The 72,089-nt window shown below is 47.6% G+C and overlaps 1 protein-coding gene across 1 annotated transcript; it reads right to left on the bottom strand.

The window, feature by feature from the left end:
* Nucleotides 1-26,014: 26,014 nt before the first annotated feature.
* LOC119444209 (zinc finger protein 800) lies at nucleotides 26,015-51,526 on the bottom strand. The gene is made up of 4 exons (XM_037708645.1): nucleotides 51,368-51,526; nucleotides 38,991-39,217; nucleotides 38,446-38,947; nucleotides 26,015-26,104 (listed from the first exon to the last, which is right to left on the bottom strand). The coding sequence occupies exons 1-4, from the start codon at nucleotides 51,524-51,526 to the stop codon at nucleotides 26,015-26,017; spliced, it is 978 nt and encodes a 325-aa protein (XP_037564573.1).
* Between the last annotated feature and the right edge of the window lie 20,563 nt (nucleotides 51,527-72,089).

Here is a 72,089-nt window from a genome sequence, read left to right as displayed (position 1 = left end):
AAAAATCGTCTGCGCACACGGTCGTATGTACGGGAGACACCCAAATGACCAGCGGTGGGCGCATCGTCTAACTGCGAGAGAATGGTCGAGCGCAGGTGCTGGGGAACGACGAGAAGCAGTTCAGCACCACGTTGATTCATATTGCGTCGGTATAAGGTCCCGTCCTGGAGAACAAACATACGGAGAGAAGCGTCCTGTTGGTCCGAGGTAATGCGTTCGGTGATGGATCGCGAATATGGGTCACGACGCTGCTCGTCGGCGATGCGTGAGAAGTCGGAGATCGACAAAACGCAGGTATCTGCATCGGTTTCAGTGCTATCGGGTGGGTCGACAGGGTAGCGGGAGAGGTAGTCAGCGTCTTTATGTAGCCGCCCAGATTTGTAGGACACGGAAAACGTGTACTCTTGCAGGCGTAAAGCCCAGCGGCCAAGACGGCCTGTCGGGTCTTTGAGTGAGGATAGCCAACATAAGGCATGGTGATCGGTCACGACGGTGAAATGTCGACCGAACAGGTAAGGGCGGAACTTAGCAATGGACCAAACAAGGGCCAAGCATTCACGTTCTGTTATGGAGTAGTTCCGCTCTGGTACTGAAAGAAGACGGCTATCATACGCGATCACACGATTGGTGTCCCGCTGTCGTTGGGACAAGATAGCGCCAATGCCATGGCCGCTTGCATCAGTGCGAACTTGTGTGTAGGCATGCGGAACAAAATCACCCAACACGGGTGGATTGGTAAGGCGTCTGATAAGCGTTGAAAATGCTTCAGACTGGTCGGGTCCCCAACAAAAAGTGGTGTTCTTTTTCAGGAGGTCTGTGAGAGGACGAGCGATTTCGGCAAAGTTCTGAATAAAACGTCAAAAATAGGAACACAGCCCTAGAAAACTGCGGACATCGGTAGAAGAACGCGGAAGTGGAAACTCACCAACGGCACGAACTTTGTCAGGATCAGGCTGGACGTCAGAAGCGTCAGCCAAGTGACCAAGTACTCGTATTTGGCGGCGGCCGAAATGGCATTTTCCAGAATTGAGCTGTAGGCCGGCACGTCGAAAAACATCAAGGATAGCTGAGAGTCGGTGGAGGTGGCTCTCAAACGTCGGTGAGAAAACTATGACGTCATCAAGGTAGCAGAGGCATGTGGTCCATTTGAATCCGCGCAGAAGAGAGTCCGTCATGCGCTCGAAGGTAGCAGGGGCATGACACAGTCCGAAAGGCATCGCTTTCAATTGGTAGAGACCATCTGGGGTGACGAAGGCGGTCTTTTCGCGATCTAGTTCATCCACTGCAATTTGCCAGTAGCCAGAGCGCAAATCAATCGATGAAAAATAACTCGCACCGTGTAAGCAGTCCAGTGCGTCATCAATACGCGGAAGCGGATACACGTCCTTTTTGGTAATCTTATTCAGGTGACGGTAATCGATACAACTTATCCAGGTATTGTCCTTCTTTTTAACCAAAACGACAGGTGACGCCCACGGACTGCAGGAAGGCTCGATAATATCTTTGGAGAGCATTTTGTCCACCTCCGTTTGGATCACCTGGCGTTCAGCCGCTGACATACGGTAGGGCCTCCGGTGTATAGGAGGAGCGTCACCAGTGTGGATGGGATGGGTGACGACACGGGTGGGACCTAGCGGGCGATTTCCAAAATCAAAGATGTCTTCATAGGACATCAGAATGCGACGAAGGGCGTCGGCATAAGCAGGTTGTAGGTCAGTCGCTATCATTGGCGTAAACTTGTAGTTGCGTGAAGTAGGAGGGTCAGAAGCTGCAGCAGTATATGATCGTGGTTCGGGCGTAAGAGCAGCTACTCTACAGTCTTCCAAAGGGGGCAGCACCGCGAGAGATACACCCTCAGGAAGCACTTGCAGACACGAACTAAAGTTCAGAAGGGGAAGCCACGCTCGATTGTTGACAAGAGTTACAATTGAGCTGGGTAGTGCTAATTGACGTGCCAGGAGAACGTCGCAAAGTGGGGACACCATGTAGGGACCATCGCGAAGTGGAGGAGAAGGCGACATGAGGACGTAGGTCGCAGCATGAGGTTGCAGTCGAACAAATTCAGCAGAACGAAGTCGGGACTTGTGGTCGTCGGTCGGGTCGGCAAAGCAATGGGGCAGTTCAAGGCGAACGGCGCCGGTTGCACAGTCAATAAGTGCTGAATGAGCAGTCAGGAAGTCGATTCCAAGAATCACTTCGTGGGGACACTCGGCCAGTACAGTGAACAGGACTAACACTGGACGGCCGGCAATGGTAACACGGGCGGCGCACATTCCCATCACGGCTGTGGTACTGCCATTAGCTACTCTGACGGCAGGCGACTCGGCAGGTATCAGGACTTTACGGAGACGGCTACGAAGATCGGATCGCATAACCGACACCTGAGCGCCAGTATCGATGAGGGCTTTAACGGGTACATCATCAACAAAAATGTCAACAAGGTTCGCTCCAGCAGCAGGGGTCAGCAGAGTTTTTGCAGTCCGAGTCGTGAACGCAGCCTCACCTCCGGGGGCTGCATTGCTCAGTTTCCCGAGAAGCGGCCCGCGTAGGACGGGGACGAGGGACGGCGAGGTGTGGGCGAACGGGACTGACGGCGTTGCGGCGAGGGCGATCGGCTAGTGGGGTTTCCCCGAGAGGGAAGGCCGGCGTGGTATGGTTCAGAAAGGGGCGACAGACCGAGGGTCTCGGTCGAAGCGGCGATCAGCGTATGGTTGAGGCGAGGAGTACCAGCGGCTACTACTGCAGTGGCGGGAGATGTGACCGACCCGAGAGCAAGCAAAGCAAATCGGCCTGTCATCCGGTGTTCGCCACTTAGAGGGGTTCCGATATCGATTCGGGAACGACTGGCGAGGTGCAGCAGAGGCTGGACAGAGGATGACAAGAGTGGTAAGGGTGGGACGTGGGCGGACGGCAGACTGGATGTCCATGTTCGCAATTTCTTGGCGGACAACAGCTTGAATGAGCGAGATGGTCATGTCGTCGTGCGTATGGGGACAGTGAGAACTTGGAGCCATAGCCTCAAGTTCGCGACGGATGACCTGTGTCAAGCTTGGCGTGGCAGGCGGATGTGATGTCGGAGGGTCATTGCAGGAGGAAGTGCAGCCGTATTCGGAAGTCGGTCGAAGCGTTGTACGATGCGTTTGCTCTTAGCTTGCTCAAAATTCAGGCATTCCTTTATGATGGATTCGAGAGTTGAGCAGTTCCTGCACAGCAGAAGGTTGAACGCATCGTCCGCGATTCTCTTCAAGATGTGTCCAACCCTATCGGCCTCCAGAATGTCCGCGTCCGCTTTACGGCAGAGAGCCAGAACGTCTTGAATGTACGCGACGTACGATTCGGTTGGTGTCTGGACACGAGACGCTAGCTCTTGCTTGGTCTCCATTTGACGTCCCACAGGTCTTCCGAAAAGATCGCGTAAGTTTTCCTTGCAGGAGCCCCACCTTGTAGTTTCGGTTTCGTGCGTCTCGAACCATACCTTCGCGGTTCCTCCCAAGTAAAAGATCACGTTCGCCAGCAAAAATGTGGCATTCGACTTGTGCTTACCGACGTGCTCATACGTTGTCAGCCAGTCTTCGACGTCGACCTAGCCAGTGCCAGTGAAGATTCCCGGGTGACGTAGCTGGGTTAGTACCACTTCCGCTGGTGTCTGAGCGGCGGAGGCCGCGTCAGTAGCCATAACAGCGGAACCAATGTGACGCCCGCTGCGAAGATCCAGGGCCGGCTTGTGGCGAGATTACCCAGCACCTCCACCAAAATGTTACGGAGAGAAAATATATGTATTTACAATATATACAGTTAGAAGCTTGTAGCTCTGTGTCCAGGGCACGGTGTAAGATATATACTCTTTAGGTGGGGACACTTCTCGGCTTGCTTGCTAGACGCGATCGACCAGAACGCGCGCACGCCCTCTCCCCAGTGACCTACTTTCGTGCGTCACTCAATCATTTCGGATTTCCCGCGAACCGCCGGTTGCTATAACAACGGAAGATTAAACCAATAAAAATCTTTCTGTGTTGAAGTTGCGTCGTACTGCCGATAGGTATCCGCTGCCGTCACCGGGCAGATCGGCGCGCGCCTTTGCTACTTTATCTGGTCGATCGAGTCTGGCGAGTGTCCTCACCTAAAGAGTATGTATCTTACACCGTGGTCCAGGGTAACACCATCAACCGAGCTCCAAGACACTTCAGCCTCTTCTTCACCAACCAACGCCCTTTGGTCCACAGCGGTACAAACGCGTACGTGACAATATGAACCTGAGTTGGAAACCGACATTTTTGTTGTGTGTGTGTGTGTGAATTTGGCATCTTGGAATCAAAACTGAGTCTTTCCAGTCAATGGCGTAGCAGCAAAAGGATTAAACATCAAACAAGTTGAAGCATACAGCACACAGAGCCGGCTGTTGAATGATAACACTGTACAAGCACTGGTTATATGGATATGCATAGTATTTGCGCGGGAGGCGTTGTGGCGGCCTCGGCAAAGAACGCAGCCACCGACCGACGCGCCCGTATGACCTATCGCCGCCAACGCTATCGCTTAAATTTATATGTCCCGTCACGGCTACTGCATCGTTTTCTGCACCAACGGTAGTCACCCGCTCCGGCCGCCGAGAGTCGAGTGACAGCGTGTCCGGTAATCTGAACCAAAGCAGAACACCAAGCAGTACGCAAACTAAAGAGTATAGTCATAACCACCTCCGTTACCCTGATCGGCAGCGCATGTGGCGTAGACTGGTAGTGTCGTTGGAAGAGCGCAACACGCTTTTAATAACCCAAACGCGCCGCCGATATTTGTCACCCGTAGACCAAGTCGACGCGTGCCGGCTTAGCAAGCTACGCGGCTTCGCGCCGCAATCGCGCTCTGCCTGTGCAAGGAGCCGCGTGGGCGCGAAGGGCCGGACGCTCGCACTGAGCGTACCGGCAAAGCTACACAGCGTGTGCTTAGTAAGCATCCTACCGCACACAATCGTACGAGGGGATTGGCGCCACGTATCTACGCGGTAGCTAGCAGATACCGCGCACAAAGAGGCGCTGCCGGTTCTCGCTCAAACACACGCATCGCAGAAAAGTTTAACGAGTCGACACATTTTAAGGCCGCTGTTACGTGGCGAAGCTTAGCTCGCCCTGAACTGCACGTAACTTCTCTGGACGTGGCTTGCGTGTCGGGAAACACGTCCAACGCTCACAGCCATCAAATTAATAGTCCTCAAAAACATGGCAATGTTCCTCATCATCTAAAATCATGTTTTCTAAGCATTTCATACGGCACTCAACTCGCCTCGAATACGACAAAGCTCGTACAAACACGGTTATTGGGCAAAATGGTTCTGGACGGCTAACTGTTGCACTATGGCCTTCAATGTCCGATATCAGCGCCTCTGCATGCTCATGTATAACACATATGCATACATAGAACGTGCAACAGTAGTTGAGAATCACTTACCGTGGAGCCTTGGGGGGTTCAAAACTGCGAGAGACAACGACGGTTAGGGTGCCTCGATGCCAGCGCCGCCGTTCAGGGTGGTGCCATCCTTTGACCGCCCCCACGCCGCCGCTTTCTCGCTGCGACGCCATCTTGAATCACAGCGAGCGGTTGCGATTGCTTGGTGCCGGTGCTTAGTTCGAGACACAGTGCGCGTGGATGCTTCGCTGACGCTTCTACTTGGTGGACAGTGTTCAGCCGCATGAATGACAAGCTTGTCAAGTGCATCGAGTCGACGTGACGGGCTGTTGTGTTCCCAAGTGCACCAGATCGACGCGTAAAGGGCTTCGTTTACGCTTCCCCCGGGACCCAGAGCGAAGGAAGAGATGGGAAGCCCAAGTAAAGCGGTATCACTGGAAGGCAACGGATAGCTCCTACTTCTGCGAGGCAAGTGTCAAGAAAGTTTAGACTATCGCATCGTGTTTTTCATTTAAATAAGAAAGTATTCCCTGATCCTCGCTCACGTACCTACGTTCGCTCACGAACTAAGCACTGCACCGATGCTGTCTGAGTAGCCTATGGTTTGCGAGCGCGCGTCGCATAGGCTTTTGCCGTTTTGATCGGCGCAGTCTATGCGAGTAGTACCTTTATTTTAAGGACTGACGAAAATGCTTCACCGCGAAATAGTCTTACATTAGCTACAAATCGTCATTTAAACCACCTATTTTACTTTTTCACGGGAAGCACACATCGTGTGTCTCTTGTTTCTTCTTTTTTTCCTTGGTTTTTTTTTGCTACTGGTTATTTGGGACTAAAGAACGCAGTGCTTCTTCTGGGGAGAACGGCTGTTGTGAACGTGGCAAGCGAAGCAATGTGATTTTCTCTGATTTCTCAGAAGATATCTTGCGGATCTCAGGTTGTTACGTTATATAGCTGATTTTTAAGACGAATATATTTGTAGCGTGGTAATCGTAAGCGATGGTCATCCGTGCTCATTCCCGATCGTAGTGGGTACTGTGACGGTCTTTAAATGCCTGTACACGGTATGCCCAGGTGTAGTAGAGTTAAGGGGCATCATGGGACCAAAATGTTTCGGCGCTTTCTGGCATGGTGTCTCTTGTAGCCTGTGCATTTCTTCGAAACGTGTGAAGCGAGGTAATACAGCATTACTTCTGCGAAAATTTATTTTTAAGCACTGTAATGGGTTCTCTGTATTTACAAGGCAACTTTTCATATCAATAATCACTTTTGGTGTTTTACTTGTGCTTAGAAACACTTTGAAGAGGACCAGTACGAGGGAAAGCGACAGGATGGGCGCCGTCTGTTAAAGTCAACAGCCCTACATCATCATGGACTATATTTTCGAAGTGAAAAACATTGCTAATCTGTATTTGACTGTCTTAGTTTCATTTACCGTTTTTGTACGCGATATGTATGCAGTGTTGTTTATTTTTTTCAATGTAGTTATCAGTGTTCTAATGGTTATTTATAAAATGTTCTGTAATCGCCCTTGATGTCTTTGGCTGATGCGACGTATTCGATGGTAGCTGATGTATTCTGGCTAGATATTTTGATTAATATTACCCGCGGTTGCGTTTTCTTGTTTGTATTCTTGTTTACGATTTATATTGTGCGTAATAAGGTTGATGTACTCACTTGAAACCCCCCCCCCATGTAATGAATAAATAAAAAAAAACTCTCCCTATCCCCAATTGTGTGTGTCGAGCCTACCTTACGAATTTTTTTTATCTCGTCTTTCTACATAACCTTCAGGCGCCACACAGTACATATAATTTTTCATGTACATATCTCTTTCATGATTGACTGTACTAGACATTACTAAGTAAATATATTTTGTGCATCGTTTGGTTTCTTGTGTGTACTACGCAAGATTCACACAGACAAGTTACGTTACATTTTTCTCTACAGCACTAACTAAACCTTATTTTCACATCGCAGTTATTTTTACACCAGCTTAATCCTGTCAGAACACAGTTTTGTGGGCAAAAAAAAAGCAAAATTGCGAATAGATATCGTCAAATAATTGCAACGAACGCGAAGCGCACGCGCAACGCAAGGGAAACTAACCGCCGTGCGCGAGTGGCTGGCTACGGTAAAGGAGGCGTGACGTGTAAACCAAAATACAACAGTGAAAAAGAAAAACTTCCACACACAGGGGGTCTCAAACCTTATATCATCATCAGCAGCAGCAGCCTATATTTTATGTCCACTGCAGGACGAAGGCCTCTCCCTGCGATCTCCAATTACCCCTGTCTTGTGCTAGCCTATTCAAACTTGCGCCTGCAAATTTCCTAACTTCATCATCCCATCTGGTTTTCTGCCAACCTCGATACCTTATATACCAAGCATCGAAGCGCAAAAAAAAACTAGTGCGTATTTCAAACATACACACGGCATAATAAATGTGATTGAATTGAATGTGATTGAATGTGATTGAAAACATTTACGTCTTCGACCTTCGATGAGTTAGCGGCTATTGGTTACAAAGATGTGCAGATGCGATACCGATAAAAAAATCCTCATCAAGGCAAAGCACTTGGAAGTGCGCCGCGAGTAACACTATTTATGAACGCAAGCGTAGCTGAGTTTGAGCTCGTGTGATTCAATATGGCGGCGCCAGCGGGGTTGTCTCCACCCTGAACGGCGGCGCTGGAATCGAGGCACCCTAACGACGGTAGCAAAAGTTCGCCGCTAACGGCGGCCGCATCGTCGCTGCTAACGCACGCGTGCACGCTCCGATCACCTGTGCTCATCCGCGCGTAATCTCTAGTTTCGGTTAGAGTGTACTAGACAATACTAGACCGCATTCTAGTACACTCTAGCTTCGGTGTTCTCTGCAGCGCCAAGGCGCGGCTATTCAGAACAGAAAAAGAGCGCAACATTGCGCGGGATATTTCAAATCAGACTGCAGAAATAATTCTTCTGAACTTCTCGATCGGGCTGACAGCCATGTTGGTCATGGCAGGCGGCTGAGTTATTCTTTTCGCTGTTTGGCTCGTGTCAGATATGGGCGTATTTCAACACTATCTACCCCACGCCACAGTTATTTTACGAAAACCTATTATTCGAAAACCCCCATTTTACTACCGCAATGTCCCTTTAATGTTCCACCAAATGTCGTCGGGAGTAAAATAATGGTTTTAGCTTATTTTACTTCTTCTCGTGGAAGTATACTTACCTTCAGCTTGGGAGGGAAAAGCGCGTGTCAGCTGTTAAAACGGCCATACGGGATAATTTGTGTTTACAGTGCTTGGTGTGCTACAGTACAGCTGCCAGCAGCCAGTTATTGCACGAGTCACATTCGTGCTCCCTTCGCTTCCCGGTATCTCAACGTCTGTTCTTGCTGCTATGCCGCATCACTGAGACTCATGCACGCAGAGCTGCTCGCCAGACTTAGGAGGCGGACTGAATCTCGCGCCTTTAATTGCGGCACGGAACATGCTGTCTCTACTTGGCCTGCAATTTACAAGGAAAAGAACTAGAACATTATGAGCCACCGCGATCGTATGATAGAGCCGAATGTCGCATAAACATTCCTCATATTCGCACCGAGCGCCTGGATCACGCCTGCGACGAAAGCAAGATCTCGGGTGCTCGAACACCTTGACAGAATGCGCGGCCTCCATCTCCGCTTATAACACTGATGGCTCTGTTGACAAAGAGAATGTGCAGTAGTTTTAAGATGATCCCGGTTCTCAATGTCTCATGGGCTGTCAGACTCGACCGCGTCATGTATTCTATATGTATATCGCATGTGTAAGTGTCGACATTGAAGCTGCCTTGTGGAAACTGAAGTCCCACCAGTCAGAAGACAGCTGTTCTCTTTTCAAACAGCAAGGCTGCACTGCAGCTATAACATCACATGTTGCCGCTTGACAAAAGCATCCAGTGCCATTATCATCATCATCAGTTTGTATTTAAGTCCACTGCCGGACGAAGGCCTCTCCCTGCGATCTCCAATTACCCCTGTCATGCGCTAGCTGATTCCAACTTGCGCGTGCAAATTTCATAACTTCATCATTCCACCTAGTTTTCTGCCGACCTCGATTGCGCTTCCCTTCTCTTGGTATCCATTCTGTAACCCTAATGGTCCACCGGTTATCCATCCTACACATTACATGGCCTGCCCAGCTCCACTTTTTTCGCTTAATGTCAACTAGAATATCGGCTATCCTCGTTTGTTCTCTGAACCACATCGCTCTCTTCCCATCTCTTAACGTTAGGCCTAACATTTCTCCTTCCATCGCTCTTTGTGCGGTCCTTAACTTGCTATCGAGCTTCTTTGTTAACCTCCAAGTTCCTGCCCAATATGTTAGCACGGGTAGACTACTATGATTGTACTTTTCTTTTCAACGACAGTGGTGATCTTCCAGTCAGGATTTGGTAATGCCTGCCGTATGCACTCCAGCCCCATTTTATTCTTCTATAAATTTCTTTCTCATGATCAGGTTCCCCTGTGAGTAATTGACCTAGATAAACGTACTCCTGTACAGACTCTAGAGGCTGACTGGCGATCCTGAATTCTTGTTCTCTTGCCAGGTTATTGAACATTAGCTTTGTCTTCTGCATATTACTCTTCAACCCCACTCTTACACTTTCTCGATTAAGGTCCTCAATCATTTGCTAATTCGTCCCCATTGTTGCTGAATAGGACAACGTCATCTGCAAACCGAAGGTTGCTGAGATATTCGCCGTTGATTCTCACTCCTAAGTCTTTCTACTCTAAGAGCTTGAATACTTCTTCTAAGCATGCTGTGAATAGCATTGGAGAGATTATGCCTCCTTGCCTGTCCCCTTTCTTGATAGATAACTTTCTACTTCTCTTGTGGAGAACCAAGTTTGCTGTGAAATCCTTGTAGATATTTCCCAATATATTCACCTATACATCCTGAACTCCTTGGTTACGTAATGCCTCTATGACTGCTGGTATCTCTACTGAATCAAATGCTTTTTGATATGAAATCCATATTGAGAGGTTAATTGTACTCAGCAGATTTCTCTATTACCTGGTTGATGACACGGATATGATCCATCGTAGAATATCCCATCCTGAAGCCAGCCTGTACTCTTGGTTGGCTGAAGTCAAGTGTTGCCCTGATTCTATTTGAAATTATCTTGGTGAATATTTATACAATACTGAGAGCAAGCTAATGGGTCTATAATTCTTCAATTCTTTAACGTCTCCCTTCTTATGAGTGAGTATAATGTTGGCGTTCTTCCAGCTTTATGGTACACTTGATTCGTCGTGAGACAATGCGTATGAAGGGCCACAAGCTTTTCAAGTATGATATCTTCTCTATCCTTGATTAAATCGGCTGTTATTCCATCTTCTCCAACAGCTTTTCCTCTGGTCATTTCTTTCAAGGCCCTTCTAACTTCATCGCTAGATATAGGAAAGGCCTCTGTATCCTGTTCATCACTACTTCGAATGAAAGTAGCTTGGCTGCTCTGGGAACTGTACAGGTCAGTAGATTTCTCCCGCTGCTTTTACTGTCATCGAAATTGCTGATGATATTACCCTGCTTATCTTTCAGTGCATACATTTTGCCTTGTCCTATGATTAGTTTTCTTTTCACTGAGTTCATGTTGCGTCCTTATTTTACTGCTTCATCAATCTTTTCCACGTTTTAATTTCGGATATCCCTTACTTTCTTCCTGTTGATCAGTTTCGACAGTTCAGCGAATTCTATTTGACCTCTCGAGTTTGACACTTTCATGTTTTGCCGCTTCTTTATTAGGTCCTTTATTATTTGGGAAAGCTTACCCACTGGTTGCCTTGCTGCCTTACCTCCCACTTCAATTGCTGCTTCTGAGATCAACCTAGTTACGGTTTCATTCATTAACTCTATGTTGTCTTTATCTTCCTTTTGTAAAGCTGTATATTTGTTTGTGAGCCCCAGCCTGAATCGGTCAGTTTTTACCCTTACTGCGTCTAGGTTGGCCTGTTTCTTCTTGAATAATTTTATTCTTTCTTTCTTCAAATTGAGAGAAATCCTAGACCTAACTAACCTATGGTTACTGCACTTTACCTTACCTAACACTTCTACATCCTGCACTAGGCTGGGACCGGCAGAGAGTGTGAAATCAATTTCATTCCTTGTTTTTCCATTAGGGCTTTTCCAGGTCCACTTCCTGTTGCTGCGCTTCCTGAAGAAGGTATTCATTATTCTGAGCCTATTGCTTTCCGCGAATTCTACCAATATCTCTCCTCTAGTGTTCCAAGAATCGATGCTGTAGTTGCCAATTTCTTGCTCGGCGGCCTGCTTTTTCCCCACTTTTGCATTGAAGTCGCCCATGACTACAGTATACTGAGTTTGCACCTTTCTTATTGCTGATTCAAGATCTTCATAAAACTGTTCTACTTTGTCATCATCGTGACTGGAGTTTGGGACGTAGGCTTGTTCAACCTTCATTCTATACCTCCTATTCAGCTTTATTACAACTGCTACCCTCTCATTAATGCTGTAGAATTCATCAATGTTGCCCGCTATGTCTTTATGAACTAGAAATCCTACTCCCAATTCTCTCTTGTCTGGAAGACCTCTGTAGCAGAGGGCGTGGCCGTTAGTCAGCTCTGTATAACCTTCACCAGTTCTCACCTCACTAAGGCCAATAATATCCCAGGCAGTGCCTGAAAATTCTTCAACTAGCCCTGCTAAGCTAGCCTCACTCGATAGGGTGCGCGTGTTGAACGTTGCCAGGTTCAGTTTCTATTGGGGGCCTGTCTGGACCCAGATATTCTTAGCACTCTCTGCCTCGTAGCAGGTCTGACCGCAGAATTGGTCAGGTGCTCCGCAGCCGCTGGGTACTGAGGGCCATGGGTAAATTGGATGAATACTTTGGAGGTAGCGGCCGAATACTGCACCAGGGAGGCCAATTCCTGTTCTGGTGAGGGAGTAACTTTGTTGAAGCTTAGTGGGCCTTCCTAATTTGGTTGCACCTTGACTAGCATAGCCTCGCTCGCGCTCGACGATTTTTTTTGGCCAGTGTCATGCGCCACTCCATGCCTAAAAAACGTAGTGGACTGGTGGAAGATTCGGACTTACGACCGTCAGCTTACTAAAAAAACTTTTTAAAAAATTTAAAAATCGTACAGAACATTAAACGTCTAGATATACAACACCGTCATGCTCTAACTTCACTGCAGGATGACCCTAAATAAAGGGTCATTGAACTATCATATGCGGCACAAACGCCATGATCTGTCTGTTCGTACTCTACATCCGTTATTAACGCACATAATAGTGCCACTGAGAGCCTTGTGGGCTTCACGGAAGTACTATCAGACTCGCTCTCACTTTGCGTTCAAAACTCTTGCGTGCGACCAACGAAAACAAAAACGCGCAAATTACGCGATCAAGCCTACAAGCAGATTCGCGCTTATTTATAAGTACTTCAATTTACTAAATGAAACTCAAATGCTGCTGTCGTCTAAATACTCGTGTGAGACACACAAAGCCTTAGACATACCCTTACATAATACGTCGAAGAGAAATGAAATATGTAGAGTATACCATAACTAAATGCGATCCGCGCTGCCTGTTTCTAAGGCGCAGTACTCTCCACGTGCGTGTGGCCACAACCATCCGGCAATTTCTCAATATCAGCTGAAGTAGACTGCAGAATAACCAGTATGTAACCTCATACAGCGTTATTTTTTTTTCATAACTCGCGAAATCCGAAAATAAAGTCTTAGTTTAACGGAAACCCACGTGAACTATCCACATATCTCTGCGAAGAAAACCCACTGACGCTATCCTTTCTCGAGTGTTCAGCTGTCACGTTTTCCTACAAGCCAACATCAAACTCGACATTTATCTTTTACAGAGTGTTCCTAAATTTACAGAACGTTCCTAAAGCTCAAAGTTGTTCCAAAGAAGCCTCACAGAAATGAATAATAATGAATGCTAGTTAGTTATGTAAGGTTTTGTGGCGCAAAAGCAACTAAGGCTATGATGCGCCAATAATGAATGCGACTAACCAAACGTGCCTCGAAAGAAATGCCTTGCTTAATTAAGGTTAAATGTGTTAATGCTAAAAAGACAACATAGCGTACTTTTATGCTGAGAAATGTAGTGTTCCTGGAGACCTTGTATTAGGGAACTGTCAAGAGCAGCCTTTCGATGAACAGGCACAGAGCTGCACCCAGCGATGAAGGCCGACGTTATCTTCGGCTTGCTTGCCAGTACTTTCTCTAGTTGCGTGTACTCACGTTCGTGCTTTCTTTTTAGGTGCCGAATCAAATTATATGAAACTGACTACAGCATGTATAGTTTCAGAGCAAAGCTTGCAGCGTGCAGCTTGTTTGTTTTCTTCACGGGTAATTTCAAAATATTGTTTCAAATGTGCCATGTTGGTGGACTTACTGCGTGCGTGAGCCGCTGGGCGCAGGAGCGAGAGTGGTAGTGCGTTATGGAAGCGTTTTTTTTTTATTTGCAATAGAAAGCTGGAAAGGAGGGTGGGGGTGCTAGTACAGAAAGCCAAAGGGGATGCTTCGAAGCATTGTCTAGCATTCACAGTATGAGCGAGCTACTAAATGAACCGTTGGGCTTCTCTAGCCGCCAACAGGTGCCAGTGAGGCGGCGGGGCCACCTGGACCTCCCCTCTCCCCCCCCCCCTCCCTCTAGAACAGAGCGCCCTAGAACAGAGTGAACGTGAGTTTTGTTGGGCACGAATCGTCGCGTGGGAGTTCGGGGAGGCACCACCGTGGCCGCACTTATGTGGGCTCTCCTGCTTCGGCTGGCTTGCCGAACCAATGCTTTGAAAAGTTTATTCTCTCTCTGTATGGAGGGAGAGGGCGCACAGTTCATCGTGTACGACTGTGTGCTGCGCTGACCTGCAGACCTTAGCCGATAGAGTTTCAGGCAAAGGTGTCTGTTGCCTAGAGAGGGGGGACAGTAGTGCAAAAGGGTTGGGGGCGGGAGGGGAGGACTACGAGGTGTGACAGCGCGCAAGTTCGTATGCGAAAGCTTGCAGTGAACACAAGCATCGCGCCAACGCCAACAAGCATCACAACTTAGAGAAGCGTTTTTTTTTCGAATTTGCATCCGAATCGCCAACGGCGACAGAAGCAACAACAAAGAAATGAAAGGGAGCGGGGGGGGGGGGGGGGGGGGGAGATGGCAGGCGGCCTGGGCGAAGGCGCCGCCGAGGTAAAAAACAATCCCAAGGGGAAACGGGGGGAGTATGCCGCCGCCGTAGTTCCGCACGCCGAATACAAATGCCATAGAGTCGCGGTTATGCGAAGATTTGAGACAAACTTCGAAGCAACTCAGAGAGACTTGTGGTAGGCGTGTTGCTTCTAAATGTACCATACTTGTAATCAGCCAAGCCATTTAAAAAATACTGCTTTATTGTTAAATTCGAGGCTCTGACTTAGTAATGTTTGAACGTGGGCTGGTTGGTTCTTCGGCATATTTTGACAAAAAAAAACAGCGCGTACACGAAAAAGCGCTCTATTTTCGGAAAAACACGTAATTCCGTTCCCATTCCATTCCAGGCAAAAGGCGCTTAAATCCATACCCATTACATTCCTCCAAGCATTGTCGCCATTCCATTTGCATGCCATTGCGGGGTCGCGAAAATGTGGAATGATTCCGGAGTCATTCCAATTCCGGAGTGCTAACTCCGCAACACTGATGTGATGGTGTAATGGCCCAATATCCAAACCATAGCCCTGAGCTCTTAGTGCTATTCATCTGCACACCAGAGACAGAACCAAACTCTTCTATGATAAAAAGAGTTTTATCGATGCTGCGCTTGTCTTTGCAGAAGAATGCGATATCATCAGCGTACGCGAACACTTTTACCTCATTACCAAGAATTTTAAAACCACGAACACTGCTGCAGTTCAAAATGCTCATACAGACGGGTTCTAAGTAAAGGACGAAGAGGAGCAGGGACATAGGACATCCTTGTTTCACGGAAGAATGGATGTGGACGGCATTTGAGAGACTACCATTGACAACAAAGCGAGTTGTACAATGACTATACCAAAGTCGAAAGCCATTAAGTACTCTTGATCCCACACAGGCGTGTTCTAGCAGATAAAATAAAAAGGAATGCCGGACCCGATCAAATGCTTTTGCGAGGTCAATCTGAAGCATTGCAAGTTTATCATAAGAAGTCGAACAGTACCCAAGAACCATGCGAGCGACGTGTATGTTAGTTTGTATGGAACGGCCTTTGATACCACAGTTTCATGAGGACCAATAAGAATTGAAATCGCTACCTGCAACCAATTTGACGAAATCTTAGCAAAACTTTTGTAGTCAACGTTTGACAATGTAATCAGTCTATAAACATCAACAGAACATAGTTTTTCTCTGCCAGTACTTTTAGGTATTAACACTTAGTGGCTTTTTGTGAAAGACTATGGTAAATCCTCTAATTCACAACTTGTTAAAAATATCTTCAGTAGAACCGGTGTAAAAATGGACTTAAAGATTTTATAAAATTCACCCGAAATGCCATCGGGACTGCGAGTTTTTGACATGCGTAACTTATCAATGGCAACCTCTAACGCCTGTTTAGTAAAGGGACCGATAATGACTAAACAGTCTTCATCTGTTAGATGAGTTATTAAAGGCGCAAGGTACTGTTGAAGCTTGGTATTCTAGTCTCCAGAAGCATCACTGAAGAGCGTCTTATTCTTCGAATTCGAAGTCTTCGAATTGAGACACAATATCACTCGTGTCAGTTACTAGTGCGTCTTTCGAATACATGTCAGTAATAACTTTCGCAGAAGCGTGGCGGCGTTCAACAATCGAAGCTTAACAGGTCGGCTTCTCACAAAGCAAGGCGCGGTTACTACGTGACCGAACACGGGCGCCTCTATAACGCACTGTGTCGAACTTTTGCAAGTCGCATTTCACGTTTGCAAAGTCATCAGCGTACGTTCCAGGAGATTCACATTCAAGCTCATAAAGGGCATAAAGACTACCAATTTCTTCTCTTCATATTTTTTGTCAAATGACTTAACAAAACCAAGTTCAAAGGCAACTGATCCGATTTCCTGCTTAAAAAGCTCCCTTGCAGCGAATAGCGGCAAATCAAGACAGAAGCAATTTTTAAGTGCTAAGCATACCTGATCAGTAAGCATTCTATCACCAATTATAGATGAATATAACTACCAGAGCGCCCATTGAGGTCGGAAACTAGCACAAGTGCACTCGCCTAGTCGCATAAATACCATGCAGCGGTCAGATAACGAAATAGGGCGAGTTTCACGTAGGAGACTTCTAGAAATCAACGATAACGAAACATATACGATCGAGTCTAGAATGTGAGCTTCCTTCAATGTGCGTATATGAACAAGATATTTGATCTGATGCTCTATATCTATCAGGCCCGCATTTTCAGAGTTGTTAAATAGCACTTCACTACTTTTGTCCCTATGGGTGTTACGTAATGAACGGTCATTCACGTCGCATACGTAGTTGAACTCTCCTAGGAGAACAACAATACGGTCACAATCCAATAAAGGAGCCAGATTTTCAAATGAGGCAATTTGTTATGCAGAATCATTGAATGCACAAACTTTAGCGATGCGCCATGCTACGCTATGCAAGAAATTATCAAAATATATCCACCGCCCTTCAGAGTCTACATTATAATTGAAGGCGGTATACGGAAGGGTCTTCCTCAGAAACAAAAGGCAACCTGCCGATTACCCAACTGCATGAGACACACAAACACTGTACTCGGACAAAAAGGGCTCTAATACCTTTGCAGTGTCCTCATCACTTGAGGACTTTGTCTCCTGAAGGGCAACCAAGTCGAGTCGTTTGCTAGATAACAGATGGCATAGCTGCAACTGCTTCTGTCAGGACCGGAGCCCTCGTACATTAAGTGTTGTGAAAGATAGTTGCTGCCAGAGCGCCATGTTGCCTACACACCGTTTCTTGTCATTGCTACGTGTGACCAGGTGTGGAGGGCAAAAGAGATTCCTCTCGTCCACCAACAACAGGCCTTCTAGATCTCGACCATTGGTGCCTCTCCTTATGTTTGGGTGAACGTCGACAACGCAGTTGTCTGGAAGCGTATGGCGCACTGTTCAATTCACTCGACACGGAGGTTGTCGAGGCACGGCGCTTCAGCAAAGTGTTGTGGGAGAGTGTGTCATCCATAGAGCTAGGGCACTGGTGCGGTAGCTGAGCAGTGGCGGTTTCTGCAGCTGGAATATCTTCTTTGGCAAGTTCGCTGCTAACTGCCTCAACGGTCTCTCGCTTCTCACTTTCCTTTGTTGCCTCTTTCACAAGCTCCGACTGTGCTGTTGTGATCTCCTCAGTCGATGCTGTCCCGCTAACTTCTGCGCCGACCGGTGGCGGTACTTCACTGGTGTCAGCTGGCAGATCTCCCATTGCATCTAGCACCTCTGTGACATACATGATGTGTTCTTGCAGTGCATCATATGGAGGTCTTGTGCGATGTCGCAGCTTGTTAGCATACGTTTCTACACACAGTCTGCAGTCGTGTACCCAAAGCGTCGGCAATCGTCGCACCTAGGCGTGCGACAGTGATGGCGAATATGACCAACTTTGTGGCAGCGAAGGCACAGTGGTGGTCTTCCAGGGGTGAATAGAAGACTTTGTAAGCCGCAGAGTGTGCGTAATGTGGGATATCAGCGACACTCACTCCATCAGCAAGTCAGAGAACAACATCTCGATTGAGAGTTTGCATTTCTTCCATATCTGATACTTTCTAGCTTTCCTTGAATATTGACAGCACCTTTCCGAATGTTTCTAGTGCCTCGCGTATGTAAGCATCCTCTAAATGTTCGGGAACCCACAGCATCTTAAATATTTACTTCCGCCGGCTCTGGATTAATCGCAACGCATCTCTTAACCAGATATTCACCGCAGGCGATTAACCTGGCCTTCACAGACGGCGATTTGCATGCCATCATCCAGATGTGGGACATCTGGAATTGCTAGATTGAGATTATTTTTTTCAAGTCTATAATCTTCCGGAGAGCATCTCTAAAGTCGTGCACACCATATGGGAGTCCGACTAGGTCAGCCTGCAGAAAAACGATTTCGGTGACGAGCTTACTAGTTGGGAGACGAGGCATGATGATACGATGGTCATTACTGCTGGCTTGAGCCTTGACAGCACCTCGTCCAGAGGCCGATTTATCCTTCTTAGCGGAGGACATCAAAGCGCGACCGTTTGGAACGCCGTCTTCTTCATATACATCCACGCTTCTGGAACATGTATTTATGGGAACCGTATGGTTGCATTGTACCGACGACTGCAACATAACTTGCTTTGGGCAAGAGAAAGACAAAATGAGAGTGAGAGAAAGAGAGATAACGGAGAAAGAGCGAGAAAAAGAAAGAGAGGGAAGAAAAAAACAATATAAACTTCCTTGGCAAGGCGGGATTTCAACCTGGATACTCACGGTCCGAAGGCAAGCGTCATACCCACTACGCTATACACCCACGCTTGCAGAGCTCAGCTGTTTCATCATTTTTTTAGACAAAGAGCCTTTCAAGCGTGCCGGAGGATGTAGAAAGGGAGGTGTTTGTGCGTAGTGGGCTTCAGAAAGGTGCAAGCACTTGTGCACGGCATTGCTCCACTTGTACAGGTACGATACTCGAGTGTTTCGACCTTCATAGTCAACTTAGCACCGTGACTTCTGTTGTAGAATATCACATAGTCAAACGCACTTATAACGATAACGGTTTTAACAAATGCATCGGTTATAAATATGAGAAGCTGCTGCACCATCAACTTTTGTATGTTTGCTTATGGTGAAATAACCCGCTTACTATAATGCCACCCATGCCGCATTATTGGTTATAACGATGAAGTCTGGCTACTGGCTGTTCGTGCCGAAAGGGATGGAGTGTGAAATCCTTGAAAAGAAAAAACGTAATTCGAGCCGCAGCACCCTGTTTTCCAGCCTTCTCCCTGTCGCCCTTCCACCTTTCCTAACACGAAAGGGCTGCGCCCATTAAAGCCCCTCCAAAGTCAATCCACATAGGTCGCGAAGCTTCGGGTGAAAAGCGGTTCAGAACGAATTGTCACCGACATCAGCAAGTGTGGATATTGGAGCATGGCCACTGGATAAAAAAAGGTGTGGCCTGCCGCGTCGGGCGCGCTACTATGGGAGCGAACGTGACGGCCGCAGTTGCATTGTCGGCATCTTGGCTCTGCCGAACGGCGCTAGCAAAAGGGGATGGAACGCGTCTCCTTGCACGCGCGACGGCGTTGTAAGCGCGTTCCTGACGCATTTGCTATGCCGATGCCAGACAACAGTCACCGCCGTGTGGCGCCGCGGCGGATCACACCGTTTTCGATGCACGCGGCAGGCCGCACTTTTTTTATCCAGCGGCCGTGATTGGAGCAGCGATTGAAGCGCTACTATGTTTGGAGGGAACAAACGTTGGGAAAGAAAGAAGTGTTTTAAATGCGAAGCCTTTCTTGCCGGCGGCTCTGTCTGTTGCGCCGCGTCCCACACCCCCACAGCGCATGCGCGTCCCCTCCCCCTCTCTCTCCTCTCCTACGCTCCCCCCCTTTCTCTCCTCTAGGAATACACTATGGAGCGGCGCCCGCGTCCCACATCCCCACAGCACATGAGCTTCCCCGCCCCCTCTCTCTCCTGCCCTACGCTATCGCCCTTTCTCTCCTAGGAATACTCTACGGAGCGGCGCCCGCATGCCACACCCCCACAGTGCATACGCGTCTCCTCCCCCTCTCTCTCCTCTTCTACGCTCCCCCTTTCTCTACTCTAGGAATCCGGAGCGGCGCGCTCGACAGGTGGTGCGACAGCTGCATACTCCGCTGGGGGCGCCGCGGTAGTTCCGCGGTATGAAAATGACGGAGCGCGCGCCCCTCATTCTCTCTCCTGTGCAGCGCCGCGATGAGCGCTCGGGCCACTGCCGCGAAACCATCTCCCGCTCAAGCTAACCATCTCCCCGCTGCTTCGCATCGACACATGGTTCCCTTTAGCGGGAGATGGAGTAATATTTTTAATTAAATCGAGACACAGTTAAATTTATTCAACAAAAATAAAATTCCTAATCAATTTTATATAGGCATGACGAGAAAAGAACAACTCTATCTTACTTGATCATTATCAATAAATACCTTTTTTTGGCGCCCACCGTAAGAGCCCCTACCGATAGCGGCGGGCGTTGACGCCGCTATCACTTGCAATGCAATGTAACTCTTGAAGTGGGCAGAAAGGCGCGCTCGTAAAGTTCACTATTTCAATACGCCCCCAAACGTCGACGTCACAAACGTCGATGTTTGTGACGCGAACAGCTTCATTGTTTCTTAACCTGTTCAGTCAAAAGTAGTGAGTTGGGACCGCCAGATAATTGTTTACTTTAGTTGGTTTCGTAGGACAGCGCTGGCCGACGGGCTTGGCATCCGACGAAAGGACGAGCACTCTACGCTCAAAGGGTTCGTCGGCCTCCAAGGAAAGTATCTTCTGTGCAGCGATGCGATTTCGACAACCATACGGCTGATCTTTTCCTGCATCGCTTTCCACGCTGAAATCTTGGAACGCCCAACAAGTCGAATGGCGGGGAATTTGAATACAAAGCTACAATGGCAGGCCTCCGAAAACAAATTTCGCGCCTTTGAGAACAAAATGACGACCCTTCTGTTTTTAACGGATATGACGTCAAATTATTTTTTGAGCCCAAAAACACCAACTTTAACGGCAAAATTATTTTGATGTTTTTTACAATGGATTGTATAAAATGGGGGGAAAAAAGTGAAAACCAAGACACAGAACCAAAACGAGGCACACCCACACCTCACACAAAGTCGCCGGCGACTGTGTGTGTGCATGTGGGCGCCTATTTTGGTTTTGTCTTGGTTTTCACTGTTTTCTTTCTCCTTCCTCCCCCCTCACTTTAAACATGAACGAATTAGTCCAGCAATTCACGCTTCTAAATTACAATGCCAGCGGTGCGAAAAATTTACTTAATTTTGCAATGTGCTGTGCTTCAGTGATATACCATCTACTTCAAAAACACTGCGATGGTCTATACCGTGGGGGAAGTTCCTTTTGCTCGTCCATCGCAAAGTGCCGACATATCCGTGCGAACTCTGTGCGACACCATCAGATTAGGCTGGGGAGTGCGAATTCTGTTTGGAGCTTCCTGCCTTTACACGTGAGCTTTCACCATTCCGCCCAGTAAGCGCAAAAACAAACTTCCCGACAGCGTTCGCGCTGTTGCCCACATGTCAACCGCAGACCCAATCTCAGCCTACGGCCACCAGCCTAGCCCGTCATGTGACGCCCAATCAACGAAGCAGTTTAATGGTCCAAACATATTGGAGGCCACCTTGCAGTGACGACCTGCTGCCGGCCAACAGGTCAGCTGGCAGCGAATTTTTGTCCCAGCCGGACGATGTAGCTAAGCTTAAGCAGCGGCGCTTCAGCATCCAGCGCCAGAGTCTACCAAAATCTTAGAGCACCCGTATGGTATTCTTAGAAGCCATGAAAATGCCTCGCCAACAAAAGTGGTGGGTAGGCAACAAATTCAATAGCAGAAAAATTGTTCACAGCCGCCATGTCTGCGACATTGCGCGCATTATATTCAAAAATCGAGCGAGATACTATACAGCATCCGAAAGTTTGGTCACAGTTTTACATTGATCATACAGGAGAGGAGTAAGAGGTCTGGCTCGGCACCAGCACGATCACTCGGTGCCACCTGAAAAGCAACACTGTCCCGTTGCCTAAGCAACCCAGACGCGGTGGAGCGGTAAGTACTGAAAATAGGCAACAGCCCACAGCAGAAACAGCGGTGCAAGGCGGGCTTATTGAGAGAGGCTTGACTTTTTTCACCGCAGATCTAGTAGACTACACCACGCCGCTTTTGATGGTGACACAAGTGACACACAGTCTTCTCATTCCCACCACAATCTAAAGCCACATTATGAGCGGTACACAGTTCCTTATTAATATTTAGCTAAATATGTGTCATAGTACTCTGTGCATACATCTTTCATTGCCATTATTCCCTGAACAGACATCGTCCTCGTGAAGTCGCTGCTTAGAAGCTTGACACTGAGCACCCGTCTGAATTGCTGTTTGCATTTCAACGTAGCTTGTGAGCAGTGTAGTGTGTGAGCATAAATTATGTGTGAGAATTACCTTGTGCTGGGTAAGTATAAACATTCCAAGAGAGTTCACGTTGCATAAGATGAGAGTAAACAAAATTGCACTGTTATTTGTAAATCATTTAATTAAACACTTCATCAAAGCTTCACTTAACATACATTACAATATGTGTCCATTGTAAATGAGTGCAAACAAATGGACACACAACACCTAGACACCACAATTTTTCTGTGCCCGTTAGTTTAAGCTCCTTCACAATGAATCTTTACCAACTAGCCCAGCTCAGTACTCTCTTCCAAGGCACTCCAAATGGGCTCTGGCTCTTGGAACACCTCGCAGCTGATCTTTCGCTTCTACAACGTGCTAACCACGGCCAATCGATGCATCTTAACTGGTGGAATCTTTCGAGACCAAGATCTCCCACATCCGGTGAGAACTCGGCATTTTATTGCCTTTGGACATTTCGAGGCGAGCAGGCCACCACGCTAGGCCTACCTTAGGCTCCGCGAATACGGCGGGGCAGCATCGCTTGAAGCTCATGCCCACTGCACTACTACCATGAAGATGGCTGCCCGAAACCCCATACCTGCGGTAACAAGGGACGAAACCACACGAGCCACCGCAATGAATCAAGAACCTAGTCAAGACAACGAGGACGGGACTTGGTTTCTCGTGGCCCGAAAGCGCAAGAAACAGGTCCAGGCTACGTCGAGCTTGCCACCCAACATGGAACCTACACAGCATGGTCAGCCACGTGGGACATTGCGCAAGAAGGGCTCGCAGCTTCCCCCGCTACCGATCGACGACTTGAAAGTGTTCTTCCGACCGAGAGATGGTCTCAATTTGGATGAGTGGCCACAACACTATAGACCGAGCCACAAGCACGGCGGCTCAATTAAACGAGAGCACCCTCCATCAGCTAACCATCCGCATACACCGGGAGCAGAACGTCGCAGTAGTCAGCACACCAGACGAAGAACTAGCGGCAAGACTGGAACTGATTCACTGATTCAGGCTCTTTGCCTGGCAAACAAGAAGTACGAGGTTGAGGCCAATGTGACTGCTCCAGATGCTTCCTACAAAGGAGTCATCTGCGGCATAGAAAATAACACCACGCCGACAACGCTGATGACGAATCTTCGATCCTCGATGGCTCAGGTCTTGCATGCAAGAATGATGGGAAATTCAACCACTGCCATCATCACGTTCTCGGCAATTCGGGTTCCCCGGTACATCTGCTATTGAGGAGCAGAATATCGGTGCAACATTCATAAACCCCGACAGCAGCTGTGCGGCGTGTGCCTCTCCACAGGTCATCGAGCGGGTGTTTGCCCAACCCCAGATAAACCTCGGTGTACTGCTTGCGGAACTCTCAACCCCTCCGAAGACCATGATTGCACGCTGAAATGCTTCCATTGTGGCGGAGAGAACCCTGCCACTGACTCCCGATGTCTAGCAAGGCAACGGAAATCATTTAACAAAAGTCACGTGCTCCAAGAGCAGCACAAAAGCACCGGCAAGCTTACAACATTCAACATTGCGGTACCCTACGACTACTGGTGCAACACATGGCTGTTCCCACAACCGATCCCGGGGACACAGCCAGTCCCAAAGTCGCAGTAGGTCCAGGGCCCGCAGGCCGTTCAAGGACCAGAAGCAACCACGTGGTCGGAGCCGATCTGGGAGCCGCGGCCAGATACAGCAAAAAGAGCCTCGGACCACATGGACGAACACGACCGACCAGCACACCAGGAAGGTGCGACAGCGAGTTGGTCAGCGCAGTTTCCCACTCTTTCCTCCTCCCTTCCTTCACCCCCGTCCGCACCACAAACGTAAAACAAACTACCTCCTGCACAAACAATTCCACTCACAAACAGCCCCCACACCCGAGAAACCCCCTCATAATTCCTGCACCAAACAAGAAGTGGGCAAAATGATAGAAGAAATGGCGACGGTCCTGAGAGCGGAAATGCAAAAAAAGGAAGGAAGAGATTATGGCCGATATCAAGCACATGCTAAAACAGGTCATAGAACAAGCCATGACTGACATGAAGCAATTCATCAGCGCAACCTTCAGCCAGCAAAACGACTCCCTCCCACATAACACTAATGCCACTCAAGAACCATGTAGGTCACACCCTTATACTAGTCTGGCTCGTACAACAACACCTGCCCTCACCAGCGAGGCGGTATCAACTAATCATGGCCAGCAAACCTAAGAGACACGCAACTACACCCTTCCGAGTGTGGCAATGGAATTGTAGAGGGTACCAAAGGAAATGTGGCACCCTCACACAGTATTTAGCCACATAGCCTCACCCACCAGACATGATATCACTACAAGAAGTACATTGCACTCCCACCCTCACTGGATAAAACGCGTACTCAGTCAAGCACGACACCACCAAACCACCACTAGCTGCCATACTTGGGTCCAAACAAATCACAGTGATCGAGCACACGCTCGACAACTCCCACATTCTGCATGTGCTCTTAGAAATTGTACCCAGCAATCGAAATCAAACATGCTTGTTTTTGCTTAACATCTACATTGCACCTAAATCACGACGGCACGACTTTAGACATCTTTTTTTTTTGTCCGCCAGCAAACAAGCCAAGAAATTGATTATTCTGGCGGACTTCAATGCGTCCCGCCCAGCCTGGGGGTACCAAACAGAAAATCCAAAAGGCCGCCGTCTAGCCCACGCCATAACCCTTCATTGATTGACTCTGCTGACAGAACCTGACACACCAACCAGAACGGGTAACAGTGTAAGCAGAGACACCTGCCCCGACCTAACAATGGTCAAGCGGTTGACTCAGTGCTCCTGGAACATCTTAATGGAGAACCTCGGCAGGGACCACAGCTTTCTAGGCACAGAAGTTCAACTGGCGGCCACATGCACCCCAGAACGTGCAATCAAAATAATGAACTGGGATGCCTTTTGACATAACAGAAGCAAGTCTGAACGACAGGACACGCCCTCCCTGCATGAGCGGATACAACAGCTACAAGCAGACTTTAAAGCTGCCACCAAGCAACTCACTGCAACAACGGAGACACCGGATGTGAACAGACATCTGCTCCAAATCTGGGAAACGCGAAGAGGCCTGACCAAACGATGGAAGAGGCAGCGGCACAATCGCAGGCTGAAACAGAATCGCACGGATCACAGCAACGCGATCTGCTGTTAGCGCGGCCTCTTGGGCACGGTGTAAGATATGGTGTGAAATACCTTACACCGTGCTTTTGGCGTAGGCGCCCGAGCTCGTGACCAGCGATGAAAGAGGGCTGAGGCCCCACGTGGCCATCCGGTGGCCGCCCTCCTCTTTGCCCCGCACGTGCACATGTGCTCAGCATCGTGCGCCATGTCCGCGTGCATGCGCTGCACATGGCTGTGGCAGTCGGCACGGTTGTACGACTGGTATATATTGCGAGTGCACGGCCGCGTGCCGGCGCAGGCTGGAGAAGCTCGAGAAGATCCGCTAGCAGCGCCGGCACGCCAGCCGGTCGTAGTCGCTGATGACCAGGATCTTGCGCTCCGTGGCTGGCGAGACGCGCTTGTTGGCACTGTCCTCTTGGCACCACTGCCACTAGCCCCATCTGGGTTCGACACGAGCGGCCTACGCCGTGGCACGGCCCTGCGGCGGGCCTCCCACGAAACACAAAACGTCTTAAAAACTCAAGAACTTATTTAGATGTCAGAAAATATGCGACATGCTTGGGCGTGCGCCGTGAAAGTGAAAAATACATAAAATGCGCGTGCCCGACGCGCAGCGTCACACTCCGTGCGACTTTAACAAGCCATATGCAATCGATTAACATCGCATCCTATAGCATTTTGCTGCTTTCACCCTTTAGGTTAACAAGCTGAAAAATCCTGCGGGGTTATTTCCTTTGATTCCTTTCCGATCTTATCACTCGATCACCGCGTCGACAACTTGTTTGCCGCGCGGCCAGCAAAACTCACCCATGCCACGGCGCGATGCACGATACGGTTGAGTCTGTCACACGGCGTAAGATATATCTTACACCGTGGTTTGTCACGACAGTCAAAGTTTAGAAAAAAGAAAACAAAACGGCCGGGTGCACACGTGCGCGCCCGTTCAGCGTCCTTATCAGAGCCGTGCCTTCCTTTCTCTTTGCGTGAGTAAGCGGTGAAGAAGACGGAATTGCGATACCAGTTATCGTCAACGACAGATCTGGCCGCGCGCGACAGATCTGACCGCACCAGGGGGCGCGCTGAAGTTACCGCGAGTAAAATCCCTATATAAGAAAAGTACCGCCTTCTACTCTTTCCTCCGCCGCCTCCTCTCCTAAAGCGCTTGCTTTTTTCTTTACTTTTTGCTTGCGAAAGCCAAGTCGACGGTGGCACACCTATAAAGTCCACGTTGAAGCTTTCAGGCCGGGCGCGCGCCGCCGCCGCCGCCGGCGACTGCGGCTGCGCAGAGGACTTTCAACATGGCTCTGAGGCTGAAAAAAAGAAAATATAAAGTGAAAAGCGCGCGCTATCGTCGTCCAATCGGAGATACAGGAGAGAGAGAGAGAGAGAGATAAGTTTAATGATGCGAAATGCAGAGAGGTCGGCCTGAGGTAAATTCCTCTAGCCAGCTACTCTGCGTTGGGGGAAGGGGAAGAGGGAAAGAAAGAGGGAAGAAAGAGGCGCATGATGGGTGACGATGATGAGAGAAGGAGGATGTGAAACATATGGCAAGCACTTTGGCATGCTCAAAGCCTACAGTCCAGGCCCGTACTTTTTAAAAAGTTCAGTAGCGCCTGCATGGCCTTGAAACTTGATTCAGTGTCTGGCCAAGGGCCTAAAATAACGTCCTCCGACAACGGTGGGCTGTCGAGACGCGTAAGGTCATTATTCAACCTTTGACGCTCTTGCACGTACCTAGGGCAGTCACAAAGCACATGACCTATAGTCTCTTTGACATTGCACAATTCACAGTCTGGAGACTCGGTGCGTCGCATGAGGTGTACGTATCCGCGCGTAAACGCTACCCCCAGCCTTAGTCTGTGCAGAAGACTGGCACAGCTGCGTTGAATTTTCGGTGGTAGCCTAAATTTCATGGAGAGTTAACCGCGGTTAAAGTCCCTATATAAGAAAAGTACCGCCATCCTTTGATAAACGCTGCTTCTCTCTGTTAATGTCCCTATATAAGAAAAGTACCGCCATCCTTTGATAAACGCCGCTTCTCTCTCTCATGTATCTCCGATTGGACGCAGGAGAGAGAGAAGCGGCGTTTATCAAAGGATGGCGGTACTTTTCTTAGATAGGGACATTAACCGCGGTTAAAGTCCCTATATAAGAAAAGTACCGCCATCCTTTGATAAACGCCGCTTCTATCTCTCCTGTATCTCCGATTGGACGATGATAGCGCGCGCTTTTCACTTCTTTACACTTTGTTTTTTTCCGCCTCAGAGCCATGTTGAAAGTCCTCTGCGCAGTCGCAGACGCCGGCGGCGGCAGCGGCGCGCGCCCGGCCATGGCCGGGCTCGACTGGCGCGCTCGCTCGCTTCTTACGGCCTTCTCACCCGTCGGGGAAACAATGGGAGAGTTTCTCAGCACGTTTCGCCACCTGTCGGCGGTAGGGGCGCTGCTACCCTGACCCTTCCTCCCCTGCTCCGCGTATGTGCGCTTGCCTTTGCGCTCGCACGATCGTTTTCCCGCGCATTTTATTCGGTGCTCTGTCAGTGTTGTTCGGTATGCAGTAATTTGTGGGCTCCTGAAGACGGTCGTACAGCCTTTAGTACGCGCCGTTCATTGCACATCGGTATAAAACTGCTGTGTGATGGTGTATTGCTGTCTTCCGTATTGCAAGTCCCGTTCCGGGAAAACACCCGGTGCTTCTTTTCACCAGGTGCCAAGCAATGAGTTTCTAGCCCGAGTTTCTAGCGCTTTTGGACAAGATAGCATCAACTAATAAAGGGGAATTATAAGATGGACATAACAAAGATCGTAGCCTTCTCCTCCGGATACGCTACTCGGCAAATACATAATTTCACTATAACTCCTTTTTCCTCACGCAGCAACTCTTTTGAGTATGCTTTTTTTTTCCGCGCACAATATTAGACTGGAACCAGCTAAAAAATGGCGTCGTGTCTGCGCCAACATTAACTTTTTTTATCATGTTTACAGTGACATTATTTTGTTTGTGCCATGTTTGCAGTGACAGTGTTTTACTTCTTTAGTGTAACGCTGCGTGTGCCCAACCTGTAGGCTTTGTATTTATTCAAATGACAGTTTTCTTTATTAACCTGTGTATTTTCTGTACATACTAATGTATTCGTTATGCTTGTACCACCCTGCTAAAATCACCGCATGGTGTTTGAAGTATTTATAACATTAAAATAAATAAATAATAGCGTTTTTTTCGATAATGCCTCCGAACACCTGCCACGAAGGAATGTACTAGAAGTAATCGAAAGAGCAGTCTAGCCCTATTTACAATGCGCTCCCATCTTGAGCTGCCCTGAAGGTGTTGACGACAGTCATGCGATACGATCCGCAAATCTAATTGCCGAGAAGTTTCTGAAACTACTCCTTGTAAATCAGTCAAACCAACTGACTGACGAAAACGACAAGCCCTCGGCCTATGTACACAAGCCGCCAAGGAAACACTTTAGATTGTAATTGTGAATAAGACACATTTGTGAGCTACTGTGTCCGCACGAGTTTTCGCCTGAAAGTATGGCAACCATTGTAAGTACATACGAGCAATAAATATTTATTTTCATTCCTCAAAATGCTTTTGATGGCGGAGAGCTGTTCTCCCGGCGCATGCATCCCCAGTGAATTTAAAGAAGCTCGATGCATTATTACAGTTACACTGCATCCATATATAAGAAGCCTAGATGAACCATTTACGCGTCCTCTACAATTAGGCGACTTGTTCTTGAATGCACGGTCAGGTAAGAAGCGCGCCCGACCCAACATTCCAGCGTTGCGCGCGCTACACAGATCGGCTGGGAGCAGCTGAGCAGGGTTAGTCCCTATATAAGAAAAGTACCGCCATCCTTTGATAAACGCCGCTTCTCTCTCTCTCCTGTATCTCCAATTGGAAGATGATAGCGCGCGCTTTTCACTTCTTTATATTTTCTTTTTTTCCGCCTCAGAGCCATGTTGAAAGTCCTCTGCGCAGCCGCACTCGCCGCCGGCGGCGGCGGCGCGCGCCCGGCCTGAAAGATTCAACGTGGACTTTCTAGGTGCGCCACCGTCGACATGGCTTTCGCAAGCAAAAAGTAAAGAAAAAAGCAAGCGCTTTAGGAGAGGAGGCGGCGGAGGAAAGAGTAGATGGCGGTACTTTTCTTGTATAGGGACTTTAAGCAGGGTCGGGTCGCAGCGCCCCCCTCCAAGCAGCGCCGATAGGCATGAACTAGCCCCAATGCGAAGGCCGTAAGAAGCGAGCGCGCGCCAGTCGAGCCCGGCCGTGGCCCGGCCTGAAAGCTTCAACGTAGACTTTCTAGGTGCGCCACCGTCGACATGGCTTTCGCAAGCAAAAAGTAAAGAAAAAAGCAAGCGTTTAGGAGAGGAGGCGGTGGAGGAAAGAGTAGATGGCGGTACTTTTCTTATATAGGGACTTTAACCGCGAGTAAAGCTTCCAGGGGCTTTAACCGAAAAAACCTATATATAAAAAGTAGCGCCAACTAAAGTCCCTATATATAAAAGTAGCGTCACACTTTGAAGAATACCGCCGCCTCCTCGCACACCCTGTGCGAGGCCGACGCCGCGTCGATATTGGCCTAATGACATCACGTGGACCGTCGAGCCCCCGGGCGCTGGCTGCGTTTGTTTACGATCACGCTCCATCGCCATTTTTACCCGAGAAGCGTCTACCGACTGGCGAGGAGCACGACGATAGCGACGAACAGTCAGCGATCGTCGAATCTGATCAGCGGTGAAAGATAAACAAGTCCACGTATTTCAAGCGGTGTAGGCGGCGCAACGGTCGAAAAGGGAGCGCGAAAGAGAGGAGAAACGAGGAGGAGGGAAGGCGGAGGAGGAGAGTGTCGCTACTTTTTATATATAGGGGATTTAGCGCCAACCACTTTCCTCCTCCTCCTTTCCACTGTCGCGCTCGGCGCGACCAGCGCGATCGAAGCGCGATATCGACAGTGGCGCCGCCTACGTCGGGCCTGCCGTGGCAGACGACAGATAACGCGCTACCAGAGGAAATCCGCGGAAATTTTCGATTGCGCCCTGCGAAGCAGTTTTTGAGGTGCGATTTTGCTTCGTCAGTCAGTAACTGTCCTCAATAATGCAGTTTTGGAAGTAGCAACGCGACGATGCGAGACGGCGCAAATACCAAGTGTGCAGCAAGCGTTTGCGCTCGCCGGATGGTAAACAAAAAAAAGCATTTTGCCCTCGCCTTGTCGGTTGCGGCAACTTAAGGCGCAGCAGCATGCCATCACAACGAAGTTCTTGTCCCTAACACGTTTGATCCGTTTGTGCATAGAGCACTTTCGTCGCACAGGCCCGAGAATGGCGGTCAGAGCGCGCTGGAAAGAAAAAAAAATATGCAAAAGCGCAGCGCCTGCTTCCACGTGACACGGATTAGCCAATAGGGGAGCGGAGGAGGTTGAGGCGACAGGAGGCGGCGAGGAGGAAACGCCGGGATGAGCGCGGTGGCGGCAAGATCTAAGAATGGCGCTACTTTTTATATATAGGGGTTTCACTTTAACCGCGAGCGATTCAAAGGGTCGCGCTCATGCTCGCAAGCGTTCGCTCACCGGTGCTCATGGTTCTCTTCCCAAGTTCTATCGCGTCTACGTAGCGTGTGCACCTCTGATGGCTCTTTTGGTCACCTTCAAGCCTTGACCAGCGCCTGCAGATACGGTGCAGTTCCCTACGGCACGTATACGTTTATCTGCTACAACTTGCACGCCGCTTTTGTTTTGGCTGGCCCGTGCATCTTCTGTGTGTCCAGGGCAGATATATTTGCAATAGTGTTATGACGTTTTTGTGCAATTAAAAATTAATCCGCATAATTATACGTAAAATAAACATCATGGCTGCAACTTTACAGACTGCTGAGCATCTTTTGAAGTGTGAAGCATGTCATGAATTGTAATTTTCTTATATTCTTGTCACCCATATATCGTTGTCAAGGTATGTATGCTGTTATAAATTTGTTTTTTATCTTGCTGTAGGGCACATGTTGGAGCGGAAATAAAGAGTTCAACGGTGGCTAAGCATAATTTTCAAGTTGTGTGTCGTCAATCAAGCTTAGGGTAAACATATAGAAGCATGCTAGGTTTGACTGTTTTGTTGACTGTCTCTTTTCATTTCCTATGTAGTTATTGTACTCTCACGGAACCACAAGGCCTGCTGGCTTCCATAGTTTTTGTCTAGTTAAGGTAAGTCACATGGTTGCAAGTCAGACGTTGACTGTTTTGTTGACTGTCAATTTTTAATCCCTATGCAGCTCTTTCTCTTTCACGGAACCACAACGCCTGTTGGCTTCCATTGTTTTTGTCTAATTAAGGTAAGTCACATGGTTGCAAGCCAGACGTTGACTGTTTTTTTTGACTGTCACTTTTTATTTCCTATGCAGCAATTTTACTTTTTCACGGAACCACAAGGCCTGCTGGCTTCCATTGTTTTTGTCTTGTTAAGGTAAGTCGCATGGTTGCAAGCCAGAGCCTGAATGTATGCTTATTCTGTCGCTTTGTTTATGTGCGTGCACAATCTCTGCATTGTTTCCATACTTTTGGTATTTGACCATTTGTATGCTGCTACAAATTTGTTGATCTTGCTGTAGGGCATGTTCCGCAAACAGATGAACAGGGGCCAAACGGTGTTTGTTTCGCAGTTTCATGCACACCTAATTATACTAAGGGAAACCGGTAGGAGCACGCAAGGCTTGACTGTTCTGTTAAGTGGCTTCTTTTGATTTCTATGCACCTCTTTTGTGTATTGTTTTTTCCTATTTGGCACCATGTGACTGCCTGGCTGCCATTTCTGTTAGTCATAATAAGCCAAAGCTTAACTAATTGTATTGCTGTTGAAAATGCTTGCTGTTTACTGACAACTGTGGTGTTGATATATAGTTTACATGCTTTTTGTTCCGGGGATCTTTTTGTCCTCAAGAGGGCACACTAATAACAGTTTGCACTCAATTATCTTGCACATATCACTGATTGAAGCATAAGAGAGCACTAGCTTTTTCTCTGACGTGAGTATACAGCTTTATTTTATATACAGGGTGTTTCAGCGAACACTTTCAAAAATTCTTAAAGGTTGCCTGTGGCAGATAGCACAATTCTAGTTCCGGCCACGGCGGCCGCATTTCGATGGGGGCGAAATGCGAAAACACCCGTGTACTTAGATTTAGGTGCACGTTAAAGAACCCCAGGTGGTCTAAATTTCCGGAGTCCCCCACTACGGCGTGCCTCACAATCAGAACTGGTTTTGGCACGTAAAACCCCATAATTTAATTTAATTTTTTTAACAATTCTAGTTCATGAGCTGGTCTACTCGAAGAGGCGGACATTACTTGCAGAAGAAATTGAAATGCATAATCGAATAATTAACAGCAATTCACTTTTTTTCACAGTTTTTAACAGTTTCACTAAGAGTAACAAATTCACAGTTTTTAACTAATTACCTGATGGCCCATATTGCAATTTACAAATTGTAGCCGTGGAATTCGCAAAGCACCACTTGGAACGAATTGTCGGGATGACACCAGTTTCGAGATATTATTTCCCAAACTTTGCTTAGAAATGCATTGGCGTTCCCGTTAGGTTCTTAACAAAACGTCGATTTTTGCATTGAAGCATAAAATTAACTGTTTATTAGCCAACTTTTAGCGTAACGTTAGCAGGGCTTACTGAAGTATCTGTTGTCCACGGCTAGAAAATCTTTTGACCAGGACAGCTATTAGACTTTTGAGTTATCCGTTCAAGACATCTTTTGGACATCAAATAGCTGCTTGTGTGTTTCGTGGGGCTTCTTGGGCGGTCGTTCCGCCCGGTGACAGGGGCAGGCGGCCAGCGCCCAGGCAGCACATCACATGGGGCCAACTAGGGCCATTGACGGTTTTCAGCCGGCACTGGCTGGGCCTCTAAGGCCCGCCGTTGCCTCCGTAATGCCAGTGCTGGCAAAACCACTGTAACAGGCATCCAGCGCTGGCCCTGCTTTGCCGGTGAATGCCCGTTAATGGCTAGGCCGGGCGTCACAACTGGCTATCCCGGGCCTCCTTTGCCGTAAGAGTGCCGTCATTGGCTGTACATCTCTAAACATTGGTTAACAACGTCCGTTCAAAGCTATAGGCATAGCCACATTGTTTAGCAGTCCTGATAGACCCGTAAATATCGGCCTGTCAAACAGAACAGCATTTCAATATTCCTTTTCACGCAGCATTCGCTGGCCATTCCCGATTATATATGTTTACAGCACGCAATATTCATTTGAATTTTTCACCACTCACGCCAACTGCAACGAGATCACTCTCGTATTTTTTTTGTTTCTTACTAAATTATTATGTAAGTTCTGCATATTTTTTTCGTTTTATTACAAAGGCTGTTAACTTTCGCGTAATTGTATTTATTGTGTTGAATCATTCGATCGGACATTGTTTACAAGTGGCACAAGGGCACTCCATTATAATGCGTCAATGCGCGCATGCCGTGTGCATCCTCGATAGGCGCAATAACAAATTCAAGGGGGTATATAATTAAAAAGCATGTGCGCTTACATGTGCGTCGTTTAAGTAGTGTTGCAGGTAGTGAATTGCAAGATACTGCATAACTTTATGGTGCAATGATGTGTACCGCTTCCCAGTAATGCCGTCGCTAGCTCAACTTCTGTAGCGGTTGTAAATTTTGTTTCCAGCACAATACAAGGCAATTTGGATGACTGTTCCCTATATTATTTTTCTGCATAGAGAACATATCGAACTGTGCAGTAGTGTCTCCTGTTGCCAGCTTCATTATATCTTAGGTGCCTTTCCCGGAAAACTCTGTCGGGCGTGTGTTCTTTTTTTTTTGATGCCACATGATTTTTTCAGACCAACTGGCACAGTAGGCGTAAATTCCTCCCCGCAGAAAGAACCGGGGAAAAAAAGAAATTGCGCCATGTTGAAGAAGAGGTTTCTGCTGGGCTATTGGTGCATATTTCTAAAAGAAAAAACAGCCAATAGAAGAGACAAGAATCTGAGACAAGCCCAACGCTAACTTACAATGAAATGCTTATTTTGCCCGACGCCAAATATATCTACACTGAAAAGAAAGGGGGAGGCGGAGAACAGAGACAACGCCGCAAGGGATATACGGGGGTGTGAAGGGGGGGAACGAAGAGAAAAGGTTTGGTCAGACGACCAAGACGTCTATACAAGGCGCTCTCCGTTGGAAGGAAACAGAAAATAAAGGGGAAAAAAAGAACAGGAATGTTCGTGGCCCGCTGCGCCATTCCGAACCTTGACGGATGGCTGAAAGAGTTGAAGTTACCGACCTAGGACTGAGAACGAAGAACGAGGCTAAGATTAAGGAGAATACAGGAATATAGAATGGGAAAAAGACTTAGAGACTGACTCCAACCAACTAAGGAAATTTACTAGCCCGACGTTTCGGAACCAATTCGGCTCCTTCTTCAGGGGGTATTCTTCGGAGGTGGCGGTGTGCCGCTTTTAAAAGGTCCGCCGTAACAAAGGAGAGGAAGGGGGAGAGAGCGTAAGGTGCGGAGACACTTGGCAGGGCTTAAGTCTTAATCAATTTTCCCAACCAGACAGGTAATTCTGTCGAAATGTTTAGCTTCAAGAACGGGAAAGAAAAGAAGAACGCTACTGGATAAAAATGTAAGCTACTGAATAAAATTTATTTCTGATTAAAAAGTGGAACAAGCATAAAGAAAAAAACTACTAAAATATATATACATTTTTCAAGTAGGTGAACTCTTTTTGTGAGAGCAACACAAATTTGAATAAATTTTTTGCTGACGTTTGCATCTTATATCAGCTAATAAATAAACGTATCGTTGTTTTGACTTTGCAAGGAGGCATACATAAGCTTCCTTATTCCTTATTAAATTCAGACTCCCACTTGCACCCTCAACGACACACCTCTGGTAACTTCTTCCTCTTGTCGATAAATATCTCGGTATATACATCACACACAACATTTTTGGAATATGTATGTTGAGTTTTCAATTTACCAATGCCAACCGCATGTTTGATTTCTTGCTCCAAAATTTTCTTCATGGGAAGCTTTTATTTTATAAATCTATGGTGGGGTCAATCTTCGAGTACACAAGTTCTGTCTCGCTACTCTCGAATGTGTCCAAAACCTTGCCGTCCTTGTTTTGTTACATACAATTACTCACGTGTAGCCAGTGCGTCTCCTATAAAATCATCGCTTGGTTTACCTTGTTGCCGTATGCAATCTCGCTTGTTTGTTTATTACGATTTATTTTATTACTCCCGCTGCTTAAAGGACATATTTTTCTACATCCCACCTACGTTTCTTCTCGCAGCGGCCACGTTTGGAGCTTTCTTCTTTATGAAAAGAAAAAAAAAAGCTGCCCGCTTTATTTATGTAAAGCCTTCGGGTTTTGACACTATACCAACATAATTAAGTAAATTAATATGGCGAACTTGAACGAGATCCTTGTACTCGCTTTTTGGGCTTCACTTATATGTTATGCGCCGCGTAATGTATTGTCGCGAGGTTTCTTAGATACGGCCGGCGTCCTATATGTCTATACATTTTTTTTTCCGAAGGGGGAGGTTGTATTATTTAACTAGAAGCAAGAAATCCATGGGGGCATGTTAGCAAGTGATGCTGTGCGCCGGACTACCCTTTTGCGAACACGTTGTCTTGCTCTACCGTTCTCCTGGGGTAATGAGCGCCAAAAAGAAATAACGATGAAAACATTCATTGATCACTGAGTTGTTCTACAGGTCCATTTGTCATGTTGTACATTTCAGCTATAATATACAATAAAATCGGCACAAGTGCGACGGCTCCGTCAGCCGAAGCCACTTTTGGAAAATGAAATAAATAAATAAAAGAGTAAAAAAACGTGCGCGTGTCGTTCTTCACTACTATCAGGCGAAGTGACGTCAAAACACCAAGAATGCGTTTCACTCTCACCACGTTTTCTCTGCGTTCCCTCGCTTTGCAGTGTCGAAGGTATGCACGGTCTATAATGCGCACAGCCGAGCCTGCGTTGCTAATCAGAACCGGATGGGCGCACAAAGAAGCGTGAATAATGCCCTGTCAAATTTGATGCTCCCTGCGCGGACCTCGCCCGCTTCCAAAAAAACGTGGTGACTCTCGGAGGACGAAGGACTCGTACACATTCTGCTTCTGCCTGTGAGCTGTCGTAGCCCACATTTCTTGCACCATGTTTTGCTTGCGAAGCATGCATCAACTTGTCCAGCAACGTGTTCAGTACCAGCGGCTTGACCTTCGCCACTACAAGCTTGGTTCCACACTGCTATTGGGTGAAACATGAACAACTAGCCAAACGTTGGAAAACTGCACTTACTGCGAAATAAACTTAATTATCGCAAGGTAAGTACAATTGTCTTATTTTTATTCTCAAGTATAGTGTTTCAACTAAGTGCATTGCCTAATACCTGTATTTTCTTTTTTTGCAGAGATAATGTACGGCCACTTTTTACGTAGACGGTGCTGCACCGCTTCAGCGTCAGCTGAAACGCACTGTCTGTTTGAAAGCACGCAGCACGGCACATTTCAGCTAGTACACTCAAGAAGACCAAAGTTGGATTGTCGTAATTCCTTACTCAGGAAGTACATTCTGCGAGCTGACTGGTGTTCAAAACTTCCTGCAAGAGTAAAATCTGTTGTATTGCAGCTTGCTTAGGTGTTTATCATGAAACAATGCACCCTTTCTTTGCTACGTCTGTTCTAAAAGCTTACGCATTGCCAAAGGCTAAGTACAGCTACCAACAAGCACTTACGAGAAGTCCTGTGATGAAGGAAGGCATGTCATCATAATTGCCTAGTTAGAACAAAAACTGCATATTTAGATGCAGCGGCATTTCCTACCTAATTTGTTCGTATTTCTGCTTCTTTTTTTCAGCTTCAACAATTTGTTTGAATGGAGAAATCATATGTGTGGGAGATTGCCTTCAATATAATGAACGCCATCATGGACCGTGCAGTTCAACTGCCGTACAGCCTGCATGGGAAGAAAAGCAAGAGACGGTTTAACATGCGGCTATGCAGAGTGGGAACAGGTGATACGCATTTAGTTTCTCAGTTTTGTACCTTTTGCTTATATTATGCACTGCTGACAGTGTTGGGATAATAAAGGTATATGTATTGTATGCAGATGATGCCTGAGAGACGCAGACATCGGCATCAACCAAGCGCAAGACTTCATAAGAATGTGGCTGCCAGGCGCCGTCGATTATTGCAGAAGGCGGAGCGGCTCAACCCCCCGTAGCGTCATAACCAAAGCTTTCGTAGGTGGCACACAGGATTGGGGACACGAGCGACAATCTGTATCAACCTATTTTAAGATCAATAAAGAAATTGTGTATATTATTTGGTGATTTTATAGTAGATTATGGCATGTTGCATCGAGGTACCGTGCAATATTTGCGTAATTTAAAATCGTAGAAAATAACGGAATCGCCCACATTCATCACCATCTGCCAATATGGCCATGCCAGTGGGTAATGCGGGACAATAAATTGACTAAAAGCGGCAGAGCCGGCTGTTGACCAATACCGGCGCTGCCAGTAGGCAAGGTGGGACACTAGAATGGCAATGAACGGCAGAGCCGGCTATCTGCCTGTATTGGCGCTGCCACACAAGATGGCCGAAATAGGCCCTTTAGTGGCATGGCCGCGCTGGGCCATTCTTGACGCGGGTAGCGCTGCCGGTTTCGGGCCTATATTTGTGCCGGTGTTTGCCGTGATATTGCCGCGCTGGGGCCAGCCTGGTTGTGCTGCCTGGGCGGCCGGCTGCAGACAGCGGCGGTGCTGCTGTTGCGCTGCAGGCAGTCGACTATGCGCTGTAGCCGGCTCTTGCGCAGCTGGATGCCACCGCGGATGCTGTCGCGCAGCTGAACGATCTGCTCCTTGGTCTGACCGTGCACACTTATGAGGTGGCGCGTGACCTCCCACATCTCCACGAAACTGGCGCGGCACAAGGGACAGTGGTGGTAGCGACGCCTAGTCGAGTGCAGCGACACCATGTGCAAGTAAAGCGTCGTAACAGACGTGTACGTCGTGTCGCAGTTAAGGCACAGCAGCCGGGACAGGTCGCAGTCACTGCGCACAGAGAGGTAGCGGGTCTGCGACGAGGTCGCCTGGCTCGAGGACGGCCCCTTGTCCTGTGGCGGCTGCTCGCCCTCGCGGTGCACCCGCTGGTACACGGCACTCGCAGTGCCTGCAATGGGCGTCAGCTGCAACTCGCCGGTGGCGCGGCGGAGTCGGCTCCTCCGACGGCACCCAGAGCGTGCACAGCGGCATCGCCTCGCACAGGTGTTGGGTGCAGTAGACGCGCTTGTGGGCCAGCAGGTTGGCCAGGCTGCGGAACAGACTGCGGCACACCTTGCAATCGAACAGCACGCTACACTCGTTGAGCAGCACGTCCTTGACCTCGCGGCTGCCATCGTTCATGCACCGCACGATCTGCTGCACGCCCTGCACACCCAGCGTGATGGGCCGCTGCAGCACCGAGTGGTCGTCTTCCCCCGCCTTCGGTGCCTGCGCACAGTTCAATAGTTCGCGCATGCTTCACAAAAATCCAACTGTTTCGATTTTATGATATGACCCTGTCGAATGAACTTAAGCTTACTTTTCTTCTGGTGCACCAAAATGCTCACAACACAAAACAATAAATGATAGGTCATTAAAAGTGAAAGGATGCAACATTTACGGGATTTGCCTAATATAAAATACTGCCATACGCACGCTTGTTTAACCTACTGAATATTGCTTGGTAGCACTGTGCAAACCTGTGTACTGTCCCAAATTGTGACATTTCAGCATCTTCACTTGGGATGGCTGGCACATCTCGTAAACAGAGAGACACAGGACATAGAAAGAAACCAGAGCAGGGCAGTGACTTAGCCAGAAATTTATATGAGGGGGGGGGTGCTATCCGCCGAGCACTATACCAGATACAGGGTGTTTCATTTTAGCTGCACCAAATTTTTAAACATTGCCTGTGGCAGGTGGCACAAACATGATCCTTCATCTAAGGTACTCCATGAGGCGGCCATTACTTCCACGAGAAATTGGAATGCCTAATTGAATAACTAACGTAATTATGTTAATTAACTTTTAAATTATTTTGCGGCACATCTTTCAATCAACAAATTATAGCTGCTGAGATGGAATATCCACTTGAAACAAATTCCCAGGAGTGAACTAGTTTCAAGACATTAAATTTCAAAGTTATAGCAAATGATTGAGGACCTTAACCGAGAAAGTGTAAGAGTGGGGTTGAAGATTAATATACATAATAATAAGACAAACATAATGTTCAATAGCCTGGCAAGGAAACAAGAATTCAGGAACGCCAGTCAGCCTCTACAGTCTGTAAAGGAATATGTTTATCTAGGTCAATTACTCACAGGGGACCCTGATCGTGCGAAGGAAATATCCAGATGAATAAAATTGGGTTGGAGTGCATATGGCAGGCATTGCCAAATCCAGACTGGGAGCTTACCACTGTCGTTGAAAAATGTACAATCATTGCATTCTACCGGTGCCAACATATGGGGCAGAAACTTGGCGCTCGAGAACAAGTTAGAAGCTCGAGATTAAGTTAAGGGCCACACAAACAGCGATGGAACGAAAAATGTTAGGGCTAACGGTAAGAGACGGGAAGAGAGCGGTGTGGATCAGAGAACAAATGGGGATAGCCGATATTCTAGTCGACATTAAGTGGAAAAAATGGCGCTGGGCAGGCCATGTAATGTGTAGGATCCCGGTTTAGGTGGGACATAATCCTGTGTTACCGCCTTGGTTCCAATCTCCCGTGGCTTACATGTGGCATGGTCTTTTGTTCTGCTTTCGCCTCTCCGGATCCCGAGTTGTCCCGGAATGCCTGCCCTGTGGTGCCTAATCGTCTGTTTGCTTTCTAGAGTGTGATAGTGCCACCTTCATAGAGACACCAGAAGCAGGTGGCAAAGGAAAACACTGCCGGAAGTGAGGTAGCAGCACCTATGATCTAGTAGCAGTTTGAAAAGCGAACTTGCCCTCACTTGGAACGGCTCTTTTTCTGACACAAGCGCAATTCTGATGAATCATGCGAGTTGCCAGTTTTCTCAATTCAGCCGCAATAAACTTCTCAATGCGTTTTGTGCAACTCTTCAATGAACCTCTTGCCAACTTGTATCACTGAGTGTGTGTCATTGAGTGTGCGGCCAAGCGAGAGAACAATTCTCAACATTCGCTGGCACCAGCGTGCCACACTTTTCGTCTCGAAGGCCATGCGCAAACTTCTCGGCGGCGCCACTAGATGGCTTAGTCTGTCCCCCTCAAATGAAAGGAAAGAAAAAATAATGTGGGGGTAAGCCCGCACCACCCGACCGTCGTCGTCGCCGGCAACCCAAAAGAAATTTATATAAAAAGACAATTACATAAAAGAAAATAAATCGGAGGCCAAGCCAGCACTGTAAATTGGGAGTGATAGTGGGAAAGAAGAAAGAAGGCATGATGGGGAAATCTGAAAGTCTGCTCGTAGTGACTGAATCACATGCTCCTCCATTTAATTGGGTTGTTTGCTTTTAGCATAGATCCGCAGTTAGCACGAGGAAGCTTATTTGAAAAAATGGGAAAGATGAAGTGTGCAGGGCTCCGAGCTGAACTTGGAGCTGTGGCACTCCCTGGTTGCCGGTGCGTCGCAGGACCACAAGGACCCTGGTTCGAATCCCGCCACAGAAATCACTACGTTATGCGTGGCAACGTCCAGCCTGTCCAGCGAGCTACATGAGTTTTTTTAAACGGTTGGAGCTGTTTAATGCCGAGGTTGAACCATGCCGAACGTTGATCAGTAATGAAAGCCGAGCATAGGAGGAGAGGAGGTACAGGGAGAGAAAGAGACAGAGAGCAAGTGAAATAAAGAAATAAATAAAAGAAAATGGACTTTCTTGGCGAGGCGACATTCGAACCCGGGTACCCACGGTCCGAAGGTGAGCGTCATAGCCACTGCACTATATCCTTTTTTAAGTATGGTATTTATTACAATGAATGAAAATATGTATGTACAGGAACTATTTAGAATAATATCAGCACCAGGTGGACATAAGTAATCACACGTCAATGAGCACTCCATATTAAGAAAACGTCACATACCGCAACACCTTCCATCACAACAAAGACTTGAAAGGTAAAGTTGAACACCTAATCAAAACTGGATACTAATCCGGCTTCTTCATGGCCGTAAATATCCTTTAAGTACATAATCATTTGAGCGAAATGCAATCTTGAGGAAATTGTTCTTCCTGCATGTCGGTCTTGCATACGAGTTCTCCATAGGCTGTGCAGGCCTATCAGAAAACATATCGAATGGTACATCGTTACACGGAGCAACAATATATCGGATACTGTGAGAATTTAGATCAAAATATTTCTGCAAATTTCTAGGGATAACATCCCAATATAAAATGGCATCTTTACAATCAATAAAACAGTGTTCAATGGCTTCAGGCAGGTCACAAAGGCGACAGTTAATTGACGAAACGAAAATATTTTTCTGAAGTCACGTTCGAACGGGCAAGGTTTCAGTGTGTAATTTGTAAAAAAAGTTTTTGTAGAAGGGGCAACTGGCATTTTGCGCATTCTTGCAAGCACACCAAGTCCTGGTAATGTGATGTATACTATCGATAAAACGCAGTGGGAACAACATTGATCTAAATCTTTACAAAGATTTTTTTCGTGAAACAGTGATTAAATAATCTTCAGAAAGGCAAACAGTCATAAAAAAAGAGAAAAATAAACCTCACGCCTAAACCCCCATACCAAGCTCTAGACATTAAATTTGATGACACAACCAATTCTGGCAGGACATCAACCAGGTTAACCTGCAAGATGGCTCGTAATACCGGATGAGAGCTATCCCGTGAAAAAATCCTGTGAAAAAATCCTGTGAAAACGTTGAATGTAAAGCTTTGCGCAGTGAAGAAGCTGAAAGACATAGAAAACTTTGGTTGCCAAAAACATGTTGCAGGCTTCTGCTCTTCCCGATATTGAAAGACGGCGCGGGAAAATAGTGTTTGTGTAGTGCCGGAGGGTTGGCCAGGCAGTTACACTCCATTCCTGTAATTCCTCAACGTAGGAAAGACATCTTGATAGTTTTTTTCGAGTTACCGATGAACGCACCATAAAGCTGATGTCATCATACGCGTTAAGAACTGCAAAAATACACAAACACGTTACCAAGGTCGAGGGAAAGTAGCTTGGTGACATACCTGGTACAGTACAACCACCCTACTAATTCCCATAAAGGCAGTTCTCCCGCTACCTATAGTATTTACATGGTCAGGATGTTTTAATGGCTTTTGATGTTTTAATATTCATCATCATCATCAGCCTATATTGATGTCCACTGCAGGACGAAGGCCTCTCCCTGCGATCTTCAATTACCCCTGTCTGACGATAGCTGATTTCAACTTGCGCCTATGAATTTCCTAACTTCATCACTCCACCTAGTTTTCTGCAGTCCTCGACTGCGCTTCCCTTCTCTTGGTATCCATTCTTTAACTCTAATGGTCAACCGGTTATACATCCTACGCATTACATGGCCTGCCCAGCTCCACTTTTTCCACTTAATGTCAACTAGAATATCGGCTACCCCGTTTATTCTCTGATTCACATCGCTCTCTTCCTGTCTCTTAAAGTTAGACCTAACATTTTTCGTTCCATCGCTCTTTGTGCGGTCCTTAAATTGTTCTCGAGCTTCTTTGTTAACCTCCAAGTTTCTGCCCCATATGTTAGCACCGATAGAATGCAATGATTGTACACTTTTCTTTTCAACGACAGTGGTAATCTCCCAGTCACGATTTTGTCATGCCTGCCGTATGCACTCGAGCCCAATTTTATTCTTCAATTAATTTCTTTCTCATGATCAGGGTCCCCTGCGTGTAATTTACCTAGATAAATGTACTCCTTTACAGACTCTAGAGGCTCACTAGCGATCCTGAATTCTTGTTCCATTGCCAGATATTGAACACTATCTTTGTCTTCTGCATATTACTCTTCAACCCCACTCTTACACTTTCTCGGTTAAGGTCCTCAATCATTTGCTGTAATTCGTCCCCATTGTTGCTGAATACGACAATGTCATCTGCAAACCGAAGGTTGCCGAGATATTCGCCGTTGATCCTCACTCCTAAGCCTTTCTAGTCTAAGAGCTTGAATACTTCTAATCATGCTGTGAATAGCATTGGCGAGATTATGCCTCATTGCCTGGCCCCTTTCTTGATAGGTAACTTTCTACTTTTCTTGTGGAGAACCAAGGTAGCTGTGGAATCCTTGTAGATATTTGCTAAGATATTCACGTATGCATCCTGTACTCCTTGGTTACGTAATGCCTCTATGACTCCTTGTATCTCTACTGAATCAAATGCTTTTTCACAATCTATGAAAGCAATATCGAGAGGTTGATTGTACTCCGCATATTTCTCTATTACTTGGTTGATGACGTGGGTATGATCTATCGTAGAATATCCCTTCCTGAAGCCAGCTTGTTCTCTTCAAGTGTCGCCCTGATTCGATTTGAAATCACCTTGGTGAATATTTTATACAATGCTGAGAGCAAGCTAATGGGTCTATAATTCTTCCATTCTTTGACGTTTCCCTTCTTGTGGATGAGTATAATATTGGCGTTCTTCCAGCTTTCTGATACACTTGATGTCGTAAGGCATTGCGTATAAAGGGCCGCAAGCTTTTCAAGTATGATTTCTCCTCTATCCTTGATTAAATCGACTGTTATTCCATCTTTTCCAGCAGCTCTTCCCCTGGTCATGTCTTTCAAAGCTCTTCTATCTTCATCGCTAGTTATAGAAGGGGCCTCTGCATCCTGTTCATGACTACTTCGAATGAAAGTAGCTTGGCTGCTCTGGGAACTGTACAGGTCAGTATAGAATTCTTCCGCTGCTTTTACTATGTCATTCAAATTGCTGATGATATTAACCTGCTTATATTTCAGTGCATACATTTTGCCTTGTCCTATGCCTAGTTATCGTCTCACTGATTTCATGATGCGTCCATTTTTTACTGTTTCCTTAATCTTTTCCACATTATAATTTCGGATATCCCTTACTTTCTTCATGATGATCAGTTTCGACAGTTCAGCGAATTCTATCTGACCTCTTGAGTTGGACGCTTTCATGCTTTGTCGTTTTTTTATTAGGTCCTTTGTTGCCTTGATGCCTTACCTCCCACTTCACTTGCTGCTTCTGGGATCAACCTAGTTACTGTTTCATTCATTACCTCTATGTTGTCATTATCTTCCTGTTGTAAAGCTGCATATTTGTTTGCGAGCACCAGCCTAAATTGGCCTGCTTTTACCCTTACTGCGTCTAGGTTGCCCTGTTTCTTCTTGACTAATTTTATTCTTTCTTTCTTCAAATTTAGAGAAATCCTAGACCTAACTAACCTATGGTTACTGCACTTTACCTTACCTAACACTTCTACATCCTGCACTAGGCTGGGACCGGCAGAGAGTGTGAAATCAATTTCATTCCTTGTTTTTCCATTAGGGCTTTTCCAGGTCCACTTCCTGTTGCTGCGTTGCCTGAAGAAGGTATTCATTATTCGGAGCCTATTCCTTTCCGCGTAATCTACCAACATCTCTCCTCTACTGTTCCCAGAATCGATGCCGTACTTGCCAATTGCTAGCTCGCCAGCCTGCTTTTTCCCCACTCTTGCATTGAAGTCGCCCATGACTAGAGTATACTGTTTGCACCTTTCTCATTGCTAACTCAACATCTTCATAAAACTGTACTATTTCGTCATCCTCGTGACTGGAGATTGGGGCGTAGGCTTGTACAACCTCCCTTCTATACCTCTTATTCATCTTTATTACGACAACAGCTACCCTCTCATTAATGCTGTAAAATTCATCAATGTTGCCCGCCATTTCCTTATGGACTAGAAATCCTACTCCAAATTTTCTCTTGTCTGGAAGACCTCAGTAGTAGAGGGCGTGGCCGTTAGTCAGCACTGTATAAGCCTCACGAGTTCTCACCTCACTAAGGCCAATAATATCCCTGGCAATACCTGATAATTCTTCTAATAGCCCTGCGAAGCTAACCTCACTCGATAGGGTGCTCGTGTTGAACGTTGCCAGGTTCAGTTTCTATTGGCGGCCTGTCCGGACCCAGAGATTCTTAGCACCCTCTGCCGCGTAGCAGGTCTGACCGCAGCCGCTGGGGACTGAGAACCATGGTTAAATTGGAGGAATCATTTTGGAGGTAGCGGCCGAATACTGCACCAGGGAGGCCAATTCCTGTTCTGGTTTGAGAGACGTCCGAGACGCGCCTTGTGGGCTTTGTGAGTTTTCGCGCGCGCGAGTGCGGCTTTCTTGGAGTTTTCGAACACGTGGAAAAACCACGTATCATGAACCATCTTTGCAGTCTGGGGTTTAGTTCGAAACAGGGTTTTTGCCAAACCCCACCCCGAGGGGGACGGAAGGGCGCAGCGGGGTTTGCGAGGCCTCTCCCAGGCGCACACCCTGTGGAAAGCCGGGCGCCTGGCCGGGGTGCGACTATACAAATTTTTACCGGTGGGTGTCCGGCGGTGGGTTTCGAACGAACCACCTCCCGCAGCCAAGTCGGACACCCTAACCGTTAGACCACGGCTGCGGTCTAACTGTTCTGGTGAGGGAGTGACTTCGTTGAAGCTTATACCCCTGTCAAGCGGGCAAGTTAAGTGCACTTACGGGGAGTGCCCTTCGGGACCTTGAGTGACACTTCAGGCTATAGATATACGTGGTTCTAAACGGGAAAACAGAGTGCACTCGCAGACTACGAGCACGTTTTGTGAAAACGTACATTAAAAAGAAAAGTACTTCTAAAAAGTTATTGTCTTACGTTGTATAATTCATTAAAACAAACATAATCTATGTTTTTCAAAAAAAACGAAAATATTTTGCATTTAAGAAGGTGGCAAGTCAATGCCGGCCAAGAAAAATGCCTAGCCAATCCAGAACGACATAGCGGCGTGCCACGAGGCGGCATTTGATCCAGCTCGAACAGAATATGAACGCGTTTTAGGCTATTATTTGTGCGCAAGAGATGTTCAACCACTAAAGTGAACTTCTGTGGCCTTTTTTTATGCATTACATTTTATATCATTGAAACTGCTGGTGACGAGGCTACGCACTCGGCCAGCAAAGTGCGTTCCGTGAACGCACTTCGACCGGAGTACACTCTGCAGTGAGTGACACTCCACTTGCGACGCTTAGATTGGGCAAAGTGCACTTAAACACAGTGACACTCTCCGTAAGTGCACTTAACTTGCCTGATTAACAGGGGTATTAGTCGGCCTTCCTAATTTGGTTGCACCTTGACTAGCATAGCCCCACTAGCGCTCGGCGATTTTTTTTGGCGGTGTCAGGCGCCACTCCATGCCTGAAAATGTAGTGGACTGGTGGAAGTTTCGGACTTACGACCATCAGCTTACTGAAAAAACTTTTAAACTTTTAAAAATCGTACAGAACATTACACGTCTAGCTATACAACACCGTGATGCTCTAACTTCACTGCAAGATCACACTAAATAATGGTCATTGAACTATCCTACGCGGCACAAACGCCATGATCTGTCTGTTCGTACTCTACATCCGCTATTAACGCACATAATAGTGCCACTGAGAGCCTTGTGGGCTTCACGGAAGTACTATTAGACTCGCTCTCACTTTGCGTTCAAAACTCTTGCGTGCCACGAAAAAAAAAGAAACGCGCAAATTACGCGTTCAAGCCTACAAGCAGATTCGCGCTTATCTATAAGTACTTCCACGTATTAAATGAAACTCAATTGCTGCCGTCTTCTAAATACTCGTGTGAGACACACACAGCCTTAGACATACCCTTACATAATACGTCAAAGAGAAATGAAATCTGTAGGGTATAACATTACTAAAAGCGATCCGCGCAGCCTGTTTCTAAGGCACAGTACTCTCCACGTACGTGTGGCAACAACCATCCCGCGATTTCTAAAAATCAGCTGAAGTAGACTCCAGAATAACCAGTATCTAACCTGATATAGCATTTTTTTTCATAACTCGCGAAATCCGAAAATAAAGTCTTGATTTAACGGAAACCCACGTGAACTATCCACATATCTCTGCGAAGAAAACCCACTGACGCTATCCTTTCTCGAGTGTTCAGCTATCACGTTATCGTGCAAGCCAACATCAAACTCGACATTTATCTTTTACAGAGTGCTCCTAAATTTACAGAACGTTCCTAAAGCTCAAAGTTGTTCCAAAGTAGCCTCACAGAAATGAATAATAATGAATGCGACTAACCAAACGTGCCTCGAAAGAAATGCCTTGCTTATTTAAGGTTAAACGTGTTAATTCTAAAAAGACAACATAGCGTACTTTTATGCTGAGAAATGTAGTGTTCCTGGAGACCTTGTATTATGGCACTGTCAAGAGCAGCCTTTCGATGAACAGGCCCAGAGCTGCACCCAGCGATGAAGGCCGACGTTATCTTCGGCTTGCTTGCCAGTACTTTCTCTAGTTGCGTGTACTCACGTTCGTGCTTTCTTTTTAGGTGCCGAATCAAATTATATGAAACTGACTACAGCATGTATAGTTTCAGAGCAAAGCTTGCAGCGTGCAGCTTGTTTGTTTTCTTCACGGGTAATTTCAAAATATCATCGCGTGGGAGTTCGGGGAGGCACCGCCGTGGCCGCAGTTATGTGGGCTCTCCTGCTTCGGCTGGCTTGCCGAACCAATGCTTTGAAAAGTTTATTCTCTCTCTCTCTCTCTGTATGGAGGGAGAGGGCGCACAGTTCATCGTGTACGACTGTGTGCTGCGCTGACCTGCAGACCTTAGTCGACAGAGTTTTAGGCAAAGGTGTCTGTTGTCTAGACAGGCGGGACAGTATTGCAAAAGGGTTGGGGGCGGGGGGCGGGGAGGGCTACGAGGTGTGACAGCACCCAAGCCCTTATGCGAAAGCTTGTAGTGAAGACAAGCATCGCGCCAACGCCAAAACGCATCACAACTTAGAGAAGCGCTTTTTCGAATTTGCATCCGAATCGCCAACGGCGACAGAGGCAACAACAAAGAAATGAAAAGGCGGGTAGGCAGGCGGCCTGGGCGAAGGCGCCGCTGAGGTGAAAAACAATCACAAGGCGTAACGGGGGGAGTATACCGCCGCCGTAGTTCCGCACGACGGATACAAATGACATAGAGTCACGTTTATGCAAAGAATTGAGACAAACTTCGGAGCAACTCGGACAGAATTGTGGTAGGCGTGTTGCTTCTAAATGTACCATACTTGTAATCAGCCAAGCCATTTAAAAATACTGCTTTAATGCTAAATTCCACGCTCTGACTTGCTAATGTTTGGACGTGGGCTGGTTGGTTCTTCGGCATATTTTCACAAAAAAAAACAGCGCGTAGACGAAAAAGCGTTCTATTTTCAGAAAAACACGTAATTCCATTCCAGGCCGAAGGCGCTTAATTCCATACCCATTCCATTCCTCCAACCATTGTCGCCATTCCATTCCCATGCCATTTCGGGGTCGCGAAAATGTGGAATGATTCCTGAGTCATTCCAATTCCGGAGTGCTAACTCCGGAACAGTGATGTGATGGCGTAATGGCCCTATATCCAAACCATAGCCCTGAGCACTTAGTGCTATTCATCTGCACACTAGAGACAGAACCAAACTCTTCTATGATAAAAAGAGTTTTATCGATGCTGGGCTTGTCTTGTAGAAGAATGCTATATCATCAGCGTATGCGAACACTTTTACCTCATTACCAAGAATATTAAAACCACGAACACTGCTGCAGTTCAAAATGCTCATATAGACGGGTTCTAAGTAAAGGACGAAGAGGAGCAGGGACATAGGACATCCTTGTTTCACGGAAGAATGGATGTGGACGGCATTTGAGAGACTACCATTGACAACAAAGCGAGTTGTACAATGACTATACCAAAGTCGAATGCCATTAAGTACTCTTGATCCCACACAGGCGTGTTTTAGCAGAGAAAATAAAAAGGAATGCCGGACCCGGTCAAATACTTTTGCGAGGTCAATCTGAAGCATTGCAAGTCGACCAAAGAAGTCGAACAGTACTCAAGAACCATGCGAGCGACGTGTATGTTAGTTTCTATGGAACGGCCTTTGATACCACAGTTTGATGAGGACCAATAAGAATTGAAATCGCTACCTGCAACCAATTTGACGAAATTTTAGCAAAACTTTTGTAGTCAACGTTTGACAATGTAATAAGTCTATAACCATCAACAGAACATAATTTTTCTCTGCCAGTACTTTTAGGTATTACCCTTTAGTGGCTTTTTGTGAAAGACTGTGGTAAATCCTCTAATTCAAAAGTTGTTAACAATATCTTCAGTAGAACAGGTGTAAAAATGGACTTAAGGAATTTATAAAATTCACCCGAAATGCCATCGGGACTGCGAGTTTTTGACATGCGTATCTGATCAATGGCAACATCTAATTCCTGTTTAGTAAAGGGATCGCTAATGACTAAACAGCCTTCATCTGTTAGAGGAGTCATTAAAGACGCAAGGTACTGTAGAAGCTTGGTATTTTAGTCTCCGGAAGCATCACTGAAGAGCGCCGAATTCTTCGAATTCGAAGTCTTCAAATTGAGACACAACATCCCTCGTGTCAGTTACTAATGCGTATTTTGTATACATGTCAGTAATAACTTTCGCAGAAGCGTGGCCGCGTTCAACAATGGAAGCTTGACAGGTTGGCTTCTCACAAAGCAAGGCGCGGTTACTACGTGACCGAACACGGGCGCCTCTATAGCGCACTGTGTCGAACTTTTGCAAGTCGCATTTCACGTTTGCAATGTCATCAGCGTACGTTCCAGGAGATTCACATTCAAGCTCATAAAGGCTAGAAAGACTAACAATTTCTTCTCTTCATATTTTTTGTCAATGACTTAAAAGAACCAAGTTCAATGGCAACTGATCTGATTTCCTGCTTAAAAAGCTCCCTTGCAGCGACTAGCGGCAAATGAAGAGAGAAGCAATTTTTAAGTGCTAAGCATACATTATCAGTAAGCATTCTATCACCAATTATAGATGAATATAACTACCAGAGTGCCCACTGAGGTCGGAAACTAGCACAAGTGCATTAGCCTAGTCACATAAATACCATGCAGTGGTCAGAGAACGAAATGGGGCGAGTTTCACGTAGGAGACTTCTAGAAATCAACGATGACGAAACATATACGATCGAGTCTAGAATGTGAGCTTCCTTCAATGTGCGTATATGAACAAGATATTTGATCCGATGCTCTATATCTATCAGGCCCGCATTTTCAGAGATGTTAAATAGCACTTCACTACATTTGTCCCTATGGGTATTACGTAATGAACGGTCATTCACGTCGCATACGTAGTTGAACTCTCCTAAGGGAACAACAATACGGTCACAATCCAATAAAGGAGCCAGATTTTCAAATGATGCAATTTGTTATGCAGAATCATTGAATGCACAAACTTTAGCGATGCACCATCCTACACTATGCAACAAAGTATCAAAATATATCCACCGCTCTTCAGAGTCTACATTATAGTTGAAGGCGGTATACGGAAGGGTCTTCCTCAGAAACAAAAGACAACCTGCCGATTACCCAACTGCATGAGACACACAAACACTGTACTCGGACAAAAAGGGCTCTAATACCTTTGCAGTGTCCTCGTCACTTGAGGTCTTTGTCTCCTGAAGGGCAACAAAGTCGAGTCGTTTGCTAGATAACAGACGGCGTAGCTGCATCTGCTTCTGTCGGGACCGGAGCCCTCGCACATTAAGTGTTGCGAAAGATAGTTGCTGCCAGAGCGCCATGTTGCCTACACATCGTTTCTTGTCATTGCTGCGTGAGACCAGGTGTGGAGGGCAAAGGAGATATCTCTCGTCCACCAACAACAGGCCTTCTAGATCTCGACAGTTGGTGCCTCTCCTTATGTTTGGCTGAACGTCGACAACGCAGTTGTCTGGAAGCGTATGGCGCACTGTTCTATTCACTCGACACGGAGGTTGTCGAAGCACGGCGCTTCAGCAAATATGTTGTAGAGTGTGTCATCCATAGAGCTAGGGCACTGGTGCGGTAGCTGAGCAGTGGCGGTTTCTGCAGCTGGAATATCTTCTTTGGCAAGTTCGCTGCTAACTGCCTCAAAGGTCTCTCGCTTCTCACTTTCCTGTATTGCCTTTTCCACAGGCTCCGACTGTACTGTTGTGATCTCCTCAGTCGATGCTGTCCCGCTAACTTTTGCGCTGACCGGTGGTGGCACTTCGCTGGTGTCAGCTGGCAGATCTCCCATTGCATCTAGCACCTCTGTGACATCCATGATGTGTTCTTGCAGTGCGTCATCTGAAGGTCTTGTGCGATGTCGCAGCTTTTCAGCATGCGTTTCTACACACAGTCTGCAGTCGTGTGCCCAAAGCGTCGGCAATCGTCGCACCTAGGCGTGCGACAGTGATGGCGAATATGACCAACTTTGTGGCACCGAAGGCACTCTGGTGGTCTTCCAGGGGTGAGTAGAAGACTTTGTAAGCCGAAGAATGTCCGTAATGTGGGATATCGGCAACACTGACTCCATCAGCAAGTGAGAGAACATCTCGATTGAGAGTTCGCATTTCTTCCATATCTGATACTTTCCAGCTTTCCTTGGATATTGACAGCACCTTTCCGAATGTTTGTAGTGTCTCGCGTATGTAAGCATCCTCTAAATGTTCGGGAACCCACAGCATCTTAATCTTTACTTCCACCGGCTCTGGATCAATCGCAACGCATCTCTTAACCAGAAATTCACCATAGGCTACTAACCTGGCCTTCACAGACGGCGATTTGCATGCCAGCCTCCAGATGTGCTCGATTGAGATTATTTCTTTCAAGTCTATAATCTTCCGGAGAGCCTCTCTAAAGGCGTGCACACCATATGGGCGTCCGACTAGATCAGCGTGCAGAAAAACGGTGTCGGTGACGAGCTTACTAGTTGGCAGACGAGGCATAATGATACGATAGTCATTACTGCTGGCTTGAGCCTGGACAGCACCTCGGCCAGAGGCCGATTGATCCTTCTTAACGGAGGACATCAAAGCGCGACCGTTTGGAACGCCGTCTTCTTCCTATACACCTACGCTCCTGGAACATTCATTTATGGGAACCGTATGGTTTCATTGTACCGACGACTGCAACATAACTTGCTTTGGGCAAGAGAAAGACAACATGAGAGCGAGAGAAATAGAGTGAAAAGAGAGAGAAAGAGGGAGAGAAAGAAAGAGATAGAAGAAAAAACACTATAAACTTTCTTGGCGAGGCGGGATTTCAACCTGGATTCTCCCGGTCCGAAAGCAAGCGTCATACCCAATACGCTATACACCCACGCTTGCAGAGCTTCGCTGTTTCATCATTTTTTTAGACAAAGAGCCGACGAGCGTGCCCATCTCGTCGCGAGGCAACTTACCCGCCGCGACGCGATCACCCAGAGGGCAGCCGCCGTTGTTGTGCGGGACCCCACCGGAGGAATTATCAACACAACCCAAATCGCGGCGGTCGGAGCTGGGGGCCACGGGGACGCCGACTGTGATATCGAGGAGTTTCCGGCCTCGTACCGAGAGGTTCTTGCACACTATAGGCAAGAACGTATGACATATCCACAACCCCACGGGCGGCTGGACAGGTCCCAGGCCGTCGACCTGAGGCGGTTGCAGACGGGCACTTTCACCAACCCCTATCACCTGCACCGCCTGTGGCCCGCGCTGCACGCATCGCCCGGCTGCCCGTGGTGCGAGCACGAACGGGCTGATATGGCCCATATACTTTGGGAATGTCTACGCCCTGAAGAAGAAGGAACAAGAGGAAGGGGGAAGATAACAGCAGGACCTTCTGAAGCGGGGCGCCTCGCTGAGAGATGGCAAGCCGCCCTCCTCAGCGAGGCACCCGAGGACCAGGAGTGGGCCGTCCAGCGGGCCAGGGCCATTGCCGAGGATCTCGAAAGATTTTTCTCCGGCGATGGACCCCTGGCAGCCTAGCCCCGGGCACCAACAGCCTTAACCGCTGGACAAATAAACTTTATTCCTATCCTATCCTTTCAAGCGTGCCGGAGGATATAGAAAGGGAGGTGTTTGTGCGTAGTGGGCTTCAGAAAGTTGCGAGCACTTGTGCACGGCATTGCTCCACTGGTACAGGTACGACACTCGAGTGTTTCGACCTTCATAGTCAACTTAGCACCGTGACTTCTGTTGTAGAATATCACATAGTGAAACCCACTTATAACGATAGCGGTTTTAACAAATGGATCGGTTATAACAATGAGAAGCTGCTGCACTATCAACTTTTGTATGTTTGCTTATGGTGAAATAACCCGCTTAATATAATGCCCCCATGTCACATTATCGGTTATAACAATGAAGACTGACTACTGGCTGTTCGTGCCGAAAGGGATGGAGTGTGAAATCCTTGAAAAGAAAAAAAGGAATTCGAGCCGCTGCACGCTGTTTTCCAGCCTTCTCCCTGTCGCTCTTCCACCTTACCTAACACGAATGGGCTGCGCCCATAGCTCTACGCCGCGCCACCCTCTGAAACATGAATGGATCACCCAAACAACGCTGTGCGCTGCTCCCAGATCGGCTGGCCTCTCATTGTGCGCAGTTCTGCCAACAGATTAAGTCGCTTGTGCTCGTCTTTATCGGTTGCGTCGAAGTCGTTCCATGCGACGTGCTTTATCAGCGTTGTTTGACTTGCAGCCGAAACGGAAGATGGCTGGTTCGTCCGCTGATCAACGGCAATGCACAGCGTTGCGAGTGAAAAGAAAATGCACTGCTTTAGATTTTGAAATCAATTGCTTCTAACCAATGAGGTGATTTTCGCGAACGTGCTTGCATCGGAAAGCGACGGCGACAGTGATGACGGCAGCGATGACGTGGTAGGGCAGGCTGCCTCAACATAGTCCTCGCAAAAGGCCCTGCGCTTGATTTACTTCCTCCATGCTGTCCTTTTCGCGAGAGACCTTCGTGAGAGAAGGATGTCGGCAAGCTTTACGTAAAGCAAGCAAAGCTGACGGACATGGGGTTTTCTCGTGCAAGCCAGTGAGAAGTATCCCAGGCAGCACATTACATGGGGCAAACTAGGGCCGATGGTGGTTTTCAGCCAGCACCGGCTGGGCCGCGAAGGCCCGCCGTTGCCTCCGTAATGCCAGTGCTGGCAGAGCCACTGTAACAGACATCCAGCGCTGGCCCTGCCTTGCCGGTGAATGCCCGTTAATGGCTAGGCCGGGCGACGCAACTGGCTATCCCGGGCCTGCTTTGCCGTTAGAGTGTCGTCATTAGCTGTACATCTCTAAACATTGGTTAATAACGTCCGTTCAAAGCTATAGGCATAGCCGCATTGTTTAGCAGTTTTGATAGACCCGTAAATATCGGCCCGTCAAACAGAACGGCATTTCCATATTATTTTTCACGCAGCATTCGCTGGCTATTCCCGATAATATATGTTTACAGCACGCAATATTTATTTGAATTTTTCACCGCTCACGCCAACTGCTACAAGATCACTCTGGTAATTTTTTTCTTACTAAATTATTATGTATGTTCTGCATATTTTCTTCGTTTTATTACAAAGCTTGTCAACTTTGGCGTAATTGTATTTATTGTGTTGAATCATTCGATCGGAGATTGTTTGCAAGTGGCACAAGGGCACTCCATTATAACGCAGCAATGCGCGCTTGCCGTGTGCATCCTCGATAGGCGCAATAACAAATTCAAGGGGGTATATAATTCAAAAGCATGTGCGCTTACATGTGCATCGTTTAAATAGCGTTGCAGGTAGTGAACTTCAAATTACTGCATAATTTTATGGTGCAATCATCTGTAGCACTTGCCAGTAATACCGTTGCTAGCTGAACTTCTGTAGCGGCTGTAAATTTTATTGCGAGTACAATACAAGTCATTTTGGATGACTGCTCCCCATATTATTTTTCTGCATAAAGAGCATATCGAACCGTGTAGTATGCCTCCTGCGGCCCGCTTCATTATAATCTTAGGTGCCTTTCCCGGAAATCTCTGTCGTGCGTGTTCTTTTTTTTTTGATGCCAGATGATTTTTCTGACCAACGGGCCCAGTAGGCGTAAATTTCTCCCCACAGAAAGAATCGGGGGAAGAAAGTGGTGTCATGTTGAAGAAGAGGTTTCTGCTGGGCTAATGGTGCATATTTGTAAAACAAAAACAGCAAATAGAAGGGACAAGAATGTGAGACAAACACAACACTAACGTACAATGAAATGCTTATGTTGCACGACGCCAAATATATCTGCACTGAAGAGAAGGGGGGAGGCCGAGAACAGAGACAACGCCACAACAGATAGACAGGAGTGGGAGGGGGGGGGGGGTAGTAAAGAGAAAAGGTTTGGTCAGACGACCAAGACGACTATAGGCACCGGGCGCGGGATGAATTTGGACCGGTGGCGCCTTAATTCACGCGGCTGCGCCATGAAAGTAATGGCATGTGGCGGCCAGGCCGCGCGCAGCAGGCGCTGCCGTGAAACAAAGTCTGATCAAACATGTTGCGTTTTTGGGTGCACCAACAGTTACTGAAACATGCCGGGAGCTGGTTACGCCATTCAATTCAATCGTTGTTCATCGCGGCATCGCGTTTTTCAGGCGGAAAGTCTGTATATGTGCGGTCTGTAGGCAACAGCGCGTTCAGTGCTCAGCAATTGAAACGCGATACTCGAATCGCATGGTCGCCAGCGCTTTTTGCACTGACTGTAAGCGCTGGGGACACCGAACTGGTGCATTGTGGTGTAGAGGGAAAGCGAAAACCTTCGTAACGCATTATGACTGCATTTGGTCCCACGGCGCTCACCTGTGGTTTGAAAAGAAAAAAAAAAACGGCGGCAACCGCGCGCTGCCAGCGCTTCAATCGCTGGGCACTGTACATTTCCGACGCTGATTTGCTATGGTCTAGTTCTAACGTTAATAAGAGAGCCGTTCATACGCAAGAGCTTCGTGTCCCACTTGCGTGTCTTCGCCTCCACAGTGTAATGGCTCCGCAGCTTGGGCACCGAAGGCGAACACTCAGATTTGTAGTCATTTTGCCGTCTTATCGGTGTATCAGTCTTCCTTTTAATGTACATTTTCCTTCCTAGCTATTCCCAACTCTGGTTGAGTCCGGCAAATGACTGTGCTGTGCATCGACGGCGAACGCCAACTCAGTGGCGGGTTCACACTCGCCGCCACCGACGGCTCCTGTCGCCCTAAGCTACATAAAATGGGCCGTGACTGAAGATTGGGCTAGTTTATAAGCAATTAAGAATGGGGAAGCCTTGCAAAGATAAAAGAGCTACAACGGACAGAGAACGACTGACACATGTGCGATCGGCGAAGCAGCTCAAGAAACAGAATAAGGAAGACGTATGTCTCCTTTTTTTCTATCCATAATTGTTGTGTTCTTCGCCTATTTACATGATTAAATACGCGTGAATGTTAACGCGCACAGCAAAATAACATCTGGAACATAACTGCTGGAGTTCCACGTCTTAGCTTGCCGCGGTGAGCTCCGTTCGCGTATGCATTTGCATCGCAATTTGCGCTCGTTTTCTGCTTTATATACTACTTGATGCCACGAATGTGATCTGCCTCGCACAAGTGACGACCTTTCTCAAAAGAAGACACGCGTAAATGCGTTTTCCGGTGCGTCAGCCCTTATAACCCGCAGTGCCAAATCACTGCAAGCACCGAGCGCCTTCGTCCCGTCGTCTGCTTCACATGCCAGTGCTTTGTTAGGTGCCGTTCGCGGAGCTGTTCGCCAGCATATCGCCGGCGCGCCGGTGGCGCCTTACAACGGCCGCCCGGTGCCTATACACAAGGCGCTCTGCGTTGGAAGGGAACAGAAAATAACGAAAAATAAAAAAGAACAGGAATGTTCATGGCCCGCCGCGCCATTCCGAACCTTGACGGATGGCTGAAAGAGTTGAAGTTACCGACCTACTACTGAGAACGAAGAGCGAGGCTAACATTAAGGAGAATACAGGAAAATAGAATGGGAAAAGAAAGAAAATGAACGCTACTGGATAAAAATGTGAGCTACTAAATAAAATTAATTTCTGATTAAAAAGTGAAACAAGCATAAAGAAAAAAACCTACTAAAATATATATACATTTTTCAAGTAGGTGAACTCTTTGTGAGGGCAACACAGATTTGAATAAATTGTTCGCTGACGTTTGCATCTTATATCAGCTAATCAATAAACCTATCGTTGTTTTGACTTTACAAAGAGGCATACATAACCTTCCTTATTCCTTACTAAATTCAGACTCCCCCTTACATCCTCAACGACACACATCTGGTAACTTCTTCCTCTTGTAGATATGTCGGGATACACATCACACGCAACATTTTTGGAATATGTATGTTGAGTTTTCAATTTACCAATGCCAACCACATGTTTGGTTTTATGCTCCGAAATTTTCTTCATGGGAAGTTTTTATTTTATAAATCCATAGTGGGGTCAATCTTCGAGTGCACCAGTTCTGTCTGGAATCCAGCAACTGCTATACCTTATCGCAAGCTCTCGAAAGTGTCCAAAACCTTGCCGTCCGTGTTTTAATACATACAATTACTCACGTGTAGCCAGTGCGTCTTCTATAAAATCATCGCTTGGTTTTCCTTGTCGCCGTATGCGATCTCACTTGAGTTTGTTTATTAATATTTATTTTATTACTCCCGCTGCTTAAAGGACATATTTTTCTACCTCCCACCTAAGTTTCTTCTCGCAGCGGCCACGTTTGAAGCTTTCTTGCTTATGAAATAAAGAAAAAAACTGCCCGCTTTTTTTATGTAACTACTTCGGGCTTTGACACTATACTAACATAATTAAGTAAATTAATATGGTGAACTCGAACGAGATCCTTGTACTCGCTTTTTGGGCTTCACTTAGATGTTATGCGCCGCGTAAGGTATTGTCGCGAGGTGTCTTAGATACGGCTGCCGCTGCTTTGTATCTATTCATTTTTTTTTCGAAGAGGGAGGTTGTATTATTTAACTAGAAACAAGAAATGCATGGGGGCATGTTAGCAAGTGATGTTGTGTGCCGGACTACCCCTTTGCGCACACGTTGTCTTGCTCTACCGTTCTCCTGGGATAAGCAGCGCAAATAAAATAAAATAAAATAACGTTAATTGATCACTTTGAGTTGTTCTACAGGCCAATTTGTCATGTTTTACATTTCAACTATAATATATAATAAAATCAGCACAAGTGCTCGTTCAGCCACAGCGGCTTCTGGAAAAATGTTTAACATAATAATAAAAGAATAAAAAAACGTGCGCGTCTCGTTCTTCACTACTAACAGGCGAAGTGACGTCAAAACACCAAGAATGCGTTTCACTCTCACCACGTTTTCCTTGCGTCCCCTCGCTTTGCAGTGTCAAAGGTATGCACGGGCTATTATGCGCACAGCCGAGCCTGCGCTGCTACTTAGAACCGGATAGGTGCACAAAAAAGCGTGAATGATGCCCTGTCAAATTTGTTGCTCCCTGCGCGGACTTCGCCCGCTGCCAAAAAAACGTGGTGACTCTCGGTCTCTCGGAGGACGAGGGACCCGTACACATTCTGCTTCTGCCTGTGAGCTGTCGTCGACCACATTGCTTGCACCATGTTTTTGCTTGAGAATCATGCATCAACTTGACCAGCCACGTGTTCAGTACCAGCGGCTTGACCTTCGCCACTACAAGCTTGGTTCCACACTGCTATCTGGTGAAACATAAACAACTAGCCACACGTCGGAAAACTGCATTTACTACGAAATAAACTGGATTATCGCAAGGTAAGTACAATTGTCTTATTTTTATTCTCAAGTATAGTGTTGGAACTAAGTGCATTGTCTAATACGTGTATTTTCTTTTTTTACAGAGATAATGTACGGCCACTTTTTACTACGTACGTAGACGGTGCTGCACCGTTCAGCGTCAGAGGAAACGCACTGTCCGTTTGAAAACGCGCAGCACGGCACATTTCGGCTGGTACACTCAAGAAGACCAAAGTTAGATTGTAGAAGACCAAAGTTGGATCGTAGAAGACCAAAGTCCACTCTTAGTACGAACACGGCGCCGCGTGGCAGTGCTCCGCGGAGCGCCAGCCCACATGGTGCGGCGGCACATCGAAGCTAAGCGGCGCAGGCGCACAGGGGCTTGGAGGCGGGGCTTCGTGTCGTCTGCTAAGCGCGCGAGCCAGCCGTGTTTGTGCCGCCTGTTGTCTGCTAAAGCACAGCGCGCTCGCGCACTTAAGCAGACGACACGAAGCCCCACCTCCAAGCCCCTGTGCGCCTGCGCCGCTTCATTTCGATGCGCGGCCGCGCCCTGTGCGCTGGCGCTCCGCGGAGCCTGGCCACGCGGCGCCGTGTTCGTACTATATAAGAGTGGATGACCTTGTACTTCCTCACTCAGGAAGTACATTCTGCGAGCTGACTGGTGTTCAGAACTTCCTGCAAAACTATAATCTATTGTGTTGTAGCTTGCTTAGGTGTTTATCGTGAAATAATTAATGCACCCTTTCTTTGCTACCTCTGTTCTAAAAGCTTACGCATTGCCAAAGGCTAAGTACAGCTACCCACAAGCACTTACGAGAAGTCTTGTGCTGCAGGCATAATTCATCATAATTGACTACTTAGAACAAAAATCGCATATTTTGATGCAGCGGAATTTCCTACCTAATTTCTGCTTCTTTTTTTCAGCTTCAACAACTTGGTTCAATGGAGGAATCATGCTTGTGGGAGGTTGCCTTCAATATAATGAACGCCCTCATGGGCCATGCAGTTCAACTGCATGGAAAGAAAAGCAAGAGACTGTTTAACAAGCGGCTATGCAGAGTGGGAACAGGTGATACGCATTTAATTTCTCAGTTTTGTGCTGCTTGCTTATATTGTGCACTGCTGGCAGTGTTTGGATAATATAGGTATATGAATTGTATGCAGATGGTGCCTGTGAGACGCAGAGATCGACATCAATCAAGCGCAAGACTTCATAAGAATGTGACTGCCAGGCGCCGTCGACTGTGCTAATAGCAGAAGCGGCGTTACGCCGAAGCGGCTCAACCCCTTCAGCATCTTCAAGAGCCCCTTTTGCGAGCCCAGCCTCAACCCTCGTAGCTTCACAAACAAAGCTTTCGTAGGTGGCCCGCAGGATTGGGGATACGAGCGACAATCCGTATCAACCTATTTTAAGACAAATAAAGAAATTATGCATCATTATTTGGTGATTTCATAGTAGATCACGGCATGTTGCATGGAGCTACCGTGCAACATTTGCGCAATTCAAAATCGTAGGAAATAACGGCATCGGCCACATACATCACAATATGGCCATGCCAGTGGGTAATGCAGGACAATAAATTGACTAAAAGTGGCAGAGCCCGCTATTGACCAATAACGACGCTGCCAGTAGGCAAGGTGGAGCACTAGAATGGCAATGAACGGCAAAGCCGGCTATCTGCCTGTATTGGCGCTGCCACACGATGGCCGAAATATGCCATCAGTGGCATGGCCACACTGGGCCATTCCTGACGCGGGTAGCGCTGCCGGTTTCGGGCCTATATTTGTGCCGGTGTTTGCCGTGATATTGCCGTGCTGGGGCCAGCCTGGTTGTGCTGCCTGGGATGTGGCGAGATGCTTGTGGAGATCTCGCCCCAGCGTTTCTTCTGGTTTTCTCAAGCTGAGAGGCTGCCACGGCGACCTTCTCGCATGTCACTTGGCACCTGTGACTCCGTTTTGAAGTTGTTATAGCAGTGCCATTCTTCAATGCCAACAGCCTCAGCTTGCTACACACGATCGGAGCACGCAGGAAATAGAGTTAAACAAGTCAAAATAACCAGCAGCCAGCTGGAGAAAGCTGCCCTCCCCCCCCCCCACCATTATAGTTTTTTCACGACGGCTCTCACATCCCCCTATTTTGACTTTTTTGTGCAACCCGGTTATAACAATTATCAGTTATACCAATAGCATTTTCGTGGCACTTGAATATTGTTATAAGTTGGTTCGACTGTATAGCATCTCACAATATACGGGTAGTAACATCTGTCTTGCTTTCAGAAGCTAAGTACAAATACTCTGCATCGAAGATGAAAACTGTAACGTTACCTGGTCAGTGTCATTGGATAAAAACGAATGAAAGTCCCATTTGCGAGTGAGAGCCACACCTTTCTTTTTATAGTTAGCTGATCAGTGTGATAAGGTCACCTACGTACTATGACTGGTGCTTGTTCATGTTTACAGTACGCAGTGTTCGAGGTAGGGCTCCGCCTTGCGAACACTGCAGACACCCGCCGCCCCTAGAAATTCTCAAACCCTGGTGAAACATGAGAAGTGAATAACAACCAAGTGGACCAAGTTGCGTTTCTTCCAACAGGTTTCCAAAATTTAGCAAGTGTACCAAAATTAGAAATCTAGCAAAATTTGGGCAAAGCCACTTGTATTAGTGTAAATGCACGACTTGGAAACGAACTGAATCAGTTGTAATGGAATTTAGGTGTGTGCACAGTGTAGGAAAGCAAACTAACGGCGCTGTGCGCAGGTCGAACGCTCCAAAGCTGGAACGAGCGCTGTTTGCTGTTTCTAAATTTCTTGCAAACAAATAAACTTGCAAGCAAATAAACCTTCCGAGGCAGTTACCATTCCTGCTACCGTGCCTGCAGACAAAAGTACATAAGCGAGAATATTCCTGCTGCTTAAATCATTAGTAACAATAATGCCGGGGCAGAAAGCTATAAACGAAAAAAAAAACAAATGAAGCTTAAACATACATCGCTATAAATAAGGCGCCTGCCTAAACAAAGCACACTGCGCGATTTGAAACACTAGCAAGATATTGAAAACAATGTTCTCCTCGCCGGGAAGAAAGAAGTCCCGAATGAAGTGTTTCGAACAAACTGGTATAGCATCAGTGGTCACCTTTTCCCAATGCGAAGTTTCGTATCCAAGTCACTCTCTGTTGCACGTCGTCTGCTTCTTTCGCGAAAAGATGAAATCATACATTGCTGTTTTTTTACCGCGGTGACACACACAAGGGTACAAAAGTCTTTCGACACCTGTATTTTTTTAATTTTCGGGCATCACAACGATTTGAGAACTACGAGGCATTCAGCGCATGCCATGATAGGAGCTTGAACCTGAATTGGCTGTTTGTCGACATGGCCGCTGGGAGCGAGCATTTTAGCTGGAGTAGCCAATACGTTGTGTCGCTATACCGATTCAATGCTAACACATTACCGTCGACAGTCGTGGTGAAATCGGTTCTGCCGCAATTTTTATTACTGATGCTAATGCTGTTATTTTTGATTCGCACTTTTCTTGAACTTTATCATACTTACAGGTTGCGCATTTCATGAAACATTATTAGAAAAAACTGCTCGCATAAGCAGTCATTTATAGGCCATGTAGTTCTCTCACAAAAACGCGGATGCCATCGCGTGCTGACACCGTTGGTAAGTGAGCAAGACGGTAGGTTGTTAATGCTGCTTAGGGTGCCTCGATTCCCAGCGCCGCTTTCAGGGTGGGGACACCCACGCTTTTCGGCGCCATCTTGGTTCTTTCCAATACGGAGGCGCGGGACGTGTGGCGGCTGCAGATTAACCATTGGGCAGAACGAAAGGGCGGCGGGCGTGCTAAGGGCGATACCGATGCGATTTAAATGCAGATTTTCTGCTTTAACATCTGATAAACAGTTTGCTTGCATAAAGTGCTCGTTTCAAAAGAGGTTGTCTGACACTTTTCGCGTGTATCGCAACCTGAAGGTAGCACGATTTGTTTGCGAGGTTACCCCCTTTTTTATTTACTCATTTCACTGGTAAACGGCCCGCAAATATTACTGGAATTGTACACTTGATGAAATGTTAAGTTTGAAGCACTTTCAATAGTAATCTTGGTTCTTGGGGTTTGCCCGTCATATTTATGAAACTGGGAGAAACATTAGGAGACGTCGCGTGAGTAGGCCTGCAGCAGTTCAGGTGCTTGCTGAAGAAGAAAAATGCATTGAGAAGAGTTTTCAACACTCAAACACAATTTATTTACAAAAGTAAGCACTGATTAATCCACTTTATAAGCTCTCAGCGAGGTTGTCTGGTTAAAATGAGGTTTCCCTACTGCACGCTCGTACCTGCTACAGTCTTGCTAGCATAACAAAGCCATGGCAGATAGATGCGGAGATGTGTGGACACAAATCGCTCAAGAAGTTTTACAATCACATCTTTGTGCTGATAACATGGGTTTTCTGGCAAGGTTACATTCTTTCCAATAAGTTGCTTCAGTGCTTTTAATGGTGTTTCTCAGACATCTCAGATCTTGAGCATCAGCAAAAGACTTGAGAACACCCTCACATTAAAAAAACAAAGTCCCGAATTTGTCTGGTTGCATAAATTAAAATTTGCCGCCTTGGACATATTCATTTAGTTGATCAAGGTGGTGTTACTGTCCAGGTACTTCAGCCGGTAGTATGTACACAGAGCAGTGTTCCACAGTGCGGATAATCGGCTTCAAGAAAAAGCCTGCCAAGTGGGCGAGCACATATTCCCCAAGAGAAGAAACTTCCTCTAAGTCCAGAATGAAGTCGCTTCTCTCATCACTCTCTTCCGACTGAGTGATACTTTGTGCTTGTTTAATTTTTGTCGAAAAAAAGTCGACCAGGTAGGTACTGTCATCGATCGCGTATCCAGGAAACGAGTTTACTAGTGCCCAAATACGCCTAGCTACAAAAAAGATCAATTCACAAACGTCTAGAATAAACCTACGCCGTTGCAGCAAGTCAAACACGGCGATCACACCATACTGCAGCCTTAGAATCACTAGAACAGGCACGTCAACATATACAAGCAACTTCTCTGTGAAAATGAAAAGGATTACAAAGGGACATTATCCTTAACAAAATCATGATCCTCACTCGCATATCTTCGTTGTTTCCGTCGGGACCCAGCTGTCACGTTTTACTTGCGCTGCCCTTTTCTTCCTTCGTTCAACGTCGCGGCGGTAATAAAATACCCGCGGCTCTTTCGCGGTCGATCCAGTGCACAGAACGACAAAGCAGCCCGTCATGTTTCGTTAACAAGCACGAACATCACAAGAGACTACACAAAACACGAGCTCTCGCACCAAAACGCCACCAAGAAAGCAAATGGAGCGCGCGTCCGTTCAGCTCGACAGCCGGCGCGAAAGAACCAACATGGCGCCTAAAAGCCAGAGCGGCGGAGCGGGGCGGTTCAAAGGCTGTCCCCACCCTGTAAGCGGCGCTAGGATCGAGGCGCGCTAATGCTGCTGTAGTGAATGCGCCATCTATTGTTTCTCATTTGACGAAGAGGTAAACAGTGCATCTATGGAATTAGCAATGTGTCCCATCCATCCATGTAGCGAATGCAACCGGCAGCCTTCACGAACGGTGACGTACAGATGTTGGCACAGCGTTGTGTCGCCGCTTGCCACTTTTTCAGGACACCCCATGTAAATTAAAAAATAGATACAGTGCAGACCACTTATAACGTAACCGCTTTTAGCGCGGGATCGGTTATAGCGTGGGGTTTTTTTTTTTTTTGACCACCGATATTTCTCCCATAGAACTCAATGTATAGGCGGACCGTTTATTGCGTAGGCGTGCGAAGCAGAATACCGGTTATAGCACGGTTCTTTGAAGCACGCGACCATGAAATCAGCGCACGTAGCACCATCTTTTCTAGGAGGCGTTGAGCACGGCCCACACGGTTGCCGGGCGCACAAACGCGGAGAGAGCGGGCGCGCGCGTGGAGACCAGCAGCGAAAAGCGAAAGAAAAAGTCGCAGTTTGCCCCAAAAGGCGAATGCAAAATAACTAGTAGAGTATACGGAGTAAGGATGGTAGTTTTATCGCCTGCATAAACTTGGCCACATCCGCTCACTAACTGAATTAACAATAACAAGCAAGGTATCAGCGCACACAAGCAAACATGAATAGATCGCACTCGACGACCGCAGACAAACACTGTAAAAACGCAGGCGTGAGCTAACGCGGCTGGAGCAGCGACCGAAGGTTCGTGTGGTCTATCGCTTCAACGGAAACTGAGCTGCGAAAGCACAGCGCACACAAAAGGCCAGAGCCGTGTGGAAATCGCTTTCAAGGTACGGTGCGCGCGACAGCCCTCAGCCGCGCAAAATACGCAGTGGCTTGCAGAGAAAGCCGCGCCCCCTCCCTCCCGTGCTGCCTTCGTGCTTTCCTCCTTTTAGGGGCGAAGCTCCTTATGGCGTGGCCCGAGCGTCCCGTCGTAGGTAACCGCCTCCGGAGTAGCGGAGAGGAAGAGCGCGCTCTGGCGTGTGAGGGGGCTCGCATCGCGGGAGCTAGGCAGAGCTCCCGCGTGTGTGGAGAGAGTGTAGGAGAGGGTAGGTGCAGTGCTTCGCCGCTCCTTCTCTCGCCGTTCGCTCTCTCTCCTCCCTGCGCCCCACTCTCCCGTTCGCTCGCTCGCACGTATATATAAATGGAGTGAACCGCCAGCGTCCGCGTAGCGAACGCGTGCTTGAATTGGCCGTAGAGGGCGGTACTTGTACTATATAACGAATGCATATACGCTGAAAAATGCAAGATGGTACGATACTAGAGGGCGTTACTTGTAGTATGAAAAAATAAAACAGGAATGACGTCACACGTACGGAAGGAGAGAGACGATCGCGCGACGGCGATCGCGTGTTCTTCGGCGGCGCCGTAGGCCAGGGGGTGCTCTATAATACAATAAACGCGCCGTTTTGGCGCGCGCGCGTTCAGAGGGTCTGCGGAAGATGGCCAAGGCTGCTGAGCGGCGTGCGCGCAGGGCGGCGGCGGCTCGCGCTCGAAGAAGGGACCCCGACGTGCGGGCGCGCACGTCGGGGTCCCTTCGAGGAGCGTTTATAGTCGAGGAGCGTTTATGAATACGGGGGGTATACTCTCTCAGCAGTCATGTGATGGCGTCGGCAAACGCGGTGCACGTTCCGGTATGTGTAAATGGCTGCGTAAGACGCTGTGGCCGCTCCCCCTTACTAGAGAGTACTGCACGTTTCTAACGCGTTTGTGATAGCGTCCCCTTAAGCGGGAGATCCGATGATTCCCTCCGGAGCTTCGCCCACTCATCATCATTCACCCCGTGGATATGCTGCCATTTTTAGTTCCCCTTGCGTCCGGTCGCAAGATACGCATTGAGTGCCGCAGCTAAACGTCGCCTCCCTTCCCTCCCATCCCCCCACGGCCTTCCGCACTCGTCGCGTTTGCTATCCGCCGTACGTTCGCTCTCCGTGAAAGCACGCTTCCCTAGCGCGCTTTCACTCGCACATACAGCATACAGCATTTTTTTTCGTTTTTTTTTTCAGGAGTGGGAGAGTGGGCGCGCGCGTGGAAACCAGCAGCGAAAAGCGAAACAAAAAGGAGGAGAAGGGCGGGAGACTTTGGAGGAAGGAGGGCGCGTGTTTTCATCACTAAAGCAGCGTCTATAGTCGGATACAACTTTAGAAGGTAGCGGCATTTGCCCCTCAAAGGTGGATGCACACGAGCCTCCACCAATAGGCGCGCACTTCAGGTGACGTCATGAGCCGGACGGCCGGTGTCGCCGCCTTGACCTACTGGAACTCCAGACCTACACAGATATCCGGCTTCTATGGGAGCCGCTTGCGCCCACTTTCGTTCAACCGGTGGCCATAGGTGGCGGCTTTATAACCTGTTCGTCTGCTACTCGACAGGTGGCGTTCGAATGTGTGCGCCTGCTCTTCTGTAGAGCACTGCTAGCAAATGTGACAATTTCTTGCGAAGACAACAGCTAGTATGTCAAAATTGTTTAAGTGTACTCATTGTAGTGCTATGTAATAACGCGTAAAATAGTACACGAATTCTTTCTAAGTTGGCCATTATGCAGAAATCTCGCGCCGCTCCACACAAGAAAAAAAACTAACTGATCGAGTGATTGTTGTATTTGTTCAGCCCGTCGAATATGCATCGCAAAGCTTTTATGAAACTGTGAAAACTGATGCTAGAGTCCTTGCTTTGTTCTGATTTACATGATGGCACACAGCAGTATACCATAATGTGTTCGTTTACGTTATTCCATCTGTAATTAACTCAAGCAAACTGCATGTAGCCAAGGCTGAAGTCACATGCCTTCTGCAGTGTCTACTGATTCACGCGGTTTGTGTGTGGTCTGCGTATACATATCGTCTGAGTGATTCTTTTAAATTTCCTTGTTCATACCAACATATCAAGTTATTTATTATTGTATTTCATTATTACTCCATTGTACTATGTTTTATCCCATGAATCTTCTGGTAATCAGATTTTTTCCTCCTATTGCGAAGGCAACGGGAGGAAATGTTATCGTCTGCCGGCTGTACTCGTTTCCTTTCTTGCACCGCTCTTCCTACTGTATCTCGTGATTGAAATCAGAAGCAATCATTCGCAAATTTTGTTTTCTTTTTTTATTTTCGTGAATTTATGCGTTCACAAACAATGTAAACGATCTGGGGCTGCCGAAATAGCGGCACGAGCGCTGGAACCGATCGCAGAAGCAGACGACAGCGAACAGGTTATAACTAGCGCCACTCTGCTCGTACGTTCTATCCCTAGCGGCAAAAGGGGTGAACTAGACCAGGCGTGCTGGAGCCGGTATACGGTGGCTAGATGGGTAGTTGTGCTATAGAGGCTAGAAGGGTTCTAGCCTCTATACCCTTCTAGCCTCTATAGTTGTGCCGACCGGCGCGTCTGGAGCGTAGTTCACCGCTCCTCCGCGTCATGACGCAAAATTGGCGCTGCGGTCAGTAGAACAGTTCCGCAGCGCGCGTCGCCTGCTACAGGAGGCTGGCGGTGAGCAAAAAAAATAAAGCCCGTATTGGAATAGTTGTCTGTCGTCTCTTCGTGTCAGTTTCAAAGGTGAAGAGCTCCGCGTCTTTCGTACTGTTTGCAAGTTCCTAAGCGATGTGGAATGTTCCAGGTCGGAAAAATGACCGGCGAGATTAGCGGCGGCATTGCTCCGCCGAAGAAGACCACCAAGGAGACTTACTGCTTCGCTCCGAACTGCAAGTCGGGCTCTAAATTTGTGAGAAAGACAGCGGAAATGTTCCGCTGTCTGACAGCGGAAATGTTCGCCCCGGGCTGCTCAGTAGCTTGCTTAGTATTGGCGACGTTAATGAGCAAGCCGTACACCGAAAAGCGTACGTCGATGAGCTCCTCGACATTGGAAATTTGCAAGCCGCACATGAGGTGCTCAGCGCCTGCGACATCGAGCACCACTGCGCTGCTACAGGGAAAATAAAAGTGACTCTAGGCTTATATTGTTACGCCGAGAAGCGTTTATTTAAATCTGCAGGGCAGATAAATCGGAACGGTTGGCGTGTTGCAAGCCCGGCACAAAAGCAACCAGCCGAACGTCCTCTTCCTTCTCCACCGACAGTCCCCGTGGTCATTCGCGCTGTTTCTGCCCTCTGTTATGAGAGCTCGTGACATTTCCCCGTTGGCAGACGAAGCCCGCCGGGCAAGTCAGTCAGTCGATCGTTCGTGAATTGCAAGGCTTCAGGCGGGCAACGTGAGTGACTTCGGTTTTGGCCGAGTGTCGTCCAGTGCTCGTGAGGCGTGCAATGCGATAGTTGACCTCGCTGAGGCGTTCAAGTATAACGTAGAGCCCAGCATAGTGGGCCAAGAACTTCTGGCACAAGCCACGCTTCCGTAAAGGCGTCCAGAGCCACACAAGGTCGCCAGGATCGAAATATACATGGAGGCGACGACCGTCGTAGAGGATCTTTGACCGGTCCTGCGAGGCCAAGGTGCGTAGCCGAGCAATGCGTCGCGCCTCTTCTGCTCGACAGAGGACCTTGGTAATAGAGTCATTGTCATGAGCGAAGTAGGGAAACATGGTGTCGAGTGTGTAACGAGGCGGACGAGCATAAAGGAGGAAGAACGGTGAGTAACCGGTGGTCTCGTGTCTCGCGGTGTTGAAGGCATAGGTGACAAAAGGTAGGATGCTGTCCCAGTTCTTATGTGCGGAATCGACATACATCGACAGCATGTTGGCAAGCGTTCGGTTGGTACGTTCGACCAGGCCATTGGTTTGTGGATGGTATGGCGTCGAGTGGCGGAAGCTATATGAGCAGAGACGAAGGGTCTCTTCGACAACGTCTGCAGTAAATTGTCTCCCACGATCAATGATTATAATGCGAGGAGGCCCATGTCGGAGAATAACGGAATATAACAAGAAAATAGAAACTTCTGTTGCTGTTTCCGATGTCAGCGCTGCCGTCTCACAATAACGGGTGAGGTGGTCTACACACACAATAACCCAACGATTGCCATTGGAGGATCGCGGGAAGGGGCCCAGGAGATCTATGCCGACTTGTTCAAAAGGGGCGCTGGAAGGCCGAACTGGCTGAAGTCGACCATGCGGTGTGTTTGTAGATCGTTTGTAACGCTGGCATTCGGTGCAACTGGCGACGTACCGCTCGATATCGTGACGCATCTTGGCCAAGTAAAAACGTTCTTGAGCACGGTAGAGTGTTCGTGTGGTTCCCAGATGACCTGAAGTGGGATCGTCGTGCATGGCACATACCACTTGAACGCGGAGACTCTTGGGCACAACTTAAAGGTAACGCGCGCCAGTGGTCGAGTAGCTCTTCTTGTACAGGACGCCGTCCCGTAGGCGAAAACGGCTATCTTCTGAAGGCTCATGTGCGGCCGCGAAGAGTGGCTGCAAGCTCTTGTCCTTCTGCTGTTCGGATATGAAGGTACCCATATCAGGAAATTCCGGTGACACAAAAGCGATGTATTGGTCGAAGTTGTCAGCGTCGCATTCAGTCGTCGGCAGTGGCATACGAGAGAGACAGTCAGCATCAGCGTGCCGTCGACCGCTCTTGTAGGAAACAACAAAATCGTACTCCTGTAGGCGGAGAGCCCAACGCGCAAGTCGACCAGAAGAGTCCCGCAGATTCACAAGCCAGCACAGTGAATGATGATCCGTGACCACTGTGAAGGGGCGCCCGTAGAGGTATGAACGAAAGCGTTGCACCGCGAAGATGACCGCCAAGCACTCTTGCTCGGTAACTGTATAATTGCGCTCGGAGCGACTCAAGGAGCGGCTAGCGTACGAGATCATGTGCTCGCTTTCACCGATGCGCTAAACAAGCACAGCGCCGATGCCAACACCACTCGGATCTGTGTGAACCTCTGTTGGTGCTGAGGGATCGAAGTGGCGAAGAATAGGCTGTGAAGTCAAGAGAAACTTTAATTGACGAAACGATGAGTCGCACTCTGTGGTCCACTCAAAAGGAACGCCTTTCTGGAGAAGGCGCGTGAGAGGATGGGCCACATCAGCAAATCTGGGAATGAATCCGCGAAAGTAGGAGCATAAGCCTAAAAAACTTCGCAATTGCTTGACACTGTGAGGTTCCCTAAATGCCTCTACAGCCACAGTCTTTTGTGGATCTGGTCGGATGCCTTCTTTATCGACCTGATGTCCCAGCACAATAGCTTTTCGCTCCCCAAAATGACACTTCTTTGAATTGAGGACCACGCCAGCCTTCTCCATGCAGTTCAGCACCAACTCCAGACGCTTGTTAGGCTCACTAAATGTTCGGCCGAAGATCACAACGTCGTCCAGGTAGCACATGCAAACTTCCCATTTCAAGCCACGCAGTACAGTGTCCATGAACCGTTCGAACGTTGCGGGCGCGTTGCACAGCCCGAAAGGCATGACGTTAAATTCGAACAATCCGTCGGGTCTTACAAATGCAGTTTTTTTCCTTATCCTCAGTGTGCATAGGAATCTGCCAGTAACCTGACCGCAGATCAACAGAGGAGAAGTACGAGGCCGCATAAAGGCAATCGATCGCGTCGTCTATTCGCGGAAGCGGGTACACGTCTTTTTTGGTAACGTTGTTTAGGCGTCGGTAATCAACACAGAATCGCCACGTACCATCTTTCTTTTTCACCAATATCACTGGTGCTGCCCAAGGGCTAGATGACTCTTGAATGACTCCTTTGGTTAGCATTTCTTCGACTTGCTCACTGATTATCTTGCGCTCTGCGGGCGACACGCGATAGGGTTTTTGTCGAATCGGTTGAGCAGATCCTGTGTTGATGCGGTGGCGAGTTCTAGACACAGGGATCGATGTCGGGCCGTCGTGCTGCGTGAAGTCGAATACTGAGCAGTGTTTCACAAGGAGCGCCACCAAAGCATCACGCTTATGGTCACTGAGCGATTTAGCGACCATGGAGACGAATTTTGAGTTCAGAGGGCGCATGTTACTGGCTTCTGCTGTGTCCGGAAGTTCTGTAAGCACTGCCATGGGTATCGGCGAGTCTTCTTGAAATGTGGCCAGCAGTGTCGCCGCTTCAGTAGAACCGCCGCTTCAGTAGAACAATTTATCGCCCATATATAGTCGTGTGCGTCCATTCAG

The sequence above is a fragment of the Dermacentor silvarum genome, chromosome 1, assembly GCF_013339745.2.
Source record: "Dermacentor silvarum isolate Dsil-2018 chromosome 1, BIME_Dsil_1.4, whole genome shotgun sequence".
Lineage (NCBI taxonomy): Eukaryota > Metazoa > Arthropoda > Arachnida > Ixodida > Ixodidae > Dermacentor > Dermacentor silvarum.
This window is presented reverse-complemented; position numbering and strand designations above follow the sequence as displayed.

Bases quoted from the DNA above. Each gene is read 5' to 3' on its own strand.
- LOC119444209 (XM_037708645.1), bottom strand. From the start codon at position 51,526: ATGGCGCTCTGGCAGCAACTATCTTTCGCAACACTTAATGTGCGAGGG. The intron at 39,218-51,367 runs GTATTAGAGCCC...AACTGTGCGCAG, and splicing joins GTGACGAGGACACTGCAAAG to GCACCGAAGGCGGGGGAAGA. The intron at 26,105-38,445 runs GCTGGCCCCAGC...TGGTGCCAAGAG, and splicing joins CGCCCAGGCAGCACAACCAG to GACAGTGCCAACAAGCGCGT.